We start from the raw sequence: 72,089 nt of genomic DNA on the forward strand, positions 1-72,089 counted from the left end.
TCTCTGTAAAGCTCTATTTTTCACATATACCTCTCCCCTTTGACATCAATGCTAGAAATCTGACAAAAATATCAAAGTAAAGACAAAAACCACTGAAACACAAGGCTAACTACTCCCCCTGAGCAGTAGCATCCCCACATCAATGTCAGAATGAATAATATCTCTGATAATGCATATCGAACTAATGTCAAATAACATCAATCAGTTCTCTGTCAGAGGGGAACAAACCCCTAATATGTCTCTCAAGCACTCAAATGATTCTTTAGGCAAAGGCTTAGTAAAAATATCTGTAATTTTCTCTTTAGTGTTCACATAAACGAGTCTAACTTCATTTTATTTCACCTTCTCCTTCAAAAAGTTATACTTGATAGATATGTGCTTTATCTTAGAGTGAAATACTGGATTCTTTGATATGTCAATAGCAGCAGAGTTATCACAGTGAATAACTACCGGTCCAATGCAATGCACTTTAATGTCCTTCAATATTTGCTTCATCCATAGAACCTATGTACATTTAGTAGTAGCAACAATATACTCAACTTCAACGGGAGATAAAGAAGTACATGATTGTTTCTTGCTAATCCATGAAACAAACTTCTTTCCAAGAAAGAAAGCTCCACTTGAAGTACTTTTTTGGTCATCAACATCACCAGCCCAATCTGCATCTGTATATGTACATAAAGCAAAGTCATCATCCTTAGGGTACCACAAACCATATCCTGATGTACCTTGCGAGTATCTAAAAATTCTTTTCACCACACTCTCATGATTTTCTCTAGGATCACTCTGATATCTAGATGTAATACAAAGAGTATTCATTATGTTAGGCCTAGTCTGAGTCAAATATAGTAGACCTCCAATCATAGATTTGTATCTTATAGGATTTACCGGTGCATAAACATCTTTACTTATTAATTTATCACTTGTAACCATTGGAGTGCTTACCGGTTTAGAATATACCATACCAAATTTATTTAACAATTTCCTAGCATACTTAGTTTGACAGATGAAAATACCTTTATCAGTCTGAGTAATTCTCAAACCTAAGAAAAATTTCATTTCCCCAATTATAGACATTTCAAATTCTTTCTCCATATTCTTAGAAAATTCCATGCACAACTTATCTTCACCTCCAAAAATGATGTCATCAACAAAAACTTCAATAATCAATATATCATCATCAGTGACTTTATAATATAGATTACTGTCAGCATTACCTTTAATGAAACCAAGCTTCAAAATATATTTATCTAACCTTGCATACCAAGCTCTAGGTGCCTATTTCAATCCATATAAAGCTTTCCTTAACCTGCAAACCATGTTTGTATCATCTAAAAGTGAAAAACCAACAGGTTTCTTAATATAAACTTCCTCATCAAGATCCCCATTCAAAAATGCACACTTGACATCCGTCTGATAAATCTTGTAGTTCTTATGTGCGGCATAGGCAAGAAATAATCTTATAGCTTCAATCCTAGCTATCGGTTGCAAAAGTTTCACCATAATCAATTCGTTCCTTCTGAGAATATCCTTTACAAACCAATCTAGCTTTATTCCTTACAAATTGTCCATCTTCATGTAATTTATTCCTAAAAACCCATTTAGTTCCAATAAAATTCTTATTTTTAGGCTAGGGAGCTAAAGTCCATGTGTTATTTTTTTCAATCTAATCTAATTCTTCTTCCATAGCTTGCATCCAACATTCATCTTTACATGCTTCAATTACTGATACTAGTTCAACTTGATAAATTAAACATACCTCATTAGATGCCAATCTCCTTCTTGTCATCACTCCATTGTTCTTATCCCCAATGATCTGGTCTTCTGAATGATTCAGTCTCACATATCTAAGAGTCTTCTGACTCTCTGTTCCTCTTCCCGGTTCTTCAGTTACTATTGAATTTTCTGATACTACCAAAGTAACTAGTTCAACATTTTGTTCCGGTACAGGTGTTACCAGTTCAATCATGATCATTTCCACTGTCGGTTCTTACTCATAAACTTTGATTTGACTTCTATTCAGCTCATCCACCTTGACATTAGCACTCTCCACAATTCTTTGCAATCTCTTGTTATAACATCTATATTCTTTGTTTTCATTAGAATAACCAAGAAAAATTCCTTCATCACATCTAGGATCAAATTTGCCAATGATATCATCTATTCTGATATAATATTTACTACCAAAGATTCTGAAATACTTAACTATAGGTGTATTGCCAAACCATAATTCATAAGGTATCTTACCAGTTTCTCCTTTGATATGTACTTTGTTGAATGTATAGACCATTGTACTCACTACTTCTCTACAGTAGATATGAGGTAGACTAGATTCCATCATCATTGTTCTAGCAACATCCAAGATAGTTTTGTTCTTCCTTTCGACAACTCCATTCTACTGAGGTGTCTGGAGAGCAGAAAATTGTCTCCTTATTCCATGCTTCTCACAAAAGTTAGTAAACTCATCGGATGTGTATTCTCCACCATGATCTGACCTTAAACATTTAATCTTCAATCCTGTCTCTGTCTCAACTTTAGCTTTGACAATTTTAAAATTTTCAAAGCCTTAGATTTCTGTATTAGAAAAGTAACCCACATCATTCTAGAATAATCATCAATGATTAGCATAAAATATCTATCACCTTGAAAACTTTTAACTCTAGCAAGGCCGCACAAATCAGTATAAATAAGATCAAGAACATCATTAGATTTATCGTGTATACTCTTAAAAGAGGTTCTGACCTGTTTTCCCATTTGAGATTTTTTACATACCGGATTATAGGGCTTCACAATGTTAGGTATATCTCTGACTGCCTTAGTTGAACTGATCTTTATAATGCAATCAACATTCACATGACATAGCTTTTTATGTCATAGCCAACTCTCATCAATTTGTGGAATCAAACATGTCTTCTCACCGAAATTCAAATGAAATATATTACCTTTTGTTTGTGTACCAGTTGCAATCTCCAAACCATATCTATTAATGATTTTGCATTTTCCATCCTTGAACTGTAATTGAAATCCCTTATCCACCAATTGTCCTACACTCAAAATATTATGCCTTAAACCTTCAACATAATACACAGTATTAGTATTGTGATTACCATCCAATGATATAGTTCATTTTCCCTTGATCATACATGCTTTGTCATCTCCAAATCTAACCAGACCGCCATCAAATTCTTGCAAAGATAGAAACTTCCCTTTATCTCCAGTCATATGATGTGAACATCCATTGTCAATTACCCATTCATCCTTATCTTCAATTTTAGCAGCAAGTGCCTTCTCTTTAGGTACATTCTCTTCCAATGCCAGAACATCTTCCTTGATAGCTAGAAACACTCATTCCTTTCCATTGCTAGAACCACTAGCAGATTCTTATGTCAGTTCATCATCAGAATCAGTCACACCTTCCTCATCCTCTATGTAGCATGATTTATCTTTGGTTTTCATGTACTTATAGTTGTTATGATATCCAGGGTTAGGCTTAAAATATCTTCTAGCTCTCTCTTCAAATATTGAATTCCTTTCAAGACATCTAGATGCAAAATGACCAACCTTATTACATGACAAACATTTAAAAGGTGCTTTTCCTTCATACGTACTTCCTACCGGTCCCTTCTAGCAAATAGGGCTTCAAGTTGCTCAAAATATTCATCTTCTCTCTTTGTATCATCCAATTCCCTTGCATATAAAGATTTCCAATCTTGCTTGCCGGTTGATGATGTAGATGCATGAAAAGTAGGTTCAAACTTCACAGCTCCAGAGGGTCCAAATTCTTCAAGCTCAAAAGTGGATAATTTCCCAACCTAGGTATCTCTATTGACAAAAGTATTAGCCATTGTTCTCAATTCATTAATTGTAGTAGCCTTCATCTTGTAAGTCGGTGGTAAAACTCTCAGAACTTTAGAAACTATTTCATCTTCACTCAAAGTCCCACCACAACCTTGAATTCCCATCACAATCTCATTTACCCTTTTCATGAATGCATTAATCCTTTCATCTTCTTCCATCTTCAAGTTTTCATATCTCACCCGGTAACCATCAAGTTTAGCAATCTTCACAGTAGGTTCACCTTCATTAAGAGTCTCCAACTTGTCCCATATAGCCTTTGCAGATGATTTGTTAGTTAGTCTCATTATTTGTTGATAAAAAAGTGCACACAAGAGGGCTTCTTTTGCTGTATAATCATTCTCAAGCTCCTTATCCAAGTTTGTCGGAGGAGGATTGTCAGATGCCAGATTATGAGGTGTAACACCATTCTGTGTGGTCTCCCAAATCTCGTTACCGAGACATCTCAGATGATTTTCCATCTAAATCTTCCATACTTTGTAATTTGTTCCATCAAGCCTAGGAATATCTCTCTAAAACATAGCTCCAGATGAACTAGAACTGTTAGTTGCCATAGGATCTTCCTCAAGTGGTTAAGCTTCTGCAGAGAGGACCAGAGCTCTGATACCAATTATTAGACATTTCAAATAACCGAAAGACAACTGAGAGGGGGGGGTGAATTAGTTGTCACCAAATTACCAGAACCTTAAGCAATTAAAACTTTAATACTAGAACCCAAAAGATCAATACCAGAATGCTTAAACCAAATACCAAAATAGCAGATAAACCAATTAAGCATAAACAATAATCAAAGAATACATACCATCCACATGACACCAAGAATTATACATGGAAAACCCGATAAAGGGAAAACCACGGTGGGAAGCCTACCCACAGTCAGATAATACTTCTGCAGTAAGTATGTGAATTATAACTGAGGGGTCTGCACTTGTAGGAAGGCCAACAACCTAGAGCATATTTCTCATCACAAAAGGAGTCTCACTAACTACATAGAAATCCAGACTACAATCTGGAGAAATGAATGAACTACAAAGATAGAATCTCCTATGCCTGAATACAGTTTTAGTTAAGCTCAATACTAGAGGACTAAATCCTCTTACATAAACCCAACTCGATCACCAATGATCGACCAGATACTCTACCTGAATGATTATTACATTATCCATTCCTTACATATCCATATCCCATTCCATGATGATCTACAATGAGATGTTACATCATATATATACAAACCCTCGACCATAAACAATAAGGTTGACCACCAGACAATAAACCAATAACATAATTACAAAACATTTCGGCCAAAGACCAAACAAATAATATCCAACCCATAAGACATCACAAAAACACATCTAGAGGTCCAATCCACACGTTACATTAAGTCGGTCCATAACCTATATACACCGGGACCCAATATAGGTCCATACATGCCAAAGCAATAATCCCAATCAGCTAAGCCTCGACTATGATCACCATCAGCATCCCGAGTCTTCACCAGAAGCTGCACCAACACCACTTATGCAATTCATCAAAGATATTCATCAAAGCTCTATCGGTGAAACCCTCATCAAAACCACAAACCAAGCTTTCTAGCAAACTGGATAGCATCTGATCACCAAAAAAAAACCAAGTGAACATGAACATGAGTAGCATGAATAATCCAATTCCATAACCCAAACATACCAGAGCATACTGGATCATATCGAATCCAAATCAAACAACCTACAGGGACCTAAAGGATACTGGTAAACAACCAAAACAACTAGTGTTGACATCAATGACAAAACATCAATGCAACACATAATCAATTCCTCCAAATGGCCAATAGAAATGGTCAATCAAGACACCCCACCAAATCCTGCATCACAGCTCACTAACATAATTTATGATTCTATCTCTGATATTATTAGAAGGATCCCTCTTTACGTTATATGCAATTAATTCTGTATATAGTCATTTATATGACCATTCCTTAATGAAATTTGTAGCACCTTCTGAGTTTATTTTTGTAGGTTTTTAACTATAGCAGATGGTAAGGTGTTTTATCTTAACCCCTACACTAAGAACTGAGATCCATAGCTGGGATATTTTAAGGCATTTTATTAGGGGACATTACAAAATCATACTTATAATAAAGTAACCTTTTTATTTAAAGCGTTCATTTACAAGCAAGCAATTCAAAGTTTTCAGTAATTATTTAATTGAAGTGACAATCTCAGGAATCATTTGCCCTCTAATGCACATAAAATTTAGAAAAATTCAATTCCAATCAAGCATACTTAACAACAATGGGATTAATACCCATCAAAAGTCTCTTCTCAATCTTCAAAACACCCTTCAAGACAACAACTTAATAAACACCAACCATACTTTGAGGAAGACAAACATGGCAAAGTCTGCCCTTACCTTATAATGAATCCAATCGCTCTAGTCAGTCTCTTGATATCATTGTTACAAATTTATCCTCCAATTTATAGAAAGATCAAATGGTTCAAATGAAAGTTATGATAATTCTTCCAAAACAGCTATAGGATACAAGAAAGACAATATTAAGATAAACTCTACAAGATACACATTATGAAGAAAACTAGTCAAAAAATTTTATAACATCAAATGAAATATAGTTTTTTATTAGATTCTACTTTATTTTAAAGTTATATACAATACCTAAATTTCTATTAACCCATAACAAATTACGCAACTAACAAATAAAATGAGATTAATTATTCATATTTCAAGCCTCCAACTCAAAACAATTCTACATGATAGAACCAATATCCATTAGGACTCGTTTCACATTTTGTATTATGATGATGAACTCAATGTGTCGGGAAAAATTTATGGGTTGGATCACTCGGTAGCATATAATTTTGATTTAAGGATAGTTGATAAGAGGATGATAGATGGCATACTAGTGCTTGGAATTGGATAGGATGAATGTTAGTAGGCACGTGGGCATCTTTTAGCACTTTAGTAAGGATCTCTTGATGGATAGATGATAATTTTAAAATATCAAAAATAGATCAATCAATCCTTCTGGGAGAAGAACATCTACAACAGGGATTGTGATGTGTGTTGTGTCTCTTGGTCGGTATCTTTTGAATCCATTGGTCATGGTTGCAACATTATGTGGTCCTGGCAAAGAGATATTATCATTGAAGCTTCATTCACTAAAACATTTCCTTAGTCCAGATGGCAAGTATGAAGTTGTCGAACAGGTAATGGTTACAGTAACCAACCAAGTTGGTGTTGACATAAACCTAGCAGCATCACATGAATGGATGTTTTCTCCTCTGCAATTTGTAGCTGGCCTTGGACCTAGAAAATTTGCTTCCATACAAAGGGTTATTTTCAGGGCTGGAAGGGTTTATAGTCGAAGAGAATTTTTGACCCCTCTAGAAGCTATGAAGTGACTTGTCTTTATAAAAGTTGTTGGTTATTTAAGGGTTAAAGGGACTGGGCAAGCAACTTTTGGGAACCATGTTATGGATCCATTGGATGATACTAGAATTCATCCAGAGTCATATGAACTAGCCAAGAAAATGGATGAGGATGTATACTGTGAAGATGTAGGACATGATATAGATGATATGGATGAGGAAACACAATAAATGGCAGTTGAACATGTCAAAAAATATCCCAATGTGTTAAAGGCCCTTCATATTGATGAATATGGTAGAAGTGTGGAATAACGGACATCCAATAAAAAGAGGGAAACTCTTGCTGACATAAAGATTGAATTAGCACATGGATTTAAGGATTGGCAAACATTATATAAAGAGCCATCCCAAGATGAGGAATTTTATCTGCTAACTTGAGAAAATGAAGAGACCCTTTCAATAGGGAAAATTGTACAAGCAATTGCCCGTAGAGTCCTAAATAATGATATAAAAGTTGCTTCCATACAAAGGGCTATTTTGAGGGCTGGAAGGGTTTATAGTCATAGATAATTGTTGACCCCTCTAGAAGCTATGAAGTGACTTGTCTTTATAACTGGAATTCACATAATGGAGAGGTTAAGGAGGTTGAGGATCCATATTTTGCCAAAGCAGATACCATTAAACAAAGTGAACAAGAGAATGCAAGGAAAGCGAAACAACTTGCAAAATAATCTTGATGACAAGAAAGAAAGGACCAACCTCTTGTATAGTTGTTGTCGAGAATCTATCTACAGCAATTTTGCCTGCTTCCTCCCAATTTTTGCACCCTGAGCTCGCGTATAATGATGGCGCATAATTACTTTTTTCTAAAAAAATACCACGTGTTCGTCAAAATTCTGACGTGAAATACAAAATCTACACTATCAGCAAAAGTCAACTCGATGATAACACACGAGTAGAAGCATGTGATCGAGATAGAATACACTGATGAAGTTCATCAGTAGAACGCACACTAGTGGCAATGGAGAAATCTTGTATTGTCGATAGCCGATGATGCCATCGGTAAGACTTATCCTGCTGGACACTGGCAAAAGTAAAATGCATCGGCAAAGGTTACAATGATAAAGGGTCAAAGCTTATGCTAAGGAGACATAACATATCGGGAGGAGCTATGTTTAGGGAAAAGACATTGGGGAAATTATACCCATCGCCTGAACACATTTTAAGCTATCCTGATGCTCGATGAGACTAGCAGGATAACTCACACCGATTAGCAGGAAGAGAGGTCATCGACTTTTGTTATCCCGATAAGTAAGAAGAAATCAAGAGGCTGTGAAAATCATTGGACCAACATATGCCAATGGAATTCCGATGTGAAATACAAAATTTGCACTATCGGCAAAATTCAACCCGATGATAACACTCAAGTAGAAGAATGTGATCGAGATAGAATACATCGATGAAGTCCATCGGTAGAACACACACTAGCAGCAATGGAGAAATCTTGTATTGTTGATAGCCGATGATGCTATCGGTAAGACTTATCTCGCTGGAAACTGGCAAATGTAAAATGCATCCGCAAAGGTTACAGCGATAAAGGGTCAAATCTTATGCTAAGGAGACATAATGTATCAGGAGGAGCTACATCAAGGGAAAAGACATTGGGGAAATTATTCCCATCGCCTGAACACATTTTAAGCTATCTCGATGCCCGATGAGACTAGCAGGATAACTTGCACTGATCAACAGGAAGAGAGGTCATCAACTTTTGTTATCCCGATGAGTAAGAAGAAATCAAGAGGCTGTGAAAATCATCAGACCAACATATGCCGATCAACAGGTAAAATCCATGTTCGTCGGGATGTCAACGTGAAATTTCAACACGTCTGAATTCCAACGAACACGAGGTATACTTTAAAAATAACAATAATAATTTGACAAAGCAAAAGAAATCCCATAGCTGGTCGGAAATGTTCGTCGGTTTTTCCTCCAAATTCCGATGTGAAATTTTAACATGGCGGAATTTCGACGAACATGGGGTAATTTTTGAAAAAAAAAAAAAATTAATCTGACAAAACAAAAGAAATCCCATAGCTCGTCGGAAATGCTCGTCGGAAAACCACTCCAAATGTACTAGTGTGACACCAAAACTTGAAACCACGTGCATTTAGAGACCAACTATATATAAGAGTGTGAGAGTATGAAAGACAAATATATTAAAATTTTAAACTCCTTTATGAATCCATATAGGATGTTATCAATAAATTGAATGAACTAGCCTTCTCTACATGTGAGAAAAGGTATAACCCCCTACAAAACACTTCAATAAAAATTATTTCTCTACACAACCTATATTAGTCACTAAAAAGATTCAACTCTATAGAATGAATGATGTATACATATCAACACAAATGGATTGGTATAGTTAAAAGCAGAGAAATATCTGGGAGGTATGGATTAAATCTTAGAATGGGAAATCGCGAGTGAGGGGATTGAAATTTCGGAAGGGATGGTGGAACGTGTGAATCTCCTTCCCTTTGTTTGTTGGCAAGAGGACGAGTTGAAGGCAAGGTGTAGAGCTATGGCATGGCATGGCTGGGAGGCATTTAAGACCTTTGTTGATTTAATACGAGTTGAGGAGGCTCTTAGAGCGGTGCACGAAGTGGCACGGGTGGAGATGGGCCAAGAGTTGAGACCACGAGTGCACACGGAGGAAGCTATTAAAATTTTGGTCAGGTTCAAAGATGAACCTAAGAATACTTAGTTGTTTAGTTAGTATAGTTGGTGCTAGCTTAAGGTTGTTTTAAAAAAATCACAGCGATATATATTTTTAATTTATTGTATAAGTGATAATAGATGAGATGTCTGTATATGATCTATACTGTTTATTCAAACTCTTCCATTCTGGAGTGATTGTAGAGGGATAAAGGGGGGCTATTCTCATATTTTGACTCTGTGGGTGGTATGTTGTGCAGTCGATACTTGTTGGGGTTTTTTTTGCAGTAAGTACTCTTTTTGATATATCATATTAATAAATTTTTATATATTACCGACCAAATAAAACATAAATGGATTGGTATGAGGTTGATATCCCCACATCTCCTCTCTCCACCAATAACTATGAATGTGATTTCCAAATAATCTGATAACAAAATTCAAAAATGGAAAATAAAATTACAAAGTAACAAAGGATTTATGGATGGTGATAAAGAAGATAGTTCCACTTAGTCAAAAACTATGGTTGCAATGAGCGATGGGAAGGATACAATAAGAAGGGATATGAAGACAAAAGAAAAATCCATCCTCCTCCCAACTTATACATGAGAACCTACAAAATTGTAGGCGTGGAGGAAATGATGAGGCTAAATTTAGCTAGATCAATTTTATAAATAATGTATTTTTTATGTGTCCACTCCTTATTTCATGTTGAATTGATATTTTTTTTAAGACTTAGTTATTAATAACTTGAATTGAAATAAACTACATAACTTTGGTGAGATAAATTATGGTCAATATGATCCAAATGCTAACAAACTATTGTGAAAAAGGTTTATTTTTTGTTGAGAAAGATGTTTTAGTGACTCTGAGCGGACTCTATCTAGCCTAGGAACTATTTGACAATATTTGAAGAGTTTGAGCACTAGACACAATTTTATGAACTCTAGAGGCTATAGGCTCCAAAGACTTGACAACACCACCAAGTTCCATCAAACTCTAGAATGAAATGTAAACTCAACCATTTGAGTTTTTCATTCCTCATGTATGGTAACAAGATTAGAAAGCTCGGTAACTCTTTAATTTATTAACTATATAAATAACCCCTACCAATGTTATTCTCCCATTGGGAATCATACTTGAAGGCATTTTCCGTATTGTTTGTTAGAAAATAGACATTCCATTAATACTGTAACAAACTTATGTATTTCTATTCAATTAATAATCATTGTAAATGCATGCTCAACACATCATTATATTATAAGGATATGTGTTTTACTTCCTTTTATCATTGATATCATACAAAATAGAATTATCATTGTTATCCTTTTCTTAGTTTAATACAATATAGGCGAATTTTTTAATTATGGGATGTATGTGATTATACAAAATCATGAATGACATAGTTTATTTTTTTATTCTTAAAAATTGTTGAGCTTACTAATATGATTTAAAACAGTTCCAATCGATTTATGGAGTGTTATTCACTTGATTGGAGAGGAAGAACCCATATTATTATACATAAGTATTTAAAAAGTTTCTTGCATGAGTAGGTAGGAATAAATAGCTTTGTTCATATAGTATAACATATAGGTATGTTATATTAGTTATCATTATGCGTGGATGCAAAATTATTGCATTTTTAAATCTTACAAGGAAATTTAGAAAAATAAGAGAAAAATATTAAAATCTCATCTATTTCACTCGGTGTTTATTCTTCAATAAAATATCAATGAAATTCTCAAAATTATTTGTGATTTTATCTTCCAAATAGTATTTGAGTTGGTTAGAGAAGTTTATTTTTAAGTATTGTGTTCTATAATTAGTATTTTGTATTTAGCATAAGCATTTGCATTTCATAATTAAAATTTAAAATTTAAAATGAGCATTTTATTGCCTAGTTAATCCTTTAAAATTAGTTCGTCATATTAGTGTGTACATCTATTTCCTTTTAAATGGAGTAGAATAACTTCTAGGAAAGGACCTCAAACTAACCTCTTGCAAATAGCCTTTGAACACCCTTAGATTAATAAAGATGATTATATATATTAAAGTACAAGGTTCAATGACATCTCAAAAGTAATGATGTTATCTTTGAGGATGGGTAGATGATGATTATGAATGAGAAATATTTAAATGGTGAATTAAGGTGATTATTTCTTAAGTTACACTACATACCTTAGTCTCCTCTGAACTCCTAATATGAGTCATGCCTCAAGAACCCCTATAGACCCTAGTTTGAATCCCCTTTAAGTGATCCCTCTCTTGAAGTGGTACTTTAGGTTTGTAACAACTATTACTAGATAATCTATTTTATATTTTTCACATAAATACATTTAAAATTCGTTGTAACTTATAAATTATTATAATAAAATTTTAGGGGTATTCTCATCCCCTCTTAAAAAATAAGTTCAAGTTCATCGAGCATAAACCATGATCATATTGATCTCTTATGCTTCTATAAAGTGGATTTCATCTTAACTTTTCCTTGAAACTATTTAGAAATTGTCGCATTTTATCCACCACTTACTATCATGGAAATCATTGTGTTTTTGTTTATTATCCTTTTTTTATTTAAATTTTACTATCACCTTAGGTTTTGAACCCTCAAACGATTGTGTGTTTGTTTTACTTATCATATATAGATAGTTAATAAGGTTTTTCTCACTCTATTGTCCTAATGAGTTTAGTGATAGGTCCCTCCAGCAAGATTGGATATGGAGTAACTTAATCAAAACAAATTAGGTGGCATATGGTGAATCCACATGAATTACCACCACTCTATCAATAGCTACATCAATACTACAAAGTATCTAAAAGATAATTTAAAGCTTAGGTCCTCAATTATAAATGCTTTGGTGTATTTAACCCTTTCCATGGAAAGAAGAGTGTGTATTTCCCACATTGGTTCACTTAAACCAAATGTAAATTTGACATATTTTGTAAACTTAGGTAAACCATTTTTATGTCTCTCCTTTGAATTATTTTCCCTTCCCTACTATTCATCTTGTTCATTTAGATATCATCACTACCTTTTCTAATTATCTTCGTACATTTCTCTATTACCAAGTTACTCATCAACTCACAACAACTTTCTCTCTCCCCTATAGGCTCAATACCATTCATATTCTTTAACCTAATCATTTAGCATCCTTATAGGTCATCTAAAATGTTTTTCCTATGCCTACTATTTTCAAACCTAGATTAAATGGTTAGAAAAATTTCTCACAATATGCACTACTTTCATATGGGCTTATAAGCAAGAGATATCCTAAAGAAAAAAGAAATTTGAGAAAAGTATTTAAACATGTAAATGATATAGGTAAAAACCTTCTTACTTCTTCCCCCATAAATATCATGTCTAGCAATACTTAATAGCCACTAAAATTAAAACATGACAACTTGAAGTTTTAGAGGCAATGATTCTTAAATAAGGTCTAAGTTAAACTGGATTAAAAAATTGTGACCAATAAACTAAATCCATCTTCTTTTTCATTCAACATAAGAATAAATAAGAAAATGTGTCATCTCTATTAGATATAAAAAGATAACTTTATACTAGTGATGGAGAAATCAAAAAAATCTTTGTATATACTTCTAGAGCCTATTTTGAAACCTATAGTGTCCCTCCCTAATTCTTCTTTTGATTTATGCATTGATAGACTTATTTAGACTCTTATGTGATGTTTTGGTTAATACTTATGATTTTATTTATATCTCAGATGCTTATTGATGATGCTAGACATTTCATATGGACATTGATATATGGTGATTTATATTGGATGATGATATATCTTTGGTTACTATGATGGATGGATTTACATTTGATTATTGATATCCAATCATTTTTCATGGATGGAATATATTGCTTATGAGGTTATGATGGAATCCTAATTATGTCAGCCCCACTTCATTATTATATTGATGAGATGTTGTTATGTTCATTATGACTGTCTTACTACTGTATTCATGATAGAGACAATGTCACATCACTCATTGCAAGCATGATATGACGTTGTGATTCTCTCTCACTTGCCTGATCATTTATGATATATGTTATTGTATATGTTGTCTCGTGGTGGTGGTTGCAAGATTGTAGGTACTAGACATCAACTCCACCTGGTCTCACATGTATGAGCATGTCTTTATCCCAATGGAAAGTTGATTGGAGATGGCAAGGGTTCCCTCTTCACACTCTAGGCTTAAGTTGATATCCTTGTCAGTCTAGTGTCTTGTCATGAGTCATCATTTTAGTATCTTGTGATGAGATGTTTGGCCCTATGTCGGGTTGTCTTGTGGAGTTTTGATTATTATTTTTAACTTATTGATATAGTTTATTAATATTTAAATTAATTTAATGTATGATTTGATATTTAATAATTAATTGGTTTGTATAGTATTTATTATTTGTTGTTTAATTATTTATTATTTGAGCCTCATGGATTTATAAGTCATTCATATAGTTTTTGGCTTTAATATTTAATTTGGGGTATTTATTTGTATTTCTCTTGATTTATTTTATTATTGGGATTTTTATATTTTATTGTGTCCATGGCTTGTTTAATTATTCGTTATTTATATTATTATTCTTTTCTCTTTTTACTATTCGGGTTAATTAAATATTATATATTATATTGTGGTGGTGGTTGCAGGCTTGTAGGTACTAGACATCAACTCCACCTGGTCTCACATGTCTAGGTGTGTCTTTATCCCAATGGAAAGGGTTCCCTCTTCACACTCTAGGCTTAAGTTGATATCCTTGTCAGTCTAGTGTCTTGTCATGAGTTAATTAAATATTATATATTCTAGCTACTTGGCTGTGAGAATTGGGTAAGTAAATAATATTATTTTATATTTCTTACCTCGAATTTGATAGAGGGTTGGTATGAAATATAGTATTTTCGATTATTTTAATTGGCTAGATTTTGGCTATAGTTTTTGAATAAAAATTATTTATTGTGTTTCTAAGTTTTTGCTCGGGTTGGCTTTCGGGAACAATTTTTTGCATATTGAGGATTTTGGTTTGTTTGCTTGGGAGCTTGATTGGATTGGCTAGACATTTGGATTTACTCTACTTTGAATTTGCCTTGTCATAACTTCTATATTCCAGGTTTGTTGATTTTCTTCTCCCTTGCAATTTGGTTTTTGGAAAGATTGTATGCGGGTGTAAGTTGGAAATAATTATGATTATTATGTTTATAGAGGTTATATAATAAAGTTGGGGGTTAATGTATATATATATATTTCATTTATTGTTGGAATATTGGGTCATGAATGGCTTGTGGATTTTCTGAGATTGTTGTAGCTCTTTGTGCACCCGATTTTGTGTCTAGAAAATGTTTGATGTTGTCTGGTCATTTTGTTCTATGTATCCTGGTTTGATTGTTAATCTTTTGGAGTTCTACTATTTCTGAGAGAATTAGAAATCTTCTTCTCTATGTCTTCAGTGTCGAGTCGGTCATCTGAGTATCGTCAGGATGAGTTTTATGATATTTGGGAAGTATCTATTTTGTCTCGATTAAATACTTATTCTTGATGATGCTCTTGGGTTATATTTTGATTTACACCCATTTTGGACCCTCATATTTACACTTATGTGTTTTAGCAATCTTGTCATATTTATTTATCTCCATATTTCTAATTTTAAACCTTATATGCACTGAACCTCTTATCAAAAGCATTGTTCTGGTGAATGAGTTGTTATAATAATCATAAGTGCTAGAAGTACTTGTGTATGTGTTATCACATTTGATGAATACGTTATTTCTTATTGCATAGGCACTAAACTAGATGTCAAATGCACTAAATAAACCTTCAAAAGTACTGAAGTAATTTTCATTAATGCTATAAAGTTTAATGAAGGCGCTAATCTAATTTATAATGCATTATTCTACTTTGTTGATTATTTTGGGTCGATTTTGGATTTCTGAGTCAGTTTTTTGTGTTTGTTTCTTGTACCAGAGGTTGTGTTTTTGATTCCTTGAGTCTTGCATAATTGATTTATTGATCAAAGATGCTATTTGGCTATATTTTATATGGCTCCAACAAGTAGATATGCTTGATTGTGGAGGTTGATGTATATATGTGGTTGAGCAAGGCAAAAATATGCTTGATCTTGTTATTGATTATTGAGGCTCTTGGTTACTTCATGCAATTGGCATTATGGCTTATGTCTATTATTGGATTCCATATCTCTATGCATGTGGATGTTATTTATGAAATGCATTTGTATGGTCTCTTTGTGTTATTGTATGTGGATACCCTAAGGTCTTCGAGCATGGTTAGGGGGAGTGGACTTTCATGTGATGGTTGAGGGTCATGAGAGATAGGCTACTAAGAGGTTCCTTGAAAGGATGCTTAGAGTCTAGACCACCAGGGTACATTGAAATTTTTCCTTGTTTAGATAAGTGATAACCTTAATAATTAATTAGATGGGTTGGGTAATTAGGATTCATCTAAACAAGATAATAATTTGGTTTGAGCCCCTGCACTTAGTCCTAGGGAGGAGGTTTTAGGATAAGCTTGGGAAGGCCATAGTGATAGCAAACCGAACTCCCTTGAATCTTTTAGAGGTTGAGAAGGTTCCAAATGTCTATCAAGGTATGTTATTATCCCTTCTTTGTGAGGATGGCATGCAATGATATGACTATTAGGGTCTAGCATTATCCCTTCTTCATGAGGATAGTGTTAGGATTCCCACAGATACTAAGAGGGGGGGGTGAATTAGTATCTAACTGGTGAGTTGAATTTCTTAACTTAAAACATGTAGAACATATTATAATAGTGTACCGATAAGCAAGAAATAATGCAATAAACATAATTAGAAGCAACCACATGGAAAACACACCATAACACAATATTTTAACAAGGAAAGTCGGTGTGGGAAAAACATCGATGGGATTTGTGACCCACAATATTCACTTACTGGCCAATAAGAGAATATTACTTACAAAAGGGGCCTGCACATGCAGGAAGGCCAAGTGCCTAGAGCTCACTACTCAATGGGAAGTCTCACTGACTTACAAAATGGATTATATAAATCCAGTGTCTTGTACTGCTTCAGAATAGCATCTATAATGCTAGATCCAGTACAGGTTTTTGCTCTGCTTCTTACATAAACTCTTAACCTATATTTTGCATAATAGGTTTGCCTAATTACATTCTTCTATACATCTTCCTTTTTTCTTTTTTAAATGTCCTACAATGATCTCTTATATATATGAGTCATTTTACAATGTTGCCAAGTTGGCTTCTAAAGATTTTACAATAAAAAAATATATATATTATAACAAAAATCCTGTTGGCCTTTGTGTCGATATGCTTCATTTCTCTGTTGGTGTCGGTGTAGAGTATGATCTTGCTAGTGCTGGTGTAATGCCTTACCAGTGCCATGGGATTGTAAGGTTGTCATCAATGACAAAACCTTCAATCACCTACAATGTCTCATTGGAGTGTGCATATGGCAACAATCTCCCCCTTTGGCATTGATGGCAACACTCATGAGAAAATTCAAAAGTGTAACCAAAACTTGTAATCCAAAAATGTTTCCAAAAATATGTTACCAAAAGTATAAGAACTCCCCTTGAGTAGATAAGTCTTCTACCGGTTATTTTCTCATACTACTACTCCCCCTTTGGCATCAATGACAAAGGTTGTCAAGGTGTCAATAGAGTTGTAGTCTCAACCTTGTAACTGGGTGGTTACAATTTGAAAAAGATCTGCCAAAATCAAGTTGATACTTTCCATAAACTTCTTGTTGTCCTTTATTGATGTCTCTGTTCTTTGAATTGTACCAGTGAGGTGTTGCGTATGCTCTGCCGGTGTTCTCTATCCTTGTACTAGTGCCTCAGATATTTCCTTTCGCAATGATGCTAGATAGTCCAATCTGGGACTCACTCTTAGTCTCTGATTCTTTGCCTTATTCACTATTCTCTCCTTTTCTCTTCCAAACTTAAGTAGCTCTTCCTCAAAACTTGTTATCCTTTGTTCACAAACTGATAATGTATCAGGTGAGTTAACAAAATTGTCAGCAAGTTTATTGATTTCATCCTGTATCTTGCTCATTTTCTTATCTATGTCAACTGTTAGAAAGTTTGTCTTGCAGATGTCTCTATATAGAGTTTTGAATTCCTTCGGTGAGTTGCACAGTTCCGGTAGAAGTGTGTCAAATTCCCTAGTACACTTCTTTATTTGATCTTCAAAGAATTTTTTCTTTTCAATTTCCAACTTATCCTTGAATGCTTCTTCCTTTATTTGCTCAACAATCACTATATTCTCAGTGATGTATTTACCCAAAGTGTCAAGTTGGCTTAAAGAATCCTTATTGTCTATGTTGCAGTTAGGAGCTATCATCTTCAAAATTGGGATTGTGTCATCTATAGCTTTATAAGTCTGTGAACTACAATCTGTTATCTTTTTAATGGAGTCCAAAAAGTACTTTAGTTACATTTATAGATTTGTAACTTGCTGAGGAGGAACCTATATTTTGAATTCCGTCGGTGGAGGAAGTAACCAAGCTTGTAGTGACCTCTGGTAGGTCTGTCTGTGTTTCCATTTCTTTAAGAAATCATTTTTGTACTTCTCCTGTTGTCGGTGGCACCATTTCCATGTGAACCTATTCCTGTTCCGAAGCCTGTTGCTCTGCATTATCAATCTTATCAGTTGTCAGTGGCTCACTAGCCATATCTATCTTGTCGGTTGTGTCCTAATCTATCATAATGTTGACTATTTGAGTATCAACATCTACTATGTATAAAACTTCAAGATCAGGATTAGTATCCTCTATATCCATGCTCTCATCTATCGATTGATCTTTAGTTGTTGTTATGGGTGGAGTAGTCAGAGGCAGTGGGAGTAAGTTGTCTTTTACTTAGATGCTCGAAGGTCCACCAACCTTTCCTTTTCCTTTGTCCTTGTCCTTCTGATATACTTTTATTGGTCTGGGGTTCTTGTACTCTTCCTGTTTTTCCTTTTCAACAAGGAATATATCCCATGCATTTTTTGTTTCCTCTATTATCTCTTTTATTCTTCCAATCATTAATCCAATATGCCGGTGTGCAGTAGAGAATACTGACCAATTGGCTTCTATAATTAAGTCATCTATTTCCTTAGGTGAGTTTACTAGGTAAACAACAAGTAACTTCTCAACTTTAATTTTCTTATCAAGCTCTACAACAACTTGTCTTCTTGCTTCCAATCTCTTGAACAGTTCATCTGGTAGTTCATCTACCACTTCCATTAAGAACTTCTTATAGATGTCAGTGTAAAATGACACTGTTTTCAACTTGTTCTTTCTCATCTGCTGGCAGTGTATCATATACCTTTCCTATGTTCTTGAGTTTCCCTTCTTTTGTGATTTCATTTAGCAATTTGTCAAGAGGGGCCATGTTTTGTTTATTCCTTTTCTTCTTTGGTGTTAGCTTTTTCTTTGGTGTTGTCTTTCTAACTGAAGACCTCACTGCCTGTTGTTTTTGTCTAGTTCTTCTAGGTGAAGATGTGGATGCTGGTGAAGGATCCCTTTTCCTTACAACTCTTTTGAATATTGTAGGCATGTCATTCTCTGAAGAAGTAGCTACCGGTGATAGGTGAGTTTCAGGTTGTAATGTTACTAACTCATCCTCAGTGATGCCGGTTTGTTTCAATACATCTTCTTTGATAGCCTTAGCCTATCTAGAGCCTCTTCTCACAACTGCTTCAACCTTTTTCACTCTTTTCTTAGATTGAATTTGATTTTCTATGGTATCAACACTACCAAATACTTCTTCCTTTGGTTCCCTGGGTGCTTCAAGAAGTGCTTTAGCATAAGTCTCAATGATATGATCATCGGTCTCATAACCCATCTCAATTACCCAAATTGTTCTTGGGATAACTGCTTCCATCCAGATCTCATCCTTTTTTATCACAAAACATATGGCATCCTTGTATTTGTTTACAATCTTCTGTGACAGTCTAATTCTTTTCTTCATCCTAGCCTTTAGTGCCTGAAAATAGTCATGGATATTTTTTTCCTTATTTTCACCCATGTTGTTGAATAGGCCTGTTAACTATTTCCCTACCGGTATATCAAATCCAAGGTTCTTATTGCCTATATCGGGAACTTGTTTGGTTATATGTAGCATCAAGCATACAAGTAGATTACCAAACCTAAAATTCCCTTTCTTATCCTTCTTGATTTTACCTAAGTTATCAATCAAATCATCTTTTAACCATTCACATACATCAATTTTCACATTGTCCTTAACCATGTCATAAGCACTCTTTATGCATAAACTAGAAACTAAGTTAAGTCTGTTTGCATGAGTTGCTTTGTACCCTAAAATCATGCTAACAAATCTCACATTTATATTTATCACACCATTAACCCTTAGTGACCTTTTGTCAGATGTTGCACTAGTTAAGTTCATTACTAGGTCATTTGAGACCTTCTTAGTCTTGTTTGGTCTGTTACCGGTGGAAGGTAACCCTATTACAAATTTCACAGCTTGCTTTGTAATTTTATGAACTAAATCAAGCCAAAAGAATGAACCATGTATCCTACTCAAAACTATCCTAATCACTTCCTTGGGAAATTCTAGAATGCAGAGGATTTCGGTGAATCCTAGGGTTTCAACAATTTTATGTTCAGGTTTTATATTGCTGGAATTGTCACATATAATAGTTTTATACATGTTTTTAATTTCTTCATCTCCTAATTCCTCTCTATTGCAATGGATGTATATTCTGGGATCTTCTACAAAAACAACTCTTTTTGGAATTTGGGAAAAAGCACCTACATTGTCGTCCTTCTTAGCTATTTCGGGAACTAGTTGAAATACGGGCCTAGGGCATTTTATAACCTTGACTATTATAGGGTTTGCTATGAATTCAGGTGTAGAGGAGGATGCCACGATGATAAATACCTTTTTCTACCTTTGGATGGATTGATTGCTGAAGTTATTTGCCTCTTTGCTCGAAATGCCTTAGCTCTACAAATTTCACGCTCTTCAAATGTTTGAAATCTCGATGAAGTGAAATGGAGCCAAAATCACAAATTTATAATGTTTATTTGCCATCTACCACATTTAATGCATGTTGGTTAAGTAGTCACTTAACATTGTCTGCCAATATAGAAGTAATTTCCAACTTCTCACCATTAACCGAGGGAATAACATCATATGTCTCATTGATTGCCAAACCCTCAAAAAACATTTCTTCAATTTGATGAAGACCTTCCTGCCGATGGAGTACTGCTATGTCCTATCGGTGGAGGAGTATTCCTAACAATATTTAGGTCTGACTTTCTAATCCATTATTTTGAGAATTCTTGCTTAACCTCTTCAAATTTTTCTTTTCCTTTCAAACAAGAACTTTTGTTGTCTGTCGGTGATCCTATACTTCTATAGAATTTTGCAATATGCCCAATCTTATTACATGCATAGCAAGTCACATTATTCTTCTGAATAGCTTTACCATAACCTATGCTGATATGTGTTCTACATTGATTAGATAGGTGTCCAAATCTTCCACAAACATAACATCTCACATTCATTCTACAATTTTCAGAGTTATGACCAACTTTGTTGCATTTTGAACATTGATCGGTGGGTGTGTTGATGTTCTGATAATTTCTAGATCTACATTGATTTGCTCTATGACCATACTTATTACAGTTAAAGCATTTTCCATTGAATTTATAAGCATTAGGTTGCCTTACCGGTTTGCTATGATCCTGAGTGTTTGCAATACCAGAGCTTTCTCCTGCCTCAAAGCCAATTCCACAGGTGTCACCATTAGGTTTCTAAATCTTCAATAATTCACCAAGTTCTTCTGAGCTTTTCTTGAATTTTTCTTTATGTTGATTTGCAATATCCAGTTCTCTTTCTAAGATCTCTTTCTGTCTCATCAGTTCATTTGAGTCATTCTGTGTATGCATCAGATCTGTCTTTAATAGGTCATTTTCATAGCTAAGTCTTGTGTTCTCATTTGCTGCATCACTTATTCTTCTGGTCAATTCTTCTTCATTCTTCTTCCTATCTTCAATTTCCTTGTAGAATCTCATGGTCATGTCTTACATTTCATTCTTTGTTGTCATGTCCTCTTGTTTCAACTTGCTTATCTGATCATTAAGTGATTATTTTTCATCATTCTCATTTTGCATCTTTTCACATAATTCTTTTCTCTTGTTTCTTGCAATGGTAAAATTTTCTTGAAGTGCCTGAATGATATCCTGAGCTACCTTTAGATCATCTTCAAGTTTAATGTTTTTTAATTTCTCTGTATCATAGTCTGGGAGAGCTGCTTCTAGTTGCTTCATTAGATTTTCCATCTCTACCGGTGTCAAGATCTTCCTCAAGTTGTTAGGCTTTTGAAAACAGAGGACCACGCTCTGATACCAATTGTTAGGATTCCCACAGATACTGAGAGGGGGGGGTGGGGTGAATCAGTATCTAATCGGTGAGTTGAATTTCTTAACTTAAAACATGTAGAACATATTATAACAATGTACCGGTAAGCAAGAAATAATGCAATAAACAAAATTAGAAGCAACCACATGAAAAACACACCATAAAACAATATTTTAACGATGAAACCCAGTGTGGGAAAAACCTTGGTGGGATTTATGACCCACAATATTCACTTACTGGCCAATAAGAGAATATTACTTACAAAAGAGGCCTGCACACGTAGGAAGGCCAAGTGCCTAGAGCTCACTACTCAATGGGAAGTCTCACTAACTTACAAAATGGATTATATAAATCCAATGTCTTGTACTGCTTCAGAATAGCATCTATAATGCCAGATCCAGTACCGGTTTCTGCTCTGCTTCTTACATAAACCCTTAACCTATATTTCGCATAATAGGTCTGTCTAATTACATTCTTCTATACATCTTCCTTTTTTATTTTTTAAATGTCCTACAATGATCTCTTATATATATGAGTCATTTTACAATGTTGCCAAGTCGGCTTCTAAAGATTTTACAATAATAAACAAAATATATTATAATAGAAATCCTATCGGCCTCTGTGCTGGTATGCTTCCTTTCTTTACTGGTGCCAATGGTCTGAGTGTCGGTGTAGAGTCTGATCTTGCTAGTGTCGATGTAATGCCTTGTCGGTGCCATAGGATTGTAAGGTTGCCATCAATGACAAAACCTTCAATCGCCTACAATGTCTCATTGGAGTGTGCATATGCCAACAGATAGCATGTGATGACACTCTTTCCCTATATGTGTTCGTCTTTCTTAATACTTTGTTGTTGATATGCCTTTGGGAGTTCTATGTTTTATGATTAAGCCTTGTGATGCATGATTTGTCTTGTTGATTATGTGTTACTTATTTGTTGTAGTACTTGAGTTATTGTAGTCTCTTTGGTTGTTAGGTCTCAGCCTAGGTTTAGAGTGTGTGTAAGCCCTTGTGTCATCTCCTAGCATGGGGGTGGTTCCTTATAGTTCCACATGGTCAGTTGGTTTGATGCCTTCTTTCATTGGGATGTTCTCATTGGAGGCTCTTGTGTGTGGATATGGATTCATATCTCTTCAACTTATGGATGGTTTCTTGTAGCAGATGGATGTATCATGATTCTTGATAGTTATATTAGAATGAAAAGAGATTATGTATCTTGAGATAGTTGTAGTTGTGGAATGAGAAAATGTGTCTTTATATAAAGGATATTTTATTCATATGTATTGGAATTATTGTAATAGGATCGAGATAAAGACTCTTGTAGTAGATTATGATGTTGTACCTTAGATATTGCTCATTAATGAAAATAAGGTTTGGATTCATGATTGATGATGTTATTGGAATGTTCTTGAATTAGATGGAATTTATGTTCTCGGTTGAAAGAAGTTAATTCATTATCACGTTTGTCTCTTGGATGTGTATATGTATTAGAGATTATGATCATACTCTTGATGGTAATGGATTAGCTATTTGGTAGGTAATGTTCAATGATGATTTAATGATGATATTGGTAAAAGAGAAAAAGGGTATTAGGTACATTTGGTATTTGTGCCCTTAAAATGTATCTAAGGAATAATTTGGGAATTCACTAAGCATAATTTGTATTTATTATAGTTGAATTAGTAGATGTTATCTATATGAATGTAAGGATTTAATGATGAAAGGAAATCTTAGATTTTTTTCTATTGTGATAGTAGGCTTGATGTAGTTATGTTCTTATGTTAGTTAAGTAATGACATTGAGATACCCTAGGGAATGAAAATTAATGAGATGTGTTTATTTTTGCTTGCGTACTGAGTTCATATGATTGTGCTCTTATGATTATGTTTAAGTTGAAATATGCATATTTAGTAAATGGTGAATTAATTTTTATGTGTATTTTAGGGACATGTGATACTTTAACATTTGCGCATTGCCTCATTTTAGGTTTTTGCATCGCATTAACATTTCTCCTATGATTCACACTTGATCTTTATCATTTGCGAGCATCGAGTTATTCTTCTACATTCTTCAATCATCTCGTTCTCAAATTTGGTCTTGTCGACAACATTATCCAGTCATGGTTTTGATCGATTTTATCCTGTTGCATCAATGTGCGTATTCATCAATCTTATCATTTTGGACATCGTCAATCCTAATTAGGGTTTTGTCCTCTTATCAATCTTATCATTTTGGACATCGTCAATCCTAATTAGGGTTTTGTCCTCTTGTCAATCTTTTCATCATGCGATCGATTTGTCATCGATCCTTGTCATTGTTTGATCTTGTCATTTTTACGATCGATTTGTCATCGATCGTGGTCATTTTCAATCTTGTCGTTTTGCAATCCATTTTGTCATCGATTCTTGTCCTCTTCTCAATTTTGTCATTTTGTGATCAATTTGTTATCAATCGTCATCGTTCTTCTCAATCATGTCAATTTGGATCAATTAGTCATTGTTCCTCGTCAATTGGCGCCTATCAATTTGGTCTCCTTATCAAACTCAGTTAGTTTGTCAATCAATCAAATCATTTATCACATTGATCATTTATCAGTTCAAAATCATGATCGACATTAATTATCTTCAATCAAGACCTAATTGTCATTCTCGCATTGCTAATTTATCTTCTAGGGTTTCATGATTTAATCATTTAACCTAATGTGTCATTTCTTCCTCTAGGATTAATAAATTATTTATTTATCCTAAGTCTTCTAATTACAATTAAATGTTCATTTAATTGGCTAATTATTCCTCTTTTGTGAATTAATTAATAAATGACAAATTATTAATTAATTTACCTAATTTTTATCAATTTTCTAATTTTCTATTTTCTAAATTCCTAATGTCAATTCTCTCCTATTTTTCTCCTAATTTCATGGGAATGACATTTCAATTTGTCATAATTTGTCATAATTGACAATCAATCAATTTTGACATAGAAATTTGTCATAAATTGTCATGAATTATCAATCAATCAAATTTTGCATAGAAAGTGCATGATTTGTCATAATTGACACAATTGATTTGCAATTTCCATTTGAATTGAATCATGCTAATTTGGTCTTTTTCTCCAATTTCTCTATAAATTGGATGAATTTCTTCAATCCCAATCTAATCACATAATCACAAAATGAGAATGAGAATAATCAGGTTATCGAATTTCTAATCAATCACGCTTCGAGTAATCTTGTGCCAATATCCATCTTGCTTTCGCATTAGGTGTATGCACTTGAAGGTGAGATCCACAAACAAAGGCTATTTGGAGAAGAAAGAAGAACAATGGAGCCGCATGAAGGAGCATTCAAATCTACATCTGGTTTGCTTAATCTTTAGTATTGAATGCTTTGTTTTTATGTCTCTATTGAGTGTGTTTTAGGATAGATCATGGCAATGAGCTTTTGTGATTGAGCTATTATTAATATTTTGAATTGTTTGTGATGATTTCCTATTTCCTAACATACATTAATTGGTGAACCTGATGTGAACACTAACCATCTAACCCCTTAACTATGTTTTTGAGTGCTTTCAAGTTGATTTGCAAGCCAAAAACCCAAAAATAGGGTCGTGCAGGGTTTTTTGGAGACTTCTGCGCCTGTGTGAAGCAACTTGTGCCTATGTGAAGCAACTTGCACCTATGTTGAAGACATTTTGTGCCTGTGTCATGCATTCTACACCTGTGTCCTGAGTTTTGTGCCTATGTAAAATCCAGAACAGAGGTAAAAAATGCAGTGTTTTACTTGAAAATTGTTTGTTTTTGCATTCTGTTCTCTGTTTTTTTGGGTTTTTGGTACTAATTATCTGTGCAGCATCTTGGCATACGTATGGCAAAGACAAAAAATCAAACTACTAACATGTTTTATGCAGAATCGATAGTCAACGAATAAACACCTCAAACTTCTAACTTGGGTTTTTTGCAGGTTGCCTTGGAGAAACAACTAAACTTGGTGTTTGTCATTAATGTTTTAGGCACCTAGTGATTTCTAATAGGTTGGAATGAAAATGTTTTTTCTTTGATTGTTGAGTGTGACATTGGAGTAGGAGAGTATGCTCTCATCCTTCTTAGGGTGATCAGAAATCCAGATCTTCGATACCATGCTCGTGTCTTTGATTGTGTGTCACCTTTAGAGGGCCTGCCTTCCCAACCACTTGGCTTTTGCAAGCAAGTGATAATCATGAGAAGGGAACAACCCAAAGTGAGTATGGCTAGAATACCTTGGCATTCTAACTCACTATAAACAAATACCTGATGAGCGAAAGCTTTGAAGGAAGCGTTACGTGGGAATTGTAGTTACTTGGGAAGTGACGACCCTTGAACTCTTTCTCATATCAACATCTAAGTAGGACCTCACGGTCTAAATCGTGCTTGTGTGACTACATTTTTTTGGTATCTTGGTGGGCTTAATGTCTCAATCACGCTTGCGTGACATCAAGGAGTAACACTTAACAGAAATCCTTACTAAACACCTTGTTTTTAGAGGCCAAAAACCCTTCTAGTTGCTTGAGAAGGACAAATTCAAATACTTGGAAGAGATACTAAGTTCGCCATGGGGAGATTTCCATGGGGACTGATGCTTGGCTGCCCTGAGAAGTGAGTGTTGTGGAGGGGAGCTCGTGGGGTCAAACATCTATGTATTCTCCTTGAATCCCATAATGAGTCTACCTCTCAAGTACCTAATGTCCTTGCCTACCCTAAGAAATGTGTGAATGAGCATGATTATCTTGAGTCTAAGTGGAAATATCTTGTCTTCTTTGATTGTCAAAAGTTGAAATTGTATCTCATTTCAAAAAACAAAACAAATTGATTCCAAACAAGGTGTAATACAAGAACATTTCATCCAAAAAAGTTCAAAAATACTCAAACATGGTTGCCAAATATTTGTCAAAATCTTGTCTCAACATTCATGTCACTTAGGTTTAGGCTCACCCTAGGTTTGCATTTTGTAATATCATTGTCAAGGTTAAGTTTCATCTAAGTCATACCCCTTTGCATATCAATAAGGGTCATCCATTTGCATATGTCCTCTTGCCTTAGAGTAATATCATTGTCATACATTTGCATTTGTATACCCTAAGTCTCTTCATTAAGCTTAAGTCATTATCATATCATAGCAATTGTCCTTTTGCATATAGTGTCAAAACTAGGTCTTGTCATACTTGAGTAATCCAAATCTTTGATAAACCCTAAGTTATTGTTAGGAAGTCTACACCTTATCAAACCTTTTGTCCTTTTGTCATCAATATCATTTTGTCAAACCTAGCTTAGTATCCAAGCATATGGGGGAGACATTGTCATCTTGTCCTTTTGTCACTTGGTCCTTTTGTCCTTTTGAGGTCTAAACATCATTTCAATTTCCTAAAGGTCTCTTTTAGATTTGCATTTCAAAAGTTTGTCAAAATCTTCAAAAACAACCAAAAACATAGATTGCATTCTTGCCATAGATTGCATTTTCATCTATTTAGTTTGCATTTAGTTGCATATCATATACTATCCTTGAAAAATTCCAAAAATATTACATTTGCATACTGACATGTCTATTGAAACAAGGTTTCAAGCACCAATGACGCAACAAAGTTTGACATATCAACCGACAATGCAATCGAATTTTAATCCAAGGCAATCACAATTATATCCAACCCAACAACAAAGCAACATTGATCAAACTTATCATGATGATGTAAATGTCCAAATACAAAAACTAGAGGAGAAACTAGCTCAAGAAGAGGAGATATTGGAGCAAAGAGTGAAAAACATTGAGAAGAATAGATCACAAATGTCCAAAATGTTTCAAAAATTTCCAAGTCAAAATCTAAAGATTGAGTCAATTGATGTAAGATCTCTTCTTGAACAATCAGACATACCAGCTCTCCTCTCCCAAATAGAGATGGTGAAACAATTTCAAGAAAAGAGACAACATCAATTTCAACATTATGTGCCTCCACAACAAGAACAAGAAGGTGTTTACTATCAATCAGATTTTCAACCAATACAAACAATGGTCCAATTTCAACAATATGTCCAACCAACTATACAATGTCAAAAAATAGTTCAACCAATGGTGGAATTTCAACAAGTTCAATCAACATATCAATGTCAACAACTACAACCAAACATTCAAAAACAAAGGTTGCAGCCCACACCAAGCCAAGTTTCAAACATGTCAGAACAATTGAACCAAGACCAATATCAAAACATGACATCAAATCAAAAACAACTACAAATTCGAGATACAACTATGTCAAAACCTCGAAAGAAAGGTGGCTTTATTGCAATGATCTTAAGGAAATTACCAAGTGAGTTCTTTGAGGAAGATCAAGATAATACACTTATGTCTAGCAATGCCTCATCCCCTCGCAAACAGATTGACTCTCCAGTGGCATCTATCCCTACACCTCTAGAAGTTTCCCAAGAACCTTCCATATTGTCCTCATCAAATAATACACCCAAGGATGCAATTATTCAAGAGCTATCCATAATTGATTGCCATGATAATCCAATTCATGATACACATCCTTGTCATGTTTCAGAAATACAAGACCCAATGCCACCATGCACTTTATTGCCATTACCTGTTTTAGAGGACCCTATTTGAAGTCCCTCTTCCTCATGTTCAAGTGTTGATTCCTTGTCAAAATCCATCACAAATGTTCAAAGTGCATTTCCTTCATGCCAAAACATTGAGCCCTTGTTAGAATCCTCCATGCATATCCAAAGTCCAACCCCATGTCAAGAGGATAATTTAGAGCATGAAGAAATGAGTCCTACAAAAAATCAAGATCAAGATCCTGAAAACTTATCATCCCATCCAATTGTTGACCAGGACCCCATGTTCCCCGAAACTCATGATGATTCCCCTATTCTTGTCCATCCTATCCAAAGTCCTATTGACACTCCATTCCTTGAGTAAGATCAAGATATTCCAGTCCATCCAATCCCAAATGATCCCCTTCCATTTCATGAACACAATGTCCTTTCAAATCCCATTGACATTCCACTTCCTAAACAAGATCAAGATATCCCTTCCATCCTTTCCGATGATCCCATTAAAAGTCAAGAGCAAAGCACCTTTAAAGAGGTTTCCAATGATCTTCCTCCTTGTCAAGATCAAATTATTCCTTCAGTTCCTCCACAAGATCCACTTGTTCGTCCATCTCCTTGTCTTAAAGCTCCATATACACTCCAAGATCGCATTTCTTTTGATGATCCCATTATTTCTCCCATTCCATCTCTTGAAGAGCCTGTCATTGAACCATGTCCACTACACAATCCTAGTCCCCCTCATGATCCTAATACCCCTCATGATCCTAATACCCCTCATGATTCTAACATGTCAGTGCAAGATGTTCATGAACCCTCGACATGCATAATGGGTTCTTCCACTTTGGTGCAATCCGATCCACTTCAAGATCTCATTATTTCTCTCATATCATATCCACCTCATAATGGACTCGCGTCTTCTTCCCAAAGAAAAGAGTATCCTATTAGTCAAGATATTCATAAAGGCAAAGGAGTATATCTTCACAAGAAAGAACTCCTCAATATCAAAGAAAATATTAAGGGTCATGTCTACACAACTCACTCTCAAGATGTTGGTATCCCTCCATCAAAATCAAAACATACACCTTCCCCATCATACTTTCCATCCATCTTAGGTCATTATGCCCCTTCATCCTCTATGCAAGGTCAGCAAAGGCACACATCCTTGAGTAAATTTCATCAATCCAAAAGAACTCCATTTCATTCATATCCATCCATGCATTCCTTTCCCTCTTCCAAGCAATTTGGATGCCAAGTATAAGCATCATAAGTCTAGCAATCCACATGTATTCAAGGATCAACATGTCCAATATAATCGACATGTCAAAACAAAGAACAATATGATCTATAAAGAAAAAGAAATATCCAAAAGGTCTGAAAGGCCCACTGAGCAAAATAAAGCAATGTCAAAATATATATGGGTTCCTAAATCCCTTGTGCAAGCAATGCACTCCAAGGAACCACAAAAGCATGAAAAATCAAAAACCATGTGGATCCCCAAGAAGCTCCTTGAAGCACAAAAAGAACAACCCAGATTTGCATCTAAAATGGTTGTTCCTCCATCTAAACTTTCCAAGTCTATTCCTCCATCACCTTCTTCATCCGTTTTGGGCCCTTATGTCCCAAAATCCATAGCTATTCCTCCATCCAAATCTCAATATCCAAAATACATTTTTCCTCCATCAGTCCATCACCCCTCAAGGTGTGTGCCAATGTTGATCTTGCCTTCATTTCCATCCACTGAAGCACAATTCTTCCAATACCCTATCCATTATCCAATTCATATTTTCCATCCTTCGATCCCTTCGATCCAATCCTTTGCATAAATCCTTGCCTTAGTTTCATCTCATTTTCCATGTCCTTATCCTACCAACGTCTTTGAGCATACTTTTAAAGGTCATGGTCCATTTTTTTTCAAGGCTACTATCCAAACAAAAAAGACGCTTGAGTCCTTCTTCCATCCCCTATCATGTGTCCATCTTCTCTTGAAAAAGTCAAAATACAAAAAAAAAAGTGAAAAAAAAAAGAAGAAGAAAAAAAGTAAAGCAAAAATAATTCTTCCACTGGTGAAAACCTGGCAAATAGGCGCCTTGGGCAAGTACCATGATGAAAACCTGGCAAACAGGCGTCATGCGTAATTTATGAACTTCTTGCACACCACACTTGGGGGCAGGTTTCCTCCTTCATATCTTATTGCCCTTCATTATCCTATTGAACCCCTGTTCATATCCTATTGTCCCTCATGTCCAGTTTCCTTTTCCACCTTTGATCTTGACAAGGCTGAGGATCATCATGAGCATCATGCATCTTGTTTGCAGCTTTTAGTCCATCATAGCTTTTGGTCTTTATCCATTTTCTTATTATAACCTTTCATCCATATTCCCTGTCTTATTGCAACTTTATGCCACTATCCTGTATCCTATCCTGACCTTCAGTCCATGTCCCTTATCCATTCTTGGTCTTGCTTATCCTATCCATATCTTATCACTATCCATACACTCTTTCTATCCCTTGATCTTGATCTGACATAAGGATGCAAAATTTAAACATGGTTTCAAAAACCTCTTGACATGTCCCTCATGCCATGTCACTGCTTTACATTGTCATATCCAGTCTCTTGTCCCATCACACAATAGCCCTTGAAAATTGCATCTGTATTGTCTCTATGATAAAAGGCCTTTGTCTTCCCTCTATCCACCATCATTTCAAAAAGCCTGTTTATTTACCTGTCATATTCCTTGCCTTGCTAGACATTGGGGGCAAATAAACCAAAAAAAATTGAAAATGTCCTAAAAAAATCATAAAAATCAAATAATGTCCTGAAAAAATTCAAAAAAAAATTAAAATGTCCTGAAAAAATCATAAAAATTGAAAAATGTCTTGAAAAAATCATAAAAATCAAATAATGTCTTGAAAAAAGTCATAAAAATCAAATAATGTCCTGAAAAAATCATAAAAATCAAATAAAGTCCTAAAAAAATGAACACAAAAAATTTGTAAAACCTCGAAAAACAAAAAAAAAAATTTAAAACATTAAAAATTCCAAAAACAAAAACAAGCATTTTGCAATAAAGTATTCCCTTTGTGCATCGACAGATCACTGAGCATACATCCAACGACAATCAATTCAACACTAAGCTTTAATGGAATCATGTGTTAATAGATGAATTTTTCTCAAATCAAACATTCAAAATGATTAAAATTGTCTTATCAATTGAACATCAACATCAATATCATTCATCCTTGGCCTCCTATCATGAGTCTTATACAGGGTGTGGTATACTCGAAACCAGACTATGTCCTGTCTTAGATGGGGTACCGCATTCCCTGAAACCAGACAACATGATCATCCTATCAGCACTTTCAACTTTTGACAATGAAGATCAAGATGTTTGTTTGACTTGTTTGAATTTGTGAGTCTTATCTTTTTATTGATTTATCTTCAATCATGTTCCTATGTTGCTCGATGATGTCACTGAGTGATTTAGAGTGACCGGGATGGTTCATGGTCCCTTTCTTTTTTTCATTGTGCTTGTTGTTTGTCTATGATGTGTCTGTCTTTTGCAAAAAGGGTTTCATTTCAGCTCTAGCCTTCAATGCCATGATGCTATGCATCCATTTTGCTACATAAAAATAAAAGTTCTCACCTACAAAGTGCATTACTGAAAGCAAGTTTTTCTTCATCTCTAACTGTCTTCTATCTCATTTCTTCTTACTAATGTTTCTTTCGTTAGTTTGGATAATCAGTTCGATCTAGTGCTCCGATCTCCACTCCATATGTTGCATCCTACATTCATTGGTTAGTACATTTGCATTACATCGAGTATCATATCAAGCATTTTATCCATTTCATATTATAAATGCATCAAAAAATACATAAAATTATATCCATACATGTTCATCAACAATGCATAAGTCATCCATACATAGAAAAATAACTACAAATCATAATACATTGCATCCCATCATATCGATGCATATCATATCACATATCATAATAATATCGGAGTACAAAATTGGACTGTCTGTCCTAAGTATGGCCCGCAGGCTGACTACATAATATCAAACTACATAATGTCCACTGTCTGTCCTAAGGAGCACGTGACTCTATCACTGGGTGCTCCCTTTGTCCTCCTCATCCTTGCCATGTCTCATGGATGATGTCCCTCCTATCCCAGGTCCTGGCTGTGGTGGTCTCATAGGTCCACTCACCCCCATGCTGCTCAATGACCTCCGAGAGCGTGCCCTGCTCTCTGTCCTCGATCATGCCCGATGTGAAGCTTCTCTCTACTCTGGTGGAATGACACCCTCATATAGTGTCCTCTAATGGTGTATCTCCTCTCCGGTCTCCACCAGCATCTGTGCCATCTCCTGTGCACTGGCATCCCTAATTGACCCAATGAACTCAGTGACTCTCTGTTCCTCTCGCTGTGCCTGAGCTATGGCTATATCTCGAGCCACTGTGAGTCTGGCTATCTCCGCTCTAAACTGATCCTGCTGTCTCTCCAATGTCGCAATGTGATCCTGCTGACTCGCTATGGTAGCCCTGCAAATCTCCATCTCCTCTGTCCTATCTATCTCCGGCTCTATGGGAATATCCTGCAATGTCTCATGATCGCCTGAATCTGGCCCATCATCTCCGTCCCCATCATCATCATCCCCACCATCATCTCCATCCTCATCATCCCCCTCATCCTCGTCATCCTCGTCATCATCCTCATCTCCCTCCTCTCCTGTGAGTGGGAAGTCCTCCTATCTCCTAGGTACTGGAATATCAGGATCAGTCAAAGGCACTCGCCGTCGTCGTGCAAACCATCTCTCATACTCCTCTATCATCCTGGCATCCACCACATCTGACCTCCAATCCCATTGTCTCTGCTATAGCTCTGCAAAGTTGGTATATGCTATGTGTGGCTGAATCATACTCCCCCACTAACTTGTCTCTCTGTGTGATTGGGAAAACCGTGCCATCCTCCTAGGTACATCCTACCTCTCTCCAAACTGTCGTCTAACTCTCTCTGGTAGGTACATCTCAATCACTCTCTGGTGATTCACTGGTCGCCCAATCAGGTACCTCTCCTGTCTGCAATATGGTAGCTCCTCATGATCATCTAACCATCCAGGGCAATCAAGATATGGCCTCCATGTGAACTCTCTCAGTCTATCTAGCTCATGTTGCCAGTACAATATGTACCCAAATGGACCCTGTCTCAGTGCTCCCCCATAGCAGTATACATATGGTTGGTGTGGTACAACCTATCTCTCTATAACCGGTCGACATATGGCTACGTGCTCAAATGCCCATACCTGAAGCAATGTGACTCCACAGCTCAATGTCTGAACTCCCTGATATGCTATCTGATGTAGCTGAAAATATAGCATAGCAAGTACACATGGTCCCCATGCGTACACCGTACCCTCTGTCGCCATTCGCTCTAGCACTCTTCCCCATCCAATAGGGAATCCATGTCCTCATCTATCCCCTGCTAGTAGACATGCTATCACCACATATCGCTGATCATACTCTGAAGCCATGCTCTCCCAGCCGATCTCCCTCTCGACGATGTCCAGATCATCTGCGTCACAATCAAATAGCCTGCACAACTAGACATGATAACTCAATCACGAGAGCACTTATTGCAAATGAACCTAATCCTAAGCACACTCAATAGAGATATGAAAACAAAGCATTCAAAATGAAAGATTATGCAAACCAAATGCAGAATTGAATGCTCCTTCCATGCGGCTCCATTGTTCTTCTTTCCTCTTCAATGGATTTGTGGATCTCACCTACAAGTGCACATACAATTGAAAGCAAGATTGATGAAAAGCTCAAGAGTACTAGAAGCATAAGTTCATTAGTCTGATAGGAATTAGGGATTTGATTGATGAAGATCATCCAATTTATAGAGAAATTGGAGAAATGGACAAATTAGCATGATAGTGATTCGAATAGAAATTCAAATCAAGAATAGCAAAGTTATGACATGTTGCTATGCAAAAAGGCTTATGACAATTTTATGACAGATTCTATGACAAATTGCTATGTCAAGACAAATTCTATGACAAATTTCTATGTCAAGACAAGTTCTATGACAAATTTCTATGTCAAGACAAGTTCTATGACAAATTTCTATGTCAAGAGTATGACGCATGAAGCACAAAAATAGGGAGAACTAGAGACAAGTTAATTAGGTGGAATTTGAATTAGAAAATTAGAAAATAGGTGGAAATTAGGAATTAGGAAAATAATGAAATTATAGGAAATTAGAAAATTAGAAATGAGGAAAATAGGAACTTAGTGAATTAATTAATAATTTCTCATTTATCAATTAATTCACAAAGAGGGAATGAAAAATTAGAAAATTAGGAGTTAGGAGAAATTAGGTAAATCAATTAATAAATTTTCATTTATTAATTAATTCACAAAAAGAGGAATAATTAATTAGCCAATCAAATGAAACATTTAATTGCGACACGAATACCTAGGATAAATAAATAAATTATTTAATCCTAGAGGAAGAAATGACACACAAGGTTAAATGATTAAATCAAGAAACCCTGGAAGATGAATTAGGTCTTGAAAGATAATTGACTCGATTTGATTTGATTTTGGATTGATAAATGACCAATGCGATAAATGATTTGATTTGATAAATGCGCCAATTGACGAGGGACAATGACAAATTGATCCAAATTGACATAATTGAGACAAACAATGATCGATAACGATATGATCGCAAAATGACAAAATCGACAAGAGGACAAGAATCGATGACAAAATAGATTGCAAGACGACAAGATTGAAAATGACCACGATCAATGACAAATCGATCGCAAAATGACAAGATCGAACAATGACAATGATTGATGACAAATCGATCACATGATGACAAGATTGAAAAGAGGACAAAACCCTAATTAGGATTGACGATGTCCAAAATAATGACAAAAGAGCATGCACATTGACGCGATAGGATAAGATCGATCAAAATCATGATTGAATAGTGTTGTCAACAAGACCAAATTTGAAAGCAAGACAAATGAAGAATGCAGAAGAAAGACTCGATGCTCGCAAATGATAAATACCAAGTGCGTGACATAGGAGAAATGTTAATGCTACGTAAAAACCTAAAATAAGGCAATGCGCAAATGTTAAAGTACGATTCCGCAAGCGTTGACCATTTTTAGGTGTCTACATTTTGGCCCTCTTTGAGACAATGCGATTTTAAGCGTTGTTTCAAAGAACAATAATGAAAATGCCCCAGACAACGATAATGACATATGCATGCCCCCTTGAGGAATTGGCCGAAAACATCCAGAAAAGAGGCCAATTGATCGATAAAAATGATAGAAAATGATAGGATCAAACAGACTGACAATCAGAGATCGGATGCGTGAAGGACAAGCAATGTAAGGTGCACAAGACCGCGACCAACATAAGATGGAGAGGATGCACGTCCATCTATGCAATGACAAAGAGCTATAAATGAGACCAAGAGGGTGAAAATTGCTCATTTGCACTAGCTAAAGAGGAAGATTTGTTACTTTGGACAAGGACACGTGCAGAGAGATGGCGAACATTCCAAGGGCAGATCACCTTAGAGAATGTGTACGCACATTCAGACGACCGGAGGATGTAGGAGCAGCGGTATGTATCTCGAAAACCCATGTTTTGAATTTCATGAATTTTGATGACTTACGGGACATTGCGGGGCCCACAGGGGAGGCAAATGATGACTTCTGCGCTTGTGTCATCTAATCCTGCGCTTGTGTATGGTGCTCTATGCTTGTGTAGGGAGACACAAGCGCAATTTACCTGACACAAGCGCAGTTTCTCTTACACAGGTGCAAGAGTCCAAAAATGACTCACTTTTGATTCGAAACTGCATGCAAATAACCTGGCAAGGGGGGAGAAGGGTAGGATAGGCCAATGTAGATGAAAAACACCCTGATTTGGACACGAAAAAGAGGATATGCAACCCGTAGGAGTAAACCCTAAAACTGACAAAAAGATGCCCCGATTGTGATGCAGAGTCGACAGTATCCATTGATCACGCGGGAGAATCGACCCGACTGTTTCATGCTATGATATAGACTCAGGAGCACAGAGAGAGACACATTAGCTGGACTGGGGTTATATTAAATCACATACATGCCCCAGATTAGGGCAAACACAGGATTGCTTACCGCATTAGCAGAGCGATGGCACTCAGAGACCTCCTCATTCCATTTGGCAACTGGCGAGGCGACGGTGACTCTAGAGGATGTATGGCGCATCCTCCGCATTCCGATACATGGGGAGATGATCGAGTACGACCCAGTGATAGGTAGAGATGCATTGTGTAGACTATTTGAGTGTGACATAGATGATCTGGACATTGTCGAGAGGGAGATCCGCTGGGAGACTATGGCAGGAGAGTATGATCAGCGATGTGTGGTGATAGCAGTTGTGATAGCATGTCTTCTAGCAGGTGATAGACAAGGACATGGATTCCCTATTGGCTAGGGAAGAGTACTAGAGCGGATGGTGATAGAGGGGACAGTGTACGCATGGGGACCGTGTGTACTTGCTATGTTGTATTTTCAGCTGCATCATATAGCGTATCAGGGAGTGCAAACTCTGAGCTGTGGAGTTACATTGCTTCAGGTATGGGCATTCGAGCACATAGCCATATGTCAACCGATTACAGATAGACAGGTGATACCACACCGACCATATGTGTATAGGTATGGGGGAGCACTGAGACAGGGTCCTTTTGGATACATATTATGCTGGCGACATGAGTTAGACAGACTGAGAGACTTCATATGGAGGCCATATCGAGATTGCCCTGGATGGTCAGATGATCATGATGAGTTACCATACTGCAGACAGGAGAGGTACCTGATTGGATGACCAGTAAATCGCCAGAGAGTGATTGAGTTGTACCTGCCAGAGAGAGTCAGACGACAATTTGGAGAGACACAAGATGTACCTTGGAGGACTGCATGCTTTGCCCGATCTCACCGAGAGACGAGTCAGTGGGGGAGTATGATTCAGCCACACATAGCATATGCCGACTTTGCACAGTTACAACAGAGACAGTGGGATTGGATGTCAGATGTGGTAGATGCTGGGACGACAGAGGAGTATGAGACATGGTTTGCATGACGACAACCAGTGCCTTTGACTGATCCCGATATTCCAGTACCGAGGAGATAGGAGGACTTCCCACTCACAGGAGATGAGGGAGATGATGAGGACGAGGAGGATGACGAGGAGGATGAGGAGGATGAGGGTGGAGATGAGGATGGAGCTGATGGGGGTGATGAGGAGGATGAGGGAGATGATGGTGGGGAGGATGATGATGAGCCAGACGCAGTGGATCAGGAGACTTTTCAGGATATTCCCATAGAGCCAGAGATAGATAGGACAGAGGAGATGGACATGTGCAAGGCTACCATAGCGAGACAGCAGGATTATATTGCAACATTGGAGAGACAGCATGAGCAGTTCAGAGCAGAGATAGCTAGACTCACAGAGGCTCGGGATACAGCCATAGCTCAGGCACAGCGAGAGGGATAGAGAGTCACTGAGTTCATTGGGTCGATTAGGGATGCCAGTGCACGGGAGATGGCACAGATGCTGGTAGAGACCGGAGAGGAGAGACTGTATTGGAGGACACTATATGAGAGTGCAGTTCCATCGGAGCGGAGAGCACCTTCATATCGGGCATGATCGAGGATAGAGAGCAGGTCACGCTCTCGGAGGTCATTGAGTAGCATAGGAGTGAGTGGACCGATGAGACCACCACAGCCAGGACCAGGAGGGACATCATCTGTGAGACATGGCAGGGATGAGGAGGACAGAGGGAGCACCCAGTGATAGGCACGTGCTCCGTATGACAGACAGTGGACATTATGTAGTTTGCCATTTTGTAGTCAGCCTGCGGGCCATACTTAGGATAGACAGTCCGATTTTGTACTTCGACATTATTATGATATGTGATATGATATGCATCGATATGATGGATGCAATATGTTATGACTTATGTTTTTTGCATGTATGGATGACTTATGCACTGGTTTATGAACATGTATGGATGCATTTTTATGTATTTTTTTGATGTATTTATGAAATGAAATGCATAAATTTTCTTGATGTAATATGTGATGGAATGCAAATGTGCTAACCAAACGGATGCAGGATGCAATATGTGTGTGGATATCGGAGCACTAGACCGAACTGACTATCCGACCGGATGGAAGAAATGTTAGTAGGAAATGAGATAGAGGACAGTTAGAGATGATGAAATCTTGCTTTCAGTAATGCACTTTGTAGGTGAGAACCTTTATTTTTATGTAGCAAAATGGATGCGTAGCATCGTGGCATTGAAGGCCAGAGCTGAAATGCAACCCGATTTGCGAAAGACAGACATAGCATAGACAAGCAACAATCACAATCAAAAAAGAAAAGGATCATGAACCATCCCGGTCACTCTAAATCACTCAGTAACATCATCGAGCAACATAGGAACATGATCGAAGCCAAAAATAAATCAATAAAAAGATAAGATGTGCAATTTCCAATAAATCAAACAAACACCTTGATCTTCATTGTCAAAAGTTGAAAGTGCTAATAGGACGATCATGCTGTCTGGTTTCAGGAAATGCGGTACCCCGTCTAAGACATGACACAGTCTGGTTTCGAGTATACCACACCCTGTATAAGACCCATGATGATAGGGACAAGGACAAATGATATCGATACTGATATTCGATTGAGATGACAATTTTGATCAGGTTGAATGTTTGGTTTTGATTGAAAAAGTGTATCTTGTTAAAGCATGATTTCATTAAAGCACAACGTTTGAATTGATTGTCGTTGGATGTATACTCAGTGAGCTATCGATACAAAAAGGGAATTTATTTGCAAAATGTTTGCTTTTGGAGTTTTACAAAAAAAAAATTGTTCATTTTTTTCAAGACTTTATCTGATTTTTATGATTTTTTTTAGGACATTATTCGATTTTTATGACTTTTTTCAGGACATTTTTCAATTTTTATGATCTTTTTTTAGGACATTATTTGAGTCAAAAGCTCCAGTGACTGATCATGACAAGGGGAAGTCACCTAATGCACATTTGAAAGACACATAGACCAGGACCAACACATATGTACAAGAAACTAGAGGAGACAAGACAGTGATGTTGACCAATAACAGGCTTGGAATAGAACATTAGGTCGAGATCAAGATAGGCATGATAAACTGGTCGAGAGAAAGCATATCTAGAAGTCATTACTCATGGCACCTGATTGTCAGGTTTTCACCATGGTACTTGCCCAAAGTGCCTGTTTGCCAGGTTTTCACTAGAGGGCGAATCATTTTTTTTTTACTTTTTTTACTTATTTGCTTTTTTTATTTTTTTGCCTTTTTGCTTTTTTTCATTTTTTTCATGTTTTTGCTTTTTTCATTTTTTTTTGTATTTTTTCAGGATCATATTTGAAGAAATATCTGACAGAAAACTATGCCCAGTATTTGCGAAGATGCATGCTATTGATAGGATCAAACAGAGGTTCACCTTCTGGAGTCGCCAGCTGATATGCCCCCGAGCCATAGGCGGCCGTTACTATGAAAGGCCCAACCCATTTAGGTTCAAACTTGCCCTTGATGATGTCAGTAGACTGTGCATTCTTGGGATTTGCCTTTAAAACTAGGTCTCCCACTTCAAAGTGTCGCCCTTTGACCTTCTTATGATAAGAGCGACGGAGACAGTTTTGGTATGCTTGCAAATGTGCCAGAGCGGTCTGACGCTTTTCATCTAACATCTCTAGCTGATGCAGCCGAGAGACTCTGTGTGTCTCATCATCAATCAGGTGTTGCAAGGAAACCCTCAAGGAAGGAATCTCGACTTCCAAAGGTAAAATGGCTTCCACACCATACACCAAGGAATAAGGTGTGCCACCAGTAGGGGTGCGGATAGAAGTGCGATAGGCCCACAGTGCTGGATTTAACTGTATGTGCCAATCTCGACCAGCATCATTGACAACTTTCTTCAGGATCTTGATAATGGTTTTATTTGATGCTTCAGCTTGACCATTACGCTATGGATAATACGGACTAGAAAAATGATGTTGAATATGAAACTTGTCATAGAGTTCTTTGACATCTTTATTCTTAAAAGGGCGACCATTATCTGTGACTATGGCAAGGGGAACCCCATATCTGCATATGATATAATTCAACAAGAATTTTGAAATTTGGACACCAGTTATATAGGTCATGGGGATGGCTTTGATCCATTTTGTAAAATACTCTGTAGCTGTAATAATGAACTTGTGTCCATTTGCGGATGTGGGCTGAATCTTGCCGATAAGATCTAATCCCCACTGAGAAAAGGGCCACGGGGATATGACAGAATGAAGCTCTTGAGCTGGTGCATGAATATAATCTCCATGAATCTGGCACTTGTAGCACTTTTTAACAAAATCATGAACATCTTTTTCCAAAGTGGGCCAATAATACCCAACACGAATCAACTTTTTGGCTAAGCTAAGACCATTGAAATGGCCCCCACATATTCCATCATGAACCTCGTGTAAAGCCGTTTGTGCTTTGTCAAAATCCAAACACCTGAGGAGGGTATGGTCAAAGGAACGGCGGTAAAGGGTGTCAGCGATGATGACATATTTGGCTGCTTGTCGGATAAAGGCTCGGCGTTGGTTAGCGGAAAGGTTAGGTGGTAAGGTTTGAGATTTCAAATATTGATATATGTCATTGTACCACGGGGAATTGGGACCAACAAGAATGCACATCACATCAACTATCGAAATGTCAAAAGAAGGGACCAGCAATTGTTCAACCAAGAACTCACACTTGTCCATATTATGAGGCATATTTATCATAGAAGCAATCGTAGCCATTGCATCTGCCGACTTGTTTTGCATTCTTGGCACTTGACTGAAATGGATAGCTGTGAATTTTGTCTTGAAGAAATCTACCATGTTCTTATAAGGAATAAGATTTTCATCCTTTGTTTCATAGTCATCATTGACTTGTTGGATGACTACTTGAGAATCTCCATAGACTTGTAAATGCTTGATGTTCCAGTGGACTGCTACTCGGAGTCGTGTAACCAATGCTTCATACTCTGCACTGTTATTGGTACAGTGAAAAGTTATTCTGTAGGACTTTGGAATAGCATCACCTTGAGGGGTGACAAACAAGATGCCTTCTCCGGACCCAAACTTAGTATGGGACCCGTCAAAATATAATTTCCATTCATTAGAAGATGTGAAAGCAAAGACTGATTCATCTGGAAAATCGGTCAACATGGGATGATCGTCAGAAATAGGAGCGTCTGCAAGTTGATCTGCTATGACTTGTCCTTTGATCGCCTTTCGCTCCGTATACACAATATCAAATTCACTGAGGATCATGACCCACTTTGCTAGGCGACCCGTCAAAGCTGCTCGGCTAAGCAAATACTTTAAGGGATCAATTTTTGCAACCAACAATGTTTGGTGGCTTAACATATAATGTCGGAGCTTTTGTGTTGCAAACACCACTGCTAAGCATGCCCTTTCAATAGTGGAATAATTTAGCTCATAGCCTACCAATGTCCGGCTGATGTAGTAAATAGCTCTTTCTTTGCCATTCTCATCTTGTTGAGCCAAGAGAACTCCTAATGCTGTGTCAGTTGCAGAGATATACAATAAAAATGGCTTGTCGTCGATAGGAGGCATTAGGATAGGCGGTGACAGCAAATATTCTTTAAGATCTTGAAAGGCTGATTGGCATTGCTCAATCCATTTAAAAGTGACACCTTTGTGCAATAGATGCTGGAATGGATGACATTTGTCAGCCAACTGAGCTATGAAGCGATGAATTGACTGGAGCTTTCCTTGCAGACTTCTTAATTGCCGGAGGTTTGAAGGTGGAGGCATATCCATTATTGCTTTGACCTTGGCGGGGTCGACCTCAATGCCTCGGTGGGAAACAATGTATCCAAGTAATTTGCCAGCTGTAACACCAAAGACACACTTTTTTGGATTGAGCCTGAGTTTGTAGGTCTCCATTCTGTCAAAGATTGGGCCTAGGATGGCTAGATGACTATCTCTGGTGACAGATTTGCACAACAAGTCATCAACATAATCCTCCATCAAAGTGTGCATGAAATCATGAAAAATTGTCGTCATTGCTCTTTGATATGTGGCACCGGCATTTTTGAGACCGAAGGGCATCACATTCCAACAATAGGTGCCCCAAGCACAAGTGAATGCGGTCTTATGTTGATCTTTGGGTGCAATGCGGATTTGATTGTAGCCAGAGAAACCATCCATTAGTGAAAGAATCTCATATCCAGCCGTCATATCCACTATGATGTCTATGTTTGGCAATGGAAAATCATCTTTAGGGCATGTTTTATTCAGGTCCCTGAAATCTGTGCAGATTCTGATGCCCCCAGTTACTTTGCTAACTGGTACTAGATTTGAAATCCAGTCTGCATAATCAATAGGTCTGATGAAGCCCACATCTAGTAATTTTTTAATTTCCACTTTGACCAAAAGAGCCACTTGAGGATGCATCTTTCTAAGCTTTTGTTTGACGAGCTTAGCATCTGCTTTCAATGGCAAATGATGAAGGACTAACTCGGGATCAAGGCCAGGCATGTCTGCATAGGACCACGCAAAGCTGATCTTCTTTTCCAGAAAGAAATTGATAAAATCTATTTTCTCATGTTTTGACAAGGAGGCAGCAAAGTGAATGACCTTAGGGTTATAAGGTGTTCCCAGATTGATTTCCTCGGTCATCTCCACCAGCAATGTTGATTTGTCCTGAATTGATAGGGGTATGTCCACTCTTCCACCTTTGGGTGCCTCAGAAAGGTTTTCACCTGCAGGTACATCTTTTATTTTTACTTTTGTATGATCAGAGAGTGCCTTACGGTTTTCACTCAAAGATCTATTCTTTTGATTTTTTTCATTTCTTTTTCTTTTTCATGACTGGAAGAGGGAGTTGACTCCCCAAAATATGTTGTGGAATCTAAGTCGATAACAAAGCCTGCCTTATGATGGCCCTGTGGTATGCCTTCCCGTAATCCCAGGAACTCTGCAATTGCTTCGCCATTTTGAAAATGGTCCAATGCGAGTGGTTCTTGTTGGTCATATTGGATAAGCTGGGGGTAAATGAGGGGCATGTCATCATCAGTTGTATGGATAGAGAGGGCTGATATGGTAAAAATGTGAACATTTGTGGTGTCACTATCTGAACTGCTTGTGTCGGATTCAGAGCTTGGATCCTAGAATGATTCTATCCAAGCATGAGGACATGTTTTAGGAAGATGAGTTATTTCATGTTTGTCCTCCATAGGCAAGTTATTAGGGTCAATGAAGATATTGTCAAGGGCATAGGAGCTGGAAGAAAAAGAACTCCACTCCCATTCATTAGAATCAGTCTCGGGTCGGGTATCCTCAGGTGTTATTTCATCGTCAGAATCACGCCCTTTTCGACACGTGGACCTTTTGGTAGATGTGGATCCAATTCGTAACGGTACAAAACCTAACCCTAAAGTTGGGGGTCGCCTCTCAGGTATGATGGGTTCTAGTCTTCCATTTTTGTTCAAACCTAAGCCACTGCAGCCATCATATCCTTTCTTCTGTAACATAGTAAATCCTTTGCCATACAATTCCACTGGTAGCTTGATAGGTGGGGTTTCAATTGGATCTTTATAGAGCCAACCTATGACATCATCATCTACAGTTTCTTTGTCAAGTTCTCCCCATCTTGCAAATGTAGTAGGAGGCTGATATTGAATAATGACCTTGGGTTCCTTTTGCAATAAATGCGGTTTTCCATATGACTTTGGAGATATTGGCAAATTCCCAATGAGGAATGTTTGGTCCATTGAATATTCTCCACACCCCTGGTCCTGTATCTTTAGTTTTCCTTTGACAGCATCCAACAATGCATTGGGATCCACATAACTGTCTGATTTGGCCTCCCTATTGACTGGGACTTGTTGCCGAGGAGTATCCTTTAAGGTAGCACAGAACTGGAACGGATTAGGATCTCCTGGAATTGTTATCTCAGTTCCATTGTAAGGATATTTTAGACATTGATGATAAGTGGATGGAACTACTTTCATGGCATGGATCCATGGACGGCCAAGGATCATATTATAAGGGAGCTCAAGGTCTAGGACTTGTAGGAAAGTGTTTTCCGTCACTGGACCAACTCTGATAGGCAATACAATTACGCCTTTGGATGGGCGCTCAACGTCATCATAGGCTTTGATTGTTATTCTTTTGGAAGCATCAATGTCATTTTCTGTATATCCGAGGCCAATGACCACTCTCAAGGTGCAGATATTAAGACCTGCTCCACCATCTATCAAGACTCGCCAGATTTTGCAATTGTGGACAAAGACTTCTAGGTGCAAAGGGTCATTATGGGGAAGCTTGTCAGGTGAGATATCACTAGAAAATGCAACACTTTGGGAAATGGCTAAATGTCCAATCCATGCTTGAAATTGGTCAACATCAATATCTGTTGGGACAGTGGACTCAGTCAAAGCTTTATCTAGGACTGCACGATGCATGGGAGACATTTTCAACAACTCTAGAATGGATATTTGTGCATGTGTTTTTCCTAGATGATCCAAAAGATTATACTGACTTGCAGGAATTGGTTTAGGAGGAGCCGCAGGAGCTCCTTTCAAGATGATTTTAGACCGACGAGTGGTGACGGCACAAGAAGGATCTTGTTCTTTTATTCGCAAGGTGGAAACATACTCATTTGACGCATTAAAACAATTAATAACATTGTGATAACCGGTATTTGCATAATTGGCCATTTGAGCAGAGTTGGAAGACGCTTTACCCTTGTCATGATCAAGCAAAGGAGTTTTGAAAATGGTATGATCGGTGTTAGAGGTCGGGTGGGGTGGATCTATCTCAATTACTCCTTTCTCCAATAAATCTTGAATCATATGTTTTAGTTGAAAACATGAAGCAGTTTTATGTCCTTTGGACTGATGATACTCACAGTACGCATTATCATTCCACCAATGCGGCTTTACCGCTGGTTCTGCTTTAATATCTAGTAGCTTGATAAATTTTGCTTGTATTAATTGCTTCATTACAGATTCAATAGGCTCTCCCAATGGCGTAAACTGTCGAGGAGGCCCATCCCACGATCGGAAGGGTTTGCATTGTTGATTTTGTTGTTGGCCTTGTTGTTGATTATATTGTTGAGCATGTTGTTGTTGAGCATTTTGCTGATATTGCGGCTGTTGAGCATGTTGTTGATATTGCGTCTGTTGAGTAACATTGCTCCTTGGTGCTTGATTTTGTTCCATAGAGGACATATTAGGAACACTCATTTTCTTAATTGTGAATGGGGGTTGATTTGCATTTACCGCCCTCGCATCAACAACACCATCATTAGTGACATTCTTATTCTTATACCAAAATCTGTTTCTGTCCCCTGAATAATTTGTGTTGTCATTGTCCTTATTGAGCTTGATAATTCCTTTAGCTACAAGAGTTGTTTCAATACTCATTCCTTTCTTAATGAGTTTTTCTATAGTACTAGGACTTTTCAATTTTAGCTCATACATCATTTTTGGGACCAGATTCTGGATAAACATATTCACTTGCTATTCTTCAGGTATATCGAGAGAAGAACGACTATACAAGCTTCGCCATCATTGCAAAATGGTCACTAATGGTTCACCTTGCTTTTGTTTGGTATTGCATAAATCCAACATAGTCACATCACTATCGATGTTGAACGCGAAATGAGATATAAACTTTTGCGCCAGTTCTGACCAAGTCTTTATATTTCCTGGCAGATGTGAATACCAATCCATAGCTTGTCCAGTGAGACTTCATGCAAATATTCGCATTAAATATGTCTCCTCATAGCTTACTTCCATGCATGCCGCGTAAAATGCTTGAATATGATCTTTTGGATTGCCATTCCCTCTATATTTCTCAAAGTTGGGTGCCTCAAAATGCTTAGGGAATGGAGGCATGTATACACTCTTGTCAAATGGATTAGGACATAAATCTTGATCTGTATACAACTTCTTTGTTCCTTTAGTTTCTAATGCGTCAACTTTTCGTTGCAACTTCTCAAGTTGTTGCGCTATTGTATCAGATTGTAGAGGTCCATCCCAGTTGGTATTCTTTGTTGATATATCGCATTTCCGATCAGTTGTTGATACTCTGCAATGGTTGTTTTTGGTGTCTCCTGCATATAAAGTTCTTGGTACTTCTCTTGTTGTTGCGGTTGTGCTATGCCTTGATACTGACCTTGTTGTTGTGCTTCTTGGAGCCTAGGTTGATATTGCATAGGCACCAATTGCAGTTGTGAAGTAGGATAACTTGTTTGCCTTGGCACATATTGTGGCACATGTTGTTGGTTCTGACGAATCGGAATTTGTTGACTTTGTGCCAATTGTTGTCGCGGTGTATATCCCATCATTTGTAAAAAACTTTGTTTAGATGGTTTTCATTGCTTCTCCTTAGGATGGGGTATAGCACTTGCATTAACTTGTTGTGTTGTTTGTCCAACCCATTGTGATGGTTGCAAGTTTGCATTAACTTGTAATGGTAGTGAAGGCGCTGCAATTTGTTGTCGAATGCCATATTGTTGTTGTTGCACATCATTTGTTTGCACATTCGATCGTACCTTTTGCGTATTACTCAATTGTTGCAACAATTGCTGGTGGTGCAAACCACTATCCATAGTTCTTTGTGTCGCCATTATTGAAGGATCTGTTGCAATAGTGTTTGACAAAGATATATAAGAACTTTGTTGCATCATGGAATTGCTTTGGACATTATTGACATTAGGCATTCCAGTTGTGAAATGTTCTTATATCTTAGATGTTGATCCAATTTTATGCATGTGAGGAACCACTTCTTGTTGAGGAACCATTGTTGATATTTGCTTGGTCTTCATTTGATCTTGTATTATAGGCGTTGTATTGAATAATGGATTATTTATCGTCTCAAACGGCGACTTTTGAGGAATAGTCACTGTTAATTCCTTTAAAGCACGTTTACTCATCAAGGTAGGTTGAGTTGCTTGTTGTACATTTTCTTCATTTGGATGTGAGGAGAAACTTAACAACTCACTGCCTTGTTGTGTTTGCACATTAATTTGATCATTTGAGGAAGCCACATTACTCATCATGTTAAGATACTTTTGTGGAAACATCTTAAAGACCTTATTCAAGAACTTATCCATTTTTTTTGTTACCTTTGGATCTTGAAGGAACATGTCAATATCATCTGAATCATCAGAATCAGATGAAGAGTCTGGTTGGATATTTTGATTTACTTCTTGTTGGATGCCTTGATCTGAACCAAATCCTTGCGAAAGAGTTTGTTCTTCATATAATGTTTGAGTTTGAATATCATGTTGCAAGTTTGGTTGATTCCAATTGAAAGGTGCACTTCCTCTTGGAGTTGGTGGGACACTCCCCTGTCCTGGTTTCATAGGTACAAACATTGGTTCATATAATGGTGGTGGTCCAAGTTGTACTGTTCCATATGGTGGTAGAGATGTGTTTGATGAACCTTCAACTTGCACTATTTGGCTAGTTTGAAACTGCGAATTTGCTATATTGTCCATGGGTTGATACATTGGTTCTCCCATCTTCCTAGATTGTGATCTTGTTTCAACAAGCATGTCACTTATGCAAATGCAATGTTTTTTGGAATTCTTCAAGGAAAATATATGATATGCAACTAAATGCAAACTAAATAGATGCAAATGCAACCTATGTTTTTGTTTGTTTTTTGAAGATTTTGACAAACTTTTGCATGCAAATCTAAAAGAGACCCTTAGGAAAATGAAATGATGTCTAGACCTCAAAGGACAAAAGGACTTAATTGACAAAGGATAAGGTGACAATGTCTCCCCTATATGCTTGGATACTAAGCTAGGTTTGACGAAATGATATTGATGACAAAAGGACAAAAGACTTGATAAGGTCTAGACTTCTTAACAATGACTTAGGGTTTATCAAAGATTTGGATTACTCAAGTGTGACAAAACCTAGGTTTGACACTATATGCAAGAGGACAATTAATATGCAAATGATCTTAATATGATATGACAATGACTTAGGCTTAATGAAGAGACTTGGGATATGCAAATGCAAATGTATGACAATGGTATGACTTTAATGCAAGAGGACACATGTAAATGGATGACTTTTATTGATATGCAAAAGAAGTATAACTTAGGTGAAACCTAACCTTGATACTTTATAATGACTTTGAAAAATGCAACCTAAGATGAATCTAAATGTAAGTGACATAAGAGTTGAGACAAGCTTTTGAACAATTTTGGATAACCATGTTGGAAGATGTGCTTTGAACCTTGTTGAATGTTTGTTGGATGAATGTCTCTTGTGTTTAATCTTATGTTATATCAATGTGTTTGTTCTTGAAATGGGATTCAATTTTTGACAATCAAAGAATACAAGATATTGCAACTTAGACTCAAGACAATCATGCTCATTTCCACATTCCTTATGGTAGGCAAAGACATTAGGTACTTGAGAGGTAGACTCATTATGGGATTCAAGGAGAATACATAGATGCTTGACCCCACGGGCTCCCCTCCACGACACTCACTTCTCAGGGCAGCCAAGCATCAGTCCCCATGGAATCTCCCCATGGCGAACTTAGTATTTCTTCCAAGTATCTGAATTTGTCCTTCTCAAGCAACTAGAAGGGTTTTTGGCCTCTAAAAACAAGGTATGTAGTAAGGATTTCCGTTAAGCGTTACTCCTTGATGTCACGCAAGCGTGATTGAGACATTAAGCCCATCAAGATACCAAACAAATGTAGTCGTGCAAGCACGATTTAGACCAAGAGGCCCTACTTAGATGTTGATATGAGAAAGAGTCCAAGGGTCATCACTTCCCAAGTAACTACAATTCCCACGTAACGCTTCCTTCAAAGCTTTCGCTCATCAGGTATTTTTTTATAGTGAGTTAGAATGCCAAGGAATTCTAGCCATACTCACTTTGGGTCATTCCCTTCTCACGATTATCACTTGCTTGCAAAAGCAAAGTGGTCGGGAAGGCAGGCCCTCTAAGGGTGACAAACAATCAACACAAGCATGGTATCGAAGATCTGGATTTCTGATCACCCTATGAAGGATGAGAGCATACTCTCCTACTCCAATATCATACTTAACAATAAAAGCGAGCAAATGTTCATTCCCACCTATTTATAAAACACTAAGTGCCTAATTAAAAATCTCAAACACACAATTTGGTTGTTTCTCCAAGGCGACCTGCAAAACCCGAGTTAGAGGTTTGATTTGTTGTCTTTGACCATCGAATCTGCATAACACATGTTAGTAGTTTGATTTATAGTCTTTTCCATGTGTATGCCATGATTCTGCACAAATAATTAGTACCAAAATCCAAAGCACAGAAAACAGAATGCAAAAACACCAAAAATTTCAAGTAAACACTGCATTTTTCACCTTTGTTCTGGACTTTACACAAGTGCAGAAATCATGACACAGGTGCAAGATGTCTGACACAAGTGCAGAATGTTGCATACACAGGTGCAAGATGCATGACACAGGCGCAAGATGCTTCACACAAGTGCAGAAGTCTCCAGAATACCCTGCACGGCCCTGTTTTTGGGTTTTTGACCTACAAAATCAACTTAGAAGCACTCCAAAACATAGCAAAGGGGTTAGAAGGTTAGTATTCACGTCGGGTTCACCAATTAATGTAGCATAGGAATTAGGAATCATCAAAACAATAGAAACAAAACACTAGACATGATAACTCAATCACGAGAGCACTTATTGCAAATGAACCTAATCATAAGCACACTCAATAGAGATATGAAAACAAAGCATTCAAAATGAAAGATTATGCAAACCAAATGCAGAATTGAATGCTCCTTCCATGCGGCTCCATTGTTCTTCTTTCCTCTTCAATGGATTTGTGGATCTCAACTACAAGTGCACATACAATTGAAAGCAAGATTGATGAAAAGCTCAAGAGTACTAGAAGCATAAGTTCATTAGTCTGATAGGAATTAGGGATTTGATTGATGAAGATCATCCAATTTATAGAGAAATTAGAGAAATGGACAAATTAGCATGATAGTGATTCGAATAGAAATTCAAATCAAGAATAGCAAAGTTATGACATGTTGCTATGCAAAAAGGCTTATGACAATTTTATGATAGATTCTATGACAAATTGCTATGTCAAGACAAATTCTATGACAAATTTCTATGTCAAGACAAGTTCTATGACAAATTTCTATGTCAAGACAAGTTCTATGACAAATTTCTATGTCAAGAGTATGACGCATGAAGCACAAAAATAGGGAGAACTAGAGACAAGTTAATTAGGTGGAATTTGAATTAGAAAATTAGAAAATAGGTGGAAATTAGGAATTAGGAAAATAATGAAATTATAGGAAATTAGAAAATTAGAAATGAGGAAAATAGGAACTTAGTGAATTAATTAATAATTTCTCATTTATCAATTAATTCACAAAGAGGGAATGAAAAATTAGAAAATTAGGAGTTAGGAGAAATTAGGTAAATCAATTAATAAATTTTCATTTATTAATTAATTCACAAAAAGAGGAATAATTAATTAGCCAATCAAATGAAACATTTAATTGCGACATGAATACCTAGGATAAATAAATAAATTATTTAATCCTAGAGGAAGAAATGACACACAAGGTTAAATGATTAAATCAAAAAACCCTGGAAGACGAATTAGGTCTTGAAAGATAATTGACTCGATTTGATTTGATTTTGGATTGATAAATGACCAATGCGATAAATGATTTGATTTGATAAATGCGCCAATTGATGAGGGACAATGACAAATTGATCCAAATTGACATAATTGAGACAGAAAATGATCGATAATGATATGATCGCAAAATGACAAAATCGACAAGAGGACAAGAATCGATGACAAAATAGATTGCAAGACGACAAGATTGAAAATGACCACGATCGATGACAAATCGATCGCAAAATGACAAGATCGAACAATGACAACGATCGATGACAAATCGATCACATGATGACAAGATTGAAAAGAGGACAAAACCCTAATTAGGATTGACGATGTCCAAAATAATGACAAAAGAGCACGCACATTGACGCGATAGGATAAGATCGATCAAAATCATGACTGAATAGTGTTGTCGACAAGACCAAATTTGAAAGCAAGACAAATGAAGAATGCAGAAGAAAGACTCGATGCTCGCAAATGATAAAGACCAAGTGCGTGACATAGGAGAAATGTTAATGCTACGCAAAAACCTAAAATAAGGCAATGTGCAAATGTTAAAGTACGATTCCACAAGCGTTGACCATTTTTAGGTGTCTACAGTTCGATCTTGTCATTTTTGCGATCGATTTGTCATCGATCGTGGTCGTTTTCAATCTTGTCATTTTGCAATCCATTTTGTCATCGATTCTTGTCCTCTTCTCAATTTTGTCATTTTGTGATCAATTTGTTATCAATCGTCATCGTTCTTCTCAATCATGTCAATTTGGATCAATTAGTCATTGTTCCTCATCAATTGGCGCCTATCAATTTGGTCTCCTTATCAATCTCAGTTAGTTTGTCAATCAATCAAATCATTTATCACATTGGTCATTTATTAGTTCAAAATCATGATCGACATTAATTATCTTCAATCAAGACCTAATTGTCATTCTCACATTGCTAATTTATCTTCTAGGGTTTCATGATTTAATCATTTAACCTAATGTGTCATTTCTTCCTCTAGGATTAATAAATTATTTATTTATCCTAAGTCTTCTTATTACAATTAAATGTTCATTTAATTGGCTAATTATTCCTCTTTTGTGAATTAATTAATAAATGACAAATTATTAATTAATTTACCTAATTTTCATCAATTTTCTAATTTTCTATTTTCTAAATTCCTAATTTCAATTCTCTCCTATTTTTCTCCTAATTTCATGGGAATGACATTTCAATTTGTCATAATTTGTCATAATTGACAATCAATCAATTTTGACATAGAAATTTGTCATAAATTGTCATGAATTATCAATCAATCAAATTTTGCATAGAAAGTGCATAATTTGTCATAATTTGTCATAATTGACACAATTGATTTGCAATTTCCATTTGAATTGAATCATGCTAATTTGGTATTTTTCTCCAATTTCTCTATAAATTGGATGAATTTCTTCAATCCCAATCTAATCACATAATCACAAAATGAGAATGAGAATAATCAGGTTATCGAATTTCTAATCAATCACGCTTCGAGTAATCTTGTGCCAATATCCATCTTGCTTTCGCATTAGGTGTATGCACTTGAAGGTGAGATCCACAAACAAAGGCTATTTGGAGAAGAAAGAAGAACAATGGAGCCGCATGAAGGAGCATTCAAATCTACATCTGGTTTGCTTAATCTTTAGTATTGAATGCTTTGTTTTTATGTCTCTATTGAGTGTGTTTTAGGATAGATCATGGCAATGAGCTTTTGTGATTGAGCTATTATTAATATTTTGAATTGTTTGTGATGATTTCCTATTTCCTAACATACAAGATGGAATTTATGTTCTCGGTTGAAAGAAGTTAATTCATTATCACGTTTGTCTCTTGGATGTGTATATGTATTAGAGATTATGATCATACTCTTGATGGTAATGGATTAGTTATTTGGTAGGTGATGTTCAATGATGATTTAATGATGATATTGGTAAAAGAGAAAAAGGGAATTAGGTACATTTGGTATTTGTGCCCTTAAAATGTATCTAAGGAATAATTTGGGAATTCACTAAGCATAATTTGTATTTATTATAGTTGAATTAGTAGATGTTATCTATATGAATGTAAGGATTTAATGATGAAAGGAAATCTTAGATTGTTTTCTATTGTGATAGTAGGCTTGATGTAGTTATGTTCTTATGTTAGTTAAGTAATGACGTTGAGATACCCTAGGGAATGAAAATTAATGAGATGTGTTTATTTTTGCTTGCATATTGAGTTCATATGATTGTGCTCTTATGATTATGTTTAAGTTGAAATATGCATATTTAGTAAATGGTGAATTAATTTTTATGTGTATTTTAGGGACATGTGATGTATTGGATGATGTTTTAAAAAAGCTTATCTCTGTTGCATGTTAGTTAGTTATATTTCTTTATGGTTTTTTGGCAAGCATTACATCTAGTATCAGATCCCATGTTCATATATTGGGTACTCTAGTTTCACATGAGCCCATTGTCCATAATAACACTATAGCTTGGGTTAGTCATGTGGTTATCCTTGCTAGTTGTTTTCTTCCATTAGTTTCCCTAGATTTTATCTCATAGTTCCCTTACATCTTGGTTAGATAAGATGCCTGATAGAGGTAGAGGTCATGGACGTGATGGTCATACGGGTACTCGATGGAATCCTCATCCTGAGGTTTTTGAAGAGTCATGCCATGAGGAGTAGCAGCATGACTAGCAAGAGGAAGGAGCCTAGGGTAATGCAGTTTTGTAATTGATTAATGTGCTTTAGGAACTTTTTGGTTGTTTAGGATTGAGACATGAGGAGAATCAAGAGGAGGAGTCACACCATTCTGGTTGTCATGAGAGGGAGTGTTCATCTTCACCTTGGAGGAGAGTTGATGCAGTTCCAAATCAGGATGTGATTGCGACGAGTCACATGAGAGATCTTCTTGGGTCTTGTCCTACCACCTTTGATGGTTCTAGAAATGGTATGGAGGAAAAGACTTGGCTATTGGATATGGGTAGGTTTTTTTCTATGCATTTCTATAGAAAAAACACCAAAGCTAGGTGTGTGATTATTCATCTTCATGACTTTGCTTCTACTTGGTGGCGTATGGAGGAGAAGAAGTTACATTTAGACATTGCGACAATTTCATGGGAGTTATTTCTTGAGTGGTTTTGTGCTCGTTTCTTGCCAAATCTTTGGAGGTAGAATAGAGCAGATGAGTTTCATGATTTTAGGTAGAAGAATATGATAGTTGAGAAATACAAGCATAAGTTATTTTAACTTAAGTAGCACATTGGGATAGTGGATGATGAGGCTATGCTGGTACAACATTTTTTTAGAGGTCTTAGAGACCATATCAGTGGAGGAGTTCATGTCTTTGAGCCCAAGACTATTAAAAGGATTCAAGACTTGCTAGGAGTTATCCCTCTTCTTTTTGGAGTGGTCAGTGGTATCGGAAGAAGTATCCTTAGAGTTTTGTGAGTGGAGCTAGATCATAAGCTAATAGGAATCATAACATGAAGAATGATAGACAACCCTTTCCTTCTCAGCTAGCATAGAGTTCTCAACAAAACTCTAGCAAAGGTAGGGTTCAACAACCTTGTGCACTTCCAATTAGCAGAGGTTTCAGTTGGAGAGATTTATTCTCTTGTGGTCAACCAGACCATATTTTGATACATTATCCTCATAAATCTACATAGATTTTAGGACAAAAGTCAATTGCTTTAGGGCCCACAGCAGGTGATGTGGGGAGATCTCATCAAGTATTTGCAGTGGTTTATAACCATCAAGTTAAGCACTAGGCTACAGTTGTTGAGATCACATGTGAGATAGGTGGTATCTCTTTCTTAGTGTTATTTGATTCAAGTGCTTTAGATTATTTCATTTCTCCATTTGTAGTAGAGTGATGTGGGCTTGTTGTAGGAAAGCAAGATGATAGGTGTAGGTTGAGTTGGTCATAGGGTCCAAGGTGGCAATGGATTCCTTTGTGCATGGTTGTGTGTTGGATTTGGGAGTTTTTGCCACCTCACTAAATCTTTGTGTTCTCTCTTTTGGGCTCTATGGTGTTGTGTTGGTTATGGATTGGCTTGAGGCTCATCAAGCTAAGATTGATTTTCATGGTAAGAGGGTGTAGTGTCTTGATGACAGCGGGAAGAATGTGGAGATGTGGGTGTGTAGAAACCTATTTCTCTTCAAATGATTTTATTTGTGTAGAAGCATTGTGTGCACCAAAGTTGTGAGCTATTTGCAATGAGGGTGAATGACTTGGAGGAGGGAGTGAATTGTGATGATCTATTTTATCATCATTGCATCCTTCGAGAGTTTTTAGATGTATTTACTATTGAGATTCCAAGTATTCCACCTAAGAATGACATTGATTTTTGGATTGATTTGGTTCTCAGAGCAAAGCCTATATCTAAGGTTCTCTATTAAATGACTATCAGGAGTTGAGTGAGTTGAGGTTGCAGTTGGAGGAGTTGATAGCTAAGAGATTCATTTGTCCTAGTGTCTCTCCTTGGGGAGGACCTGTGTTGTTTGTTAAGAAGAAGGACAAATCTCTTCACTTATGTATTGATTACAAGCAGTTGAATAAGGTGACAGTGAGCAATCATTATCTTTTGTTGACGATTGATGACCTCTTTGATCAGATTAAGGATATTAAGGTCTTCTCTAAGATAGATCTTAAGTCAGGGTATCTCCAGTTATAGATTCATGAGGTAGATATTAATCGTACAACATTTTGTACTCGATATGATCATTATGATTTTACAATAGTGCCATTTAGGCTTACCAATGTGCCTTTAGTGTTCATGAGTTTGATGAATAGATTTTTCGGGACTTATCTTGATAGATTTGTGCTTGTGTTCCTTGATGATATATTGGTGTATTCAAGGAGTATAGATGATCATGAGGAGCACATGAGGCAGGTTTTGCAATGTCTTCATGAGAATCAGTTGTATGCCAATATGGCTAAGTGTGAAGTCTTCCAGTCAGAGGTTAAGTATCTTGGATATTTTATTTTAGGTGAGGGTATAGCAGTGGATCCTTCTAAGATCCAAGCTATTGTGGAATGGGAAACACCCACTAATATGGGTGAGGTTTGCAAGTTATTATCGTCATTTTGTTCAAGGGTTTTCAAAGATTACTCATCCTATCACTTCTCTTCGGAGGAAAGGGAAGAAGTTTGTGTGGTTAGATCAGTATGAGACAACTTTTCAGATCCTCAAGGAGCATTTGACTATTGCACCTATTCTAGTAGTGCCAGATCCTTTGGGTGATTTTGTGGTGTGCACAAATGCTTCTTTGGAGGGATTAGGAGCAGTTCTTATGCAGGATGGTCATGTGGTAGCTTATGAGTTGCGTTAAGTTAAAGATCATGAGTTGAACTATCCTACTCATGATTTAGAATTAGCAGAAATTGTGCATGCTTTGGTGAGATGGAGGCATTTTCTTCTTGGGCATCAGTTTGATTTGCATAGTGATCATCACAGTTTGCAGGATATTTTCACACAAAAAAACTTGAATGCTAGGCAATCACAATGGATGGAGTTTCCTTGTGATTACGATTTTGAGATGAAGTATATTCAAGGCAAGGAGAATGTGGTGGTAGATGCTTTGAGCTACAAAAGTCATGTGGTTTCAGTATTGACTCTCAACATGGATTTGAGGAATCAGATTCTTAGTGTGCTTTCTTCACATGCTTGGTACCAGGCGGTTAGTGTAGAGGTTTATTCAATTATATCTATTGAGGGGAGATATATAGGGTATTCATTAGATTCAAATAGTCTTATTCGTCGTCTCTATTAGATATAAAAGAATTACTTTATACTAGTGATGAAGCAATCAAGAAAATCTTCCTATATACTTCTAGAATATATTTTGAAACCCCATATGTTAGATGTGTTGGGAGTTGCATCTCCACCAAAGCTCCCAAGAACTACTAACAACTTACAAACTATTTTTAATAAAATATTTTGGGCAATTCTTCTACTTTATAGCTAAGGAAAAAAACCCTTGGTATGGACAATATCCTCATTACATTCTTAAAGGAATGTGGGGCCTCATATAGTAGAGGACATAATAATTTTATCAAGTAATTATTTTGAGAATGGATCCCTTAGTTATTTTACCAATCAAGTAATGATTAAGATTCTTCTTTAAGTTAAATGACTATATAATTCATAGGTCATGGTGTATTATCCTTCTAAATATTTATAAAATACCAACCAAAGGTATAGCCTGAAGTCTTGAATCACTGAATATATTGTTTGACCTTAGAAGAAGAGGATTTCAAGAGGCATGTTCATACTATATAGCATTCTTCTTTCTTGAAAGTTAATGGAATGGAACCAATAGACTTCTTAAGATGCTTTTTTGTCAAGCTACATATTTTCAAAAATATTATTTAACATCATCAAATGAAATTTTATTTACAACATGCTAATATGGCTATAATTTGGCCCCTATCTTGTAATAAAAAAAAGATGTTTCTTCTTGATGAATACTATGAGGGGGGGTGAATTAGTATACCAAAAGATACTGAACTCAAACACTTTATTAGTCTAGCAGTAAACCGGTATAGCAGTTTAACTAACAAACCAGTTAACACAAATGCAAACCAACAGCAAGTAAGGTATTCACCCACAGAAGCACAATCACCATAACACAATATATTTTGATGTGGAAACCCAAATGAGATAAACCCCGGTGAGATGAAACTCACAAGTAACTATCTGCTGGAATAGTAACTAGATCGGTTAAGGTCATACAATGTTCTTTACCAGAACAGATCCTATTAGGAATCTCAATCTCTATTAGGAGATAAGTCCAATTAAAGACTACCTTGTGAGAGGATTTTAGATCCACAGATGTGAATCACCTTGTTAGAGGATTTACAAAGGCTTTTCTGGGCCTACCCGGTTAAGGGTTTCTAACTTGTCAAAGATGTGAGTAATCAACAAGTGAATGATCTAGCAAATAACATAGTTTGCTTGGTTAGATCCATGATAGCTCATTGCTAATGCATTTCAGCACTACTTCAGTCTTCAGTAAATCTACACTCTGTTACAACATACAAACTTGATCTTTTTGTTAAGATTGCACATACAAGAACTCTTCAACCACCACAAACCCTAACAACTACACACATACATACATGCTAAAACCCTAGACATGATGTCCTTAATAGGAATCTGATTTCATGTCGGTCCAATAGGATTACATTGTAAGTTCCTAGGTTCATTGTATCTAGACACATTTGGTAACATGACATAAAATCACCTTCAAAGTGTCAGTGGATGGTAACTCATCACAAAGATATACCAGTTGGTAACTCATCATAGAGTATTACTGGATTGTACAACTTTATCGATTACTAGTTGGTAACTCAGAGTAATACCGGTTTAACTTTTAAATAGATTACCGGTTTGATAGAAATGAAGACTGGGAAAATGATAACTGTCACTTCTAGTTCCTTTGCTTTGTTTTGCTTGAGATCCTCGAATTGCTTGAGGTCCTCATGTCGCTTGAGATCAGTAAACACTTTTTGCACGACACTGATAGTCTAAAGACTATAACATAATACCGGTTTGAAACAAATACCAGTTGAGCATAACTCATACATACAAAAAGTGATCTCATAGCAAGTGTGTGTCCATCAATGACAATCACAACATAATCATTAAAAATGCCAACACTTCTCGCCTAGTTGTTAGTGGCTACTTAAATCCTCATCCTTCTTCCTTTAAATATGTACCCAATAAGGATGCCCACTAGTTTCCACCTTCTTATTATTGATTTCCTTAACTATTTTCTTCCACATGATCAAACCCAAAACATGTTAGGAATATGATCACAAAATAATAAATAATAAAAAATTAATACAAAAAAAATATGCAAGAGATAGAGATATGTGTGATTTGCCCAATATGGGCTACATCTATGAACAAACAATCAGTATTTCAATTATGTTGTCTAACAAAACAAAGGGATGCAACCTATAACACATATATTGAAACTTCCACTTTGATTTGTCACAATACGCAATCATAATATAATATCATAAAAGAGTTTTTTACCTTTTAATGAAAAAAGGTCAATTTACATAACCTTTATGGCCTAGTGTAGGATGGTCTAGATTTAATACAAAATCTATAATATTTTACAATGCAATTCATTTATATCATCACCCCCTAAAGCCCCTAGCAATGCAAGCAACCTAACACCCTCCCATCAAGAACTAGAATCCAAACACAATTGGTAATCTACAAAACCTTTTCATGGAATGTCCCTTCTTGATGAATCCTCTATCCTCAACTCCTAGTTCACAAATGATAGAATTTTATTTGTTTAGAACACCACCAAGGATGTATTTTGTGTACTCTTGATATTCTTTATGTATATATTGCTCTATCCATAGTTCCCAACTTTCAATGCATAAACCAAACACTTTATGCAATTTGAAACCCTCTTTCTTAGATTATTTATAAATGATCGTTAATTAACCATAGGGGAATCTTTACATACCTAGGTGTAATGATCCTTATCCAAATATTCATAAAATACCCAAATCTAAGATACCCACAAAAAGTATTCATATTAGATTCTCAAAACTGAAATACCCAAAATATAATTTGGCCATACATTGTCTTAAAAAAAATTGAGACACCCATGCAAACATTGAAACTAGATGTTTTATTCAAATGTATTATTTTTTAATATTTGCAATTTTTTTGAACTATTACTAGTAATAAGTATTATGATAATACAAATATTTTCTAAAAATATCCAACATAATAAAATACTCCAAGATTGAAGTGTAGATGCTTCCTCCATATCTGAAGCTACTCTAATGAAACTAAAGGAATTTCATCCTTCAATCTCTAGGAAATCAATGGATTTTATCTACTAATCTCTAGAACCAAAAGGGTTTTCATCCTCATATCTAAAAAATGAATCCAAGTGCTCAACTTTATGAATTAGAGTTTGTTTGAAATGGTAAAAAAGCAAGTTGTCGTAGAAAGATATTTGAAGGCATATGTAAGGATTACAAGTATTGCTAGGAATTTGAGGATTTCCCTCTAAAATACCAATGACTAAATGAGTTCATTAATACAAAAAGAGGAAAATTAAAACCCCAATCAAAGTTATAAAATGACCTAAACCCTCTTATATTTATAATTTTTGGCATTAGACTAGGGATCCCATTTGGCTCAATATAATATCTTACTAATATGTGGAAGTGGTTCTTGAGAAAATAAAAATCTAAACGTCTATTTTAGATCTATTGATTCCTTTCTATTTTAGAGTGTATTTAGGTTAACAAAATACTCATTGTTTTCCATGCTTATATATTCTACTATTGGATGTCATTAAAATCCCGCTACAAACATTTATTTAAGCTCATCTACAACTTCCTCTTATCTAAATGGTGCAACAAAAATTGCATGCGCGTATCCTCTTGGTCCCCCTAAATTCAAGCTAATGAGATGGGCTATCTTGGTCATGTTGACCCTTATTCATATGCTACAAATCCCTCAAAATGAAATATATTGTTCAAGCTCTTACTAGGTTACATCCTTCAAACATTTTTAGTATATGCAAAATAGAAATAATTTCAACTAAGTGATCATGGATTGACATAATTTGGAAAGATAGTGTTCTCCTAGCTCATTTCTTTCTTTTTTATGATTCACCTCAACCCAACAATTTTTAGAACATCTAGTAAGAGATTTACCATTACTTGTAATGATACTATTAGTATCTTCAACATGCTCTTAGTTTTTCCACTTCATAAATTTTGTGGAAATTGCTAATTCACTTATTAAAAAACCTCTTTCTCTATTTGAACAATGTTGCATGGGTAAAAATATGTTTAAAAGGTGAATTATAGTAGAATTATAATCTCTTTAGAGACTATAGGATAGATCCTTAATCTCTAATGGAAAAAACCTAGGACATTATAATTAAAATTTCACCTCCCTAAGTTGTACTAATACTTAATCCACTACACTCATTCAATCCTTAATGTCTCCCAACCTACAACTCAAGATGTTGACCTTTTCTACTTGTAACTTTCTCAAGGATTGATGGTGACTAACTAAATAAATAAAAAATTAATGTGTTTCCTCTCAAACTTTGACATAGCCACGACAAGAGGGTCCTAAAAGAGAATTGTTCGAACCATGTAGCTAGATTAACACAACATAAACAACAACACAGAATAGAGAGAATGCCAAATCAGACTTAAATTATATCATGAATTCAAATAAATTGGCGGACAATATCTAGACAAAAAAATAGGCTAACAATCCTGATACAAAATATACAATCAATTTGAAACCAAAGAGATGTTCAAATTCAATCTATATCTATCTGATCATCATCTAATACCTCCTACTACCCATCTAAGATCTAATACATCAATATATATTATTTGAAACACATCCAAGTAGGCCAAAGAAGGATTACAATGCCCAAGGCGGGAAAATGTAACGTGCAAATAGGTTGGCCCTAAGAATTAAGAAAATCCTTCAAAAAAGAATTGAAATGAGATGCAGACCAAAAGGAAGGTCGACCAAGCATATGGGAACATCGTATGAAGTGTCAATTGACTCCACAATTCAAGGAAATGCTTTGCAAGATAAGGAAACACCATCTAGTCGTTAAGGAATTGGTCCAATAATTGAGAACTAGCAAATAATCCAGAAGCAAAATCCTCTTAGAAATAGATCCAAACGAGCTAAGATTTAGGATCAACATTCAAGAACATGTCTCCAAGCCAAATCCAACTCCCCACAAAAAATGAGCAACTCAAAGGGGTCCAGAAACATAGAACGGAACTGAAAAAGAAACAAAACAGAAAGAAAATGTTTTTGGTTGATGCAAGATTGCCAATGAACCAAGGATTCTCCTGCATCTAACTTATACATAGATAGGTCACAACCTCTTTGTAGTATCACTAGAACTAAAATTATAAGTAGAATGTTGGCAAGAGACGCTGTATTGGTAGACATTAGTGCATAAGGATTTTTTTGGGTTGTCATTGATGGAAACTCAGATCATATATTGCATCCGATATATGTAGAATTGATCTACTGGAAGTTTGAGAAGCTTGTTATTTATTTATGCTTAATTATAGAAGGTGGAATATAGAGTATGGATACATTGTGCAAATCTCCATTTAGGTCACAGAAAAAGAGGTAGTTGATTGGTCATTTGAGGCAGCTTATTTTGCAATCCTGGCCTCTAGTATTAATTCTTGTGCAAGAGAAAATTCGGTAAGGCAGTGAGCCTTCCTCCGGGTTGTAGCCCTCTTTCTAATTGAGCAGTGAGGTCTAGGCAATATGCTTGAATGCATGTGCATTCCCCTCTTGTAATATTATTATACTCTTGATCACAATATTATAATATTGTGGGTCTTCCGGAAGATTGAATCAATGAACTTTGGTTTGCAGAGATGACTTATTGTAGCACTTGAAGACCTAGATGTAGCAAGGAAAGAAGCAAGTGACCTGAGAAGAAATTTGAGTGATGCAAAAAAATTATTGTCATTGAAAGATCAAGTAAACACATCATGAGAGAAGAGAAAGGAGTTGATGGACAAACTTAAGGAAAAAGAAGAACAATTCATTGATAATGAAGACAAGACAGATGAATGTGAAAAACTTGCTAGAGATAATGCAGTCCTAAAGAATGAAATGCAATCCATTATGATGAAGTTGACAAAGGAGATTGAAGATAAGAAGTGGAGTGAAGAAAGTATGACTTAGTCATTGAAGGAAAGATCAGATGAATGTTGCATATTCAATCATGAAAATGACCTACTAAAGCTTGAAGTGATACAATCCCAGAATAATGAGCAAGATATTGAAAGATAGATCATAATTCAAAGAGATGAACTTACCACTGCTAATGAGTACAAATAAAAATTCAATGCTAGCTCAACTAAGCTGGATGAGATGCTGAAAAATCAAAAAAACAAAGGTAATATGGGAGGACTTGGATTTGAAAAAGGAGAAAGTTTTGGATTTGGTCAAAGCAATCATCAGAAGAACAAGAGACGTCCAGTAAGACAACCTAATGCTTATAAATTCAATGGTAAATGTTTTTTTTGCAATAAATTTGGTCATATGGCAAGTCAATGCAGAAAGAGAGATAATTATAATACTACATCATTCTTCGGTCAATGCTTCAATTGCAATAAATATGGTCATAAGTCAGTTGAATGCAGAAGTATGGTAAATGGGAGAAATGTAAGATGATATGCTTGTGGAATATTTGGACATATTTCTAACCAATGCAGATAAAAGGGAAATCAAAGGAATTTTAGGCCTAATTATAGGAACAACATTGTTTGCTATGCTTGCAACAAATCTATTCATATTGCAAAATATTGTAGAAGCAAGAATGTGAGCAAGAATGCTCTGGTAGACAAGAACAAAGCAGATAATAAGGGTAAAGAAAAATTTGAAGAGATCAAAGATCAACACAAGAAAATGTGGGTTAAAAAGGAAGATTCAAATGCAACAGATGGGCTCACACCCGATTCCAGTGTTGGATCTTCATCTGGTAACTAAGGCATTTTGGCCTTAGGGGGGAGTTTTTAATACAGATCCTTAAAACCCCCTTCTGAGATCTATAACCAGCTACAGATGGTTGTAGATGATTGCAACTAGTTATGCAAATGATCTTGAGAGATATTCAAAAGATTTGATGCTCCAGTACAATGTTCATGAGTTTTGGGTCATCCAGAAGGACTTTAGGGTTGAGCATTTATTGTACCTTAAAGTTAGGTATTTGATGGATAAAAAGGCATTTTAACATTCATTTTTCACATTGCATGCAAAATGAAAGAGCATAAGAGTGGCAAAGAAGTTGGTGCGGCGAAAATAGAGCTTGTAAAGATTCGGCAAATATTTCTTGCATCTGGTTGAAGTCAAAAAGTTATTCTCTGAGTTCAAAGCTATTTGTTCATAAACTAGATTGTGATAATAACATCTTCTAGTTTTGGTGTGTCGATTCCACTTGTTGTCGAGATAACTGACAAGGCAAGGCCTCAATTTAAGAAGCATCCATACAAATCAATGGAAAATGACCCGAATGGTGCATTCTCATATGTTCCATATGGGGTATTGCATATTGAATACATTATGGCATATATCCACAGCAATATTGATGAGATTAGAAATCTAGAAATGCTATCACTTTATACCAAGCACATGATTGACGGTATGGGAAATCTCAAGCCAGATTTCAAATCTTTGCAAGATAAGGGTTTCATTCAATTTGTGAACTTTCTAGTTTTCAATGAATCCAAATGGGTTAGATATATTCTGAGTAGGATACATGACGAATTCATATGGCTAGACAAACCACACAATATTACTAAGAGTGCTATCCAAGGGGTAACATGTTTGAATGCAACCAGTGAGGTCCTCAGTTTGACAAATGTAAAGAATAAAACAACAACGATGATAACCAGTTCATAGCATGACAATGGATCTTTGACAATTAGTGATATTGTTGAGTATGATGTGAGATTTCCCTCCATGGTGATTGGCTATAAGGTATATCAATCTAGCAAAGCTAACTTAGTCTTCAGTACTGCAATTTATGCAACATATCAAATCCTAAAGGAGAACAAGTTATATGACTTGTGCAAAGTAATAATGAGTGAATTGATGAGCAATTTGAATAATATTAAGCATTATAAGAAGTGTGTCTTTAAGTTTGGCACTTTGATTGTTTGTTTGGAACTTTACTTCATGAATGAGATCCCCGGTGTAGGCAAGGTACAGTGAGCATATGATAAACTGATGGCTATGTAGATTAAAGCATCTTTCAAAGGATTGGGTGATGGAAATGCACAAAAAGCTATTTTATGGGGTTATTTAAAATCATTCCAAAGAATGATGCAGAGTAGGAAAAGGTGTAGAACACAAGATATCACTAAGAAGGGGGGTGAATCAGTGATTATAAACAATTTCAAACAATTTCAAACAATGTGTGCAATCGGTAGGATAATGAAAGTACTAACAAGAAACCACACACATGAGCACATCACATAACACCAAATATACGAGAAAAACCCAATGTGGGAAAAACCTCGGCGAGAAATGTTGTTGGATATCTACTGCTCCAATCTAGCCTCACAATGAAATAACAGTTCTACAATGTTTAGGGCACCAACCCAAGGAACACCAACCCCTAAAAATTTATGGGCACCTACCCAAAGGAGCACCAACCCCTATTCTATTCTGAGCACCAGCTCAAGGAGCACCAACCCCTACACCGAACACCTACTCAGTAAAATACAATGAGATATAAAATCAATACAATGATACACACTTGGTTACAAATGAGTTTTGTAATACCTGAAAAACAATTCTCTCTATCAGTTAAACTCTTATCTGTCACACTGCTTCTTTTCTCTACTGGTCCTCTCAATCCTTAGCAACTATGTTTCTGCCTTACCAAATCTCATATCACACTCTATCTTCTCTCCTTCACTCTTTATTGCTAGCTTACCAGTTCAAACATTGTCAGTTTAATAGACTGTTATACTCTATAACAGTTTATCGGTTACCTTAGCCCTTGTCGGCAACACCTATCTTACTGGTTCTTCTCCAACACTTATTTGTTTCAATATTCTTCTATCACACTCAGACTGATCAACTCTTGCCTCAAAGACATTCACTTTATCATAAATCTCTCATCAAGCATCTCAATTCTTAGATATGCGATCTGCACATTTATACTCTTACTTTCCCGCCAAAACAAAAATCAAACTTCACGCGCTTAGGTTTTTCTTCACCGACATCGATCCATATCAAATCGGATCTCATCTTCTTGAATCAACAACCTATAGCAGTTCAACAAAAAGATCTGTCCTATTTTATTGTTCCTATGAACGTTTACTATATTTAGTAAACTAGACTTTGTTCATGAGTCTTGATTTTGTCGATCACAATAAATGATCTAGTAGTTTCCTTCCTCCTAATCAACAAGATGATCAAATATATTGCTTCGATCATGATGTCAAAGAATAAAATCTATGCCCTTCAATCTACTTTGAGCCCTAATCCTTTGCAACTGATCTATGTTTTTCATAGTCAACATTTAATATCGTCCTAGTCGGCAACTACCTCGTCGATGCACCATTCACCTACCACTACATGTTCGCCACCTAGAATCCTTGTGACATCTCTGTCAGCATCCAACTCACTTGATTGTGTCGGTTCAAACTCAGTCACCGACTGAACATGCCACTGGTATACACTAACCGGTTAACCTTCATATCATGCACTTCTATGTTTTGTTGGTTAGGTCATGTTATATCAGACCACACTTACTTACCGATTTTTCTCACTTATCTGTTGACAAACTTACCGGTTTACATCCCATATCAATTGACATCAACATGCCAAAAAAATCCAAGGTAGGTAACAACATCTTACATACCGGTTGCCATAATTACCGATTGACATCAATGACAATACAATGCCAAAAATATCCCCCTTTGGCATTGATGTCAACACACTGCATTTTCTCAACCAAATCATTTCTTCCCCAATGTGGGCTTCATAAATTTGGGCTTTGTCTCCCCCTTTGACAACAATGACAAAGGGTCATAAATTTGGGGCTTTTTTCTCCCCCTTTGACAACAATAACAAAGGTTCAGGATAAATTTATGAGTTCTCTCCCTTTTGTAGGTAATTCATGAACTACTATACTTTATCTCCTGATAGCCCAAACTACTTTTCCCTTTCACCCTGCGGTCCAATTTGTGATATGTATTAAGTACAAATTGAATAGACACTGAAAACAACCACAAACATGAACTGATGAGCACATTCTTCCCCGATGAAGTTACTTTCCTGATAAAGTTGATTGTGACTTTGGTAGATAGACAAATTGAATAAACAACTTTCCAAAGTCCCAAATCTATCGGTATTGCAGCATAAAAAACCCGATTTTCCTTTTGATACTAAAAATTCTGCCAGTCCTGTGAATTGAAGAGACAACTTACACAACTATGAAAATCGCAAACAAGTTGGTGATGCGTGCTCTCCCCCTGAGTGCAGCATATGGTCCAAGAGTCAAAAAAATATGGCTATGAACTCCCCCTAAACCACAAATCTCCATACACATTTAAGTGCATAAAGTTGGTGAGAAAAATCCTAACTTGTGTCCTAGATATTTAAATGTGTTTACCGGTAGAGGTTTTGTGAAGATATTAGCAACTTGTTCACTTGTAGGATCATATTCTACCTTCACTTCTTGCTCTCCAACCTTCTCTCTGAGAAAGTGGTGTGTGATAGCAATGTGCTTTTCCCTTGACTGCATAGCCAAATTCTTTGAAATGTTGATTGCACTTGAGTTATCACATCGGATTGAAATAGGGTTAGATATTTCTATTTGAATGTCCTTGAGGGTCTGCTTCATCCATAAAACCTGAGAACAACATGTAGCAACAACAATACATTCTGCCTCAACAGTAGATAAGGAGACTAAATCCTACTTCTTGTTGTGCCATGAAACTAATTGGTCACTTAAAAAGAATGCACCACTGCTTGTTCTTTTCAGGTCATCAATGCAATCTGCCCAATCAACATTAGTGTAGGTAAAGTGAAATCTCCTTGCTTTGGATACCAAGAGCCATAATTAAGTTTTCCTTGTAGTACCTGAAGATTCTTCTAACTGCATTCTCATGTGACTGTTTAGGTGTAGCTTGAAATATTGCCACCATACATATTGTCTGAACTATATCTGGTCTTGAGGTAGTAAGGTATAACAGACTACAAATCATAGATCTATATAGGGTTTCATCCACTTTCAGTGGCTCATCAACCTTGCTCAACTTGCATCTGGTCACCATGGGGGTACTTACTGGTTTATTGTCTTCCATTTGAAACCTCTTCAACATATCTCTAGCATACTTGGTTTGAGAGATAAATATTCCTTTATCTTGCTGTGAAATTTGCAAACCAAGAAAATATGACAGCTCTCCAAGCATTGACATCTCAAACTCTGATTGCATCTAATCAACAAACTCTTTACACAAGATATCCTTGTTGCCTCCAAATATTATGTAATCCACATATACAACAACAATAATCTAGTGATTTCCATCTGCTTTGATGTATAGATTACTATCTGCACTTCCCTTTCTAAAACCTTTCTCCTTAAGATACTTATCCAACCTTAAATACCATGCTCTTGGAGCCTGCTTTAATCCATACAATGCTTTCTTCAACCGGCATACAAAAGTTCCATCTAATAGTTCTGATACTTAATGTAATTACAGATCCAATAGCCAACAAGATGAGGGGGGGGGGGGGGGGTGAATCATACAAACTTAATCTTCCATAAAAACATCAGATTCAACCTCGGTAACATATACTTCAGTAATATAACCAAAACTGCTAAACATGCAAACTCAAAAGCATATAAAGTACATCATAAACCTCATAACACCAGATTTAACGTGGAAACCCAAATAGGAAAAAACCACTATGGGATTTCGGACCCACTAAGAAATATACTCTTCCAGAGTATGCTCGGTTAAAAGCAAATCCTATTAAAGATTACAAACACATTGCTAGATGTGACCCGGTTAAGGGATTTCCCTCAGATCTGTTAGGATCTTCACCTTGTTAGAAGTGACCTTGTTAAAGGATTTCAAACACTCAATCAAAATGTCACCTTGCTAGAGGGTTTTACAAATAAGACTGTTAAGTCCACTCGGTTAAGAGATTTTTTGTCACTTTCACAAAATAACAGTAATAAAAATCTATCTGCAACTTCACATCTAAAATGCTAAAGCAGATTCTTATTTGCTCAATACAATCTAGACATAGAACTAATCTTGTCCATCTGTTGGGCTTCTATACTCTATTATTCAAACAGGTCTTCAAGCTTTTGTGCTCGGTAATCACTATGTAGCATCCCTGTGCATACATTTGCCCACATACATTGTTTATCAATAGTTCCCTATTTATAAACAATTTGCCAACCGCTTAATCTCCTTGATCACATTCCCCATGATCAATCATAGCCATCAGATCTTCAAAATTTGACCAAGTTCAATGTATCCTTCAATTTGAAAATGTTTTACCCTACCTTGGAACTTGCATACATTTCTTGGAACTTGTGCTAGGGTATTGTGGTTCAATCTAAGCTGTAGATCTTCATGTTGATTTTCCTTTGCCATAGATTCATTAACAAACTTCATGCACGACATACCAATCATTTAATCAGCTTCATTAAATAATGCATGTAACCATTTAATGTATTCTGTTACAACTCGGTTACAACTTAGTAACAACTCAGTAAATACTAAACTTCACTCAGTAGACATTCTGCCTTCATTAACCGATAGCGATAACCTTAGGGTTTACTGACTAGGTTCTTTGCTCGATAACATAGTATAGTATTAACCTTACAATTTACAACATATGTATGATGTTAAAACAATCTAAACATCATGATCTCATCATTGTCTGACTCGGTAATAGTTGCCCATTAAATACCTTATTCATCCCCTTATTCATCATATTCTTTCTGTGTCTTTTACCAACATCTTTATACTCTTCAAATCATACTTCTCAAGATATGGCAACATCATACAGAATTAGAAAATCAATTTCTTGACATCAATGACAAAATAATAATATCAAGACAGTAAACATCCTTAATCAATTATATCCATAATCATCAACAACCTTCTCAATATCCTTATTGAAATGCCAACAATCTCCCATTGTCTATTATAATGCCAAATGCCAACACCATCATCATGTAGTAGAAAACCTTTCGGTTGTTCTATGTAGACTTCTTCTTCCAAATTACCATTCAAGAAAACAGACTTGACATCCATTTGATATACCTTGTTTCCTTTGAAGGCAGAGAATGCTAAGAACATTCTAATGGCATCAAGTCTTGCAACCAGCACAAATGTTTCTTCAAAATCAATTCCTTCTACTTGAGAAAACCCTTTGCACAATAACCTTGCTTTATGCCTGACAATCTTACCTTCTTCAATCATCTTGTTCCGGTAGACCCATTTAGTACCAATGACATAGTTATTTGTTGATCTAGGAAATAATTCCCAAGTCTTGTTCTTTTCAATCTGATGCAGCTCTTCTTCCATAAAATTCATCCTTTTGCCACTTTTGTTGGCCTCATTGAATGTCTTGCATTTCATTTCAGTCATGAGGTAGAAATTCACTTGTTCATTATTTCAGGCAAATCATCTTCTTGTATGTACATCGTCATTTTTACTACCCATAATCTGCTCTTTTGGATGATTTTTCTACACATGTCTATTAGGGGTCTTGTTGGATGCTTCTTCCAGTTCATTTTCTAACTGAACTTCATCTTGATGAATAAATGATAAACAGTTAGTACCAAACCAGTACTGAGAAGGGGGGGTGAATCAGTACAGACAAAAACACTTTCCCTACACTAGTTTGACTACAAACACTGCACTTGGCTGGCAAGCAATAACACTGATCTAAATCAGATTACTACTGATAAAACATAGTGAGAATGTGAAAGACATAAACCAATAACTCTTAGCTTTTCACAAAATCTAATACCTCATTTCCACTTCACCCTTATGCATAAACAAGTAATCTATCATCAGAAATATAATGACTACTAGTTCAACATGTTTTACCATTTTGACATAAAACACTAAACCATCACATGAAAGGCATCACACATGTCACACTGATCTTTTTCATGTGGAAACCCAACTGGGAAAAACCACAGTGGGGATGAATACCCACAAGCTTCTCTTTGAACTCTTCTGAAGTCCTCTATGTTAGGAGCCTAGTCCAGTTAAAGACTATTACAATAGGTTCTACTAAGAACCAATCCTGCTAGGCATCACCTGGTTAAGGGATGACCAAATACCCGATTAAAGGTTAGAACCCTATTAAAGGTTACCTCACAAGAGGATTTGAAGAACTCATTGAATTGAGTCACCCTGTTAAAGGATTTACACAAAATCCTATTAAAGCTACCCGGTTAAGGGATTTTCAAACTGCTGAAATTAAAGCTACCCGGTTAAGGGATTTTTGAACTGCTTGAATGGTTAAAAGTCAATAGGTAATACACTGATCTGATAACAACACTCAATGCCAAGGCAGATCCACTTTAGCTCCTTTTCTTCTGCAATCACACTCTGCAGGTATCAGTACATTTCTCTAGTTTGGCAAGAATCAAGTATCACTCACTAGGATACACACATAACATTTGCCAACAACTTCAAAATGAAAAACATCATCGACCTTATAGGAAATAGATAGGTTGGTAGCATAAACCCCAAACCCTAAACATTTAGGTTTTACAATCCAGTCGGTTCAATCCTTACCATTAATCACACTGCATCGAATACAACAATC

Source organism: Cryptomeria japonica, chromosome 5 (genome assembly GCF_030272615.1).
Source record: "Cryptomeria japonica chromosome 5, Sugi_1.0, whole genome shotgun sequence".
NCBI lineage: Eukaryota > Viridiplantae > Streptophyta > Pinopsida > Cupressales > Cupressaceae > Cryptomeria > Cryptomeria japonica.